Raw genomic sequence first — 72,089 nt, 5'->3', positions numbered from 1 at the left:
CTTGGTTTAATGCTTTTTAAATAATCAATGTGCTTGGATTTAAAATTCTGCTTGTCATATGGAAAGGAGCACCATATGATTTTCATTGTCTAGTATATGGGTGTGAGACATAATCTCAATGCCCAGGGCATTATCAAGAGAACATTAGACACATAGGGACCATAATGCATATTGACCAGATTAATTATGTAATTAGGAGGAGATACTGTGGGCATTTCCACAAAACCACAAAGGCTAATGGGCAGACTTTCCAATCGATCCTATTTCCCTTGGTTGGAAAGCTGCTGATTAGGGCTTATCAATTTAGAATTGTTATCAAAAGTGAAGCGAGATAGTAAAATAAATTGCAATACACCAAGTTTGGAATACTTTCGGGAGTTGTTGAGGAAGAGATCATTGTGGATCTCTTTTAAGGATAAAGTGCAATTAATATTTGAAGTTAAGGAAGATGCAGGGCTTTTGGGAGAGCACAGGACAATAAGATTAGTCTTGGATGTTTAAACCAAGAATTGCCAGAGACGTTGGGGTTGAATAGGCTTCCTGTGCAATAAAATTCTGGTTCTGTACTCCGCTCGGGTCAGAATCTACCAATTCCGTTGCAACATAAAAACAAATTTTATAAGGTATTTATTAAGAAAATGAATAGCAGGTAAAGAAAATCTGCACCAAATCCAAAGGAATTAATGTAGAAGATGAGAGAAATGAAGGGCAAGGGACTTGGGAACAATACAACTGTTTTGTTTCGAGATTGAACCCAATCTAATCAAATAGCATGTGTTTCCAATGCTACTCTTACAACGTACAGCACAAAATTACAAGGCATGCATTATTTTTTATAGAGATCTTATATGATGGCTCATATTGAGATATAGGAGAGCATACAGCAATACTATTTAAAATGTGCTTTCAAATGCATTAATCAAATGAGCACTTTGATCATTTGTGCTAGAAAAATTATTGCATGCATTGTGCTCTTAGAGTCACTGGATAATTGACAAATACGCTACCTCCAAAAAGTTAAAATTCGTATTTATTTTTATGTATTTTTTTAAAACAACTACTGTTCCACCCTGATATTGTTGAAACCTAACTGTTGTAAATGTAAATGTTGACTTGGTAAACTAATTAAATTCCAAATGTATCTGGCTGTCATTCTCTGTTTATTACTGAGTCATTGAAAAGTCAATGGTATCACAATAGCATAGATTCTGTTGTCTCTTTAAATTCAGTTATAAGAATTGTTTTAAATGTCTTAACAGTCACCATGCTATCAAACTATTTGGTCATTCACTACCTTAGTGCTAAGACTTTATTGATCCAGAAAGGTTTGCCCAAATAAGTCGATCAATTCAAAATTCAAAAGTTCTATTTTTTAAACAGCCTCGAATTTTGGCTGCTGTACCGGAATGTATAGATAACTCGGCCAAGACTTTCTCACCTCTACAATTTCTTGGTCTCAGCTTTGACAACTGATAGAAATGTCAGGAGGCTGGCAGAGCAAGGCAACTGAAGCCATCAGTTACTAGTTATATTTGCCGGCAAAGATTCTGATTCTGCTCTGTCATTGCCCCTCAACCAAAAACAAAATGATGCTGGACTGATCTAATTATTGGAGTGGATGTGCCAGGTGTTTACCATGTACCAAGATTACAATGAATTGAATGAACAGTCTGCAAGTTGGTTTGCCCTCAATCAGTAGAACCAATGTTTCATAAGATTATAGTTCTTTGACATACCCCTGAATCATTGGAAGATGTGGTCTTGTTTAGCAACTCAGAGAACATAGAACATTACAGCGCAGTACACACCCTTCGGCCCTCAATGTTGCGCCGACCTGTCATACCAATCTGAAGCCCATCTAACCTACACTATTCCATCAACATGCTTATGATTGTCCAATGAAGACTTAAAGTTGGTGAATCTATTACAGTTGCAGGCAAAGCATTCCATACCCTTACTACTCTCTGAGTAAAGAAACTACCTCTGATATCTGTCCTATATCTATCACCCCTCAATTTAAAGCTATGCCCCCTCGTACTTGCCGTCACCGTTCTTGGAAAAAGGCTCTCCCTGTCCACCCTATCTAACCCTCCAATTATCTTATATGTCTCTATTAAGTCACCTCTCAACCTTCTTCTCTCTAACGAAAACAACCTCAAGTGCCTCAGCCTTTCCTCATAAGACCTTCCCTCCATACCAGGCAACATCCAAGTAAATCTCCTCTGCACCCTTTCCAAAGCTTCCACATCCTTCTTATAATGTGGTGACCAGAACTGTACACGTTACTCTAAGTGCAGTTGCACTAGAGTTTTGTACAGCTGTAGCATAACCTCATAGTTCCAGAATTTGATCCCTCTATTAATAAAAGCTAAAACACTGTATGCCTTCTTAACAACCCTGTCAACCTGGGTGGCAACTTTCAAGGATCTGTGTACCTGGACACCGAGATCTCTCTGGTCATCTACGCGACCAAGAATCTCACCATTAGCCCAGTACTTTGCATTCCGGTTACTCCGACCAAAGTGAACCACCTCACACTTGTCCACATTAAACTCCATTTGCCACTTCTCAGCCCAGCTCTGCAGCTTATCTATGTCTCTCTGTAACCTACAACATCCTTCGTCACTATCCACAACTCCACCAACCTTAGTGTAGTCTGCAAATTTACTAAACCACCCTTCTACACCCTCATCCAGGTCATTTATAAAAATGCTGCATAACAGTGGACCCAACACCGACCCTTGTGGTACACCACTGGTAACTGGACTCCAGGATGAATATTTCCCATCGACCACCACCCTCTGTCTTCTTTCAGCAAGCCAATTACTGATCCAAACTGCTATATCTCCCACAATCCCATTCCTCTGCATTTTGTACAATAGCCTACTGTGGGGAACCTTATCGAACACCTTGCTGAAATCCATATACACCACATCAACCAGTTTATTCTCATCTACCTGTTTGGTCACCTTCTCAAAGAACTCAACAAGGTTTGTGAGGCACGACCCACCCTTCACAAAAGCATGCTGACTATCTCTAATCAAATTTATTCTTTTCTAGATGATTATAAATCCTATCTCTTATAACCTTTTCCAACACTTTATCAACAACTGAAGTGAGGCTCACTGGTCTATAATTACCAAGATTATCTCTACTCCCCTTCTTGAACAGGGGAACCACATTTGCTATCCTCCAGTCTTCTGGCACTATTCCTGTAGACAATGATGATTTAAAGATCAATGGCAAAGACTCAACAATCTCCTCCTTGGCTTCCCAGAGGATCCTAGGATAAATCCCATCCGGCCCAGGGGACTTACCTATTTTCACACTCTGCAGGATTTCTAATACTTCTTCCTTGTGAACCTCAATCACGCCTAGCCTAGTAGCCTGTATCTGAGTAATCTCCTCGAAAACATTGTCGTTTTCTAGAGTGAATACTGTTGAAAAATATTCATTTAGTGCTTCCCCTATCTCCTCTGACTCCACACACAACTTCCCACTACTATCCTTGATTGGCCCTAATCTTACTCTTGTCATTCTTTTATTCCTTAAATACCTATAGAAAGCCTTAGGATTTACCCTGATCCTATCCACCAACAACTTCTCATGTCTCTTCCGAGCTCTCCCTTTAGGTCTTTCCTGGCTACCTTGTAACCCTCAAGTGCCCTAACTGAGCCTTCACATCTCATTCTAACATAAGCCTTCTTCCTCTTGACCAGAGATTCTACTTCCTTCATAAACCACAGCTCCCACGCTCTGCAGCTTCCTCCCTGCCTGATAGGTACATATTTATCGAGGACACACAGTAGCTTTTCCTTGAATAAGCTCCACATTTCTAATGTACCTATCCCCTGCAGTTTCCTTCCCCATCCTATGCTTCCTAAATCTTGCCAAATCGCATCGTAATTGCCTTTCCCCTGGCTGTAACTCTTGCCCGGTGGTATACACCTATCCCTTTTTATCACTAAAGTAAACATAACAAAATTGTGATTGCTATCACCAAAGTGATCACCTACGTCCGAGTCTAACACCTGGCCGGGCTCATTACCCAGTACCAAATCTAATGTGGCTTCACCCCTTGGCCTGTCTACATACTATATCAGGAAGCCCTCCTGCACACACTGAACAAAAACTAACCCATCTATAGCATTCGTACAATAGTGTTCCCATTCAATATTTGGAAAGTTGAAGTCCCCCATGACAACTACCCTGTCTCTCTCACTCCTATTGAGAATCATCTTTGCTATCCTTTCCTCTATCTCTCTGGAACTATTCGGAAGCCTATAGAAAACTCCCAACAGGGTGACCTCTCCTTACCTGTTTCTAACCTCAGCCCATGCTATCTCAGTTGACGAGTCCCCAAACATCCTTTCTGCAACTGCAATACTGTCCTTGACCAACAATGCCACACCTCCCCCTCTTTTACCATCTTCTCTGTTCTTACTGAAACATCTATATCCTGGAACCTGCAACAACCATTCCTGTCCCAGCTCTAACCATGTCTCCGAAATGGCCACAACATCGAAGTCCCAGGTACCAAACATGCTGCAAGTTCACCCACCTTATTCCAGATGCTCCTGGCGTTGAAGTAGACACATTTCAAACCAACTTCTTGCTTGCCAGTGCCATCTTGCGTCCCCGAAACTTGATTTTGGACTTCCCTACTCTCAATCTTTTCGATACTTGAACTACAGTTTTGGTTCCCATCCCCCTGGTGGATTAGTTTAAACCTACCCCAATAGCCTTAGCGAATTCCCCCCCGCCCCTCCCTCCCCAGGATATTAGTACCCCTCCGGTTCAGATGAAGACCATCTTGTTTGTAGAGGTCCCAGCTACCCCGGAAAGAGCCCCAACTATCCAAGAATCCAAAACCCTCCCTCCTGCACCATCCCTGTGGCCATGTGTTCAACCCCTCTCTCTCCCTATTCCTTGCCTCACTAGCGCATGGCACGGGCAACAAACCAGAGACTACAACTGTTCGTCCTAACTCTAAGCTTGCATCCTAGCTCCCTGAATTTGTCTTAATCCCCATCTCTCTTCCTACCTATGTCATTGATGCCTATGTGGACCACAACTTGGGGCTGCTCCCCCTCCTCCTTAAGGATCCCAAAAACACAATCAGAGACATCACAAACCCTGGCACCTGGGAGGCAACACACCAACTGTGAGTCTCTCTCATCCCCACAGAGCCTCCTATCTGTCCCCCTAACTATGGACTCCTCAATGACTACTACTCTGCTTCTCTTCTCCTTTCCCTTCTGAACAGCAGAGACAGACTCTGTGCCAGAGCCCTGTACCCCACTGCTTTCCCCTGGTAAGTCTCCCCGCCCCCGACAGTATCCAAAACGGTATACTTATTGTTGAGGGGAATGGCCAAAAGGGGTCCCTGCACTGCCTGCTGGTTCCCTTTCTGTCCCCTAACTGTAACCCATTTGCTTTTTTCTTGTACCTTAGGAGTGACTACCTCCCTGTAACTCCTCTCAATAACCCCCTCTGCCTCCTGAATGATCCGAAGTTCATCCAGCTCCAGTTCCCTCACGCAGTTTTTAAGGAGCTGGAGTTTGGTGCACTTTCCACAGATGTAGTCAGCAGGGACACTGGTGGTGACCCTTACCTCCCACATTCTGCATTCTACTGCCCTAGCCTTCATTCCCACTATTCCAAATTCCCAAAGAGATTGTTGAAAAAAATAAGGGATTAAAAAAAACTTGTTACCTTACCAATCTGGCGCACCGGTCCTTTTTTTCTGGTCAGAGGACGAGGATGGGTGGGAGACACTACCCAAGTAATGTTTTGGGTAACGCAATCACACAAATACATGACTTCCCAGAAGTCCTTCGCTCTTCCCTCACACCTCTCGGCAAATGGAGGTCCGACTCCCGAGGTAAGTCCCTTTTGATGCGGGAAAACTCACCCTTCCTGGCAGCCCTCTGGTTTCACCTCTCCTTCTCTTCTCGCCACTCTGGCAAAATGCTCATGAAAAGGATGAATGGATTGGACATGTGGTACAATAACAATTATTAGATTCCCTACAGCATGGAAACAGGCCCTTTTGGCCCAACAAGTCTACACCCACCCAGATGCATTACCCTACCCTCTATTTACCCCTGACTAATTTAGCATTGCCAATTCACCTGACCTGCACACCTTTGAATTGTGGGAGAAAACCACAGCACCCAGAGGAAACAAACAGTGTGCAAATTCCACACAGTCACCTGAGGCAGGAATCGAACCCGGATCCCCGATACTGTGAGGCAGCAGTGCTAACCACTGAACCATTATACCACCCTGACTGTAGTTTTTATTTTGATACAAATGGTAACCACTACAACAGCCATGTTCTCAATTGTTTATAAGCTTTGGCTACAAAGCATTGCACTTTTGTGTATGCTTTGGAACTGAACATTTGTATGTTTTATATTTCCTTGATATCTGTTGATTAGACCAATGACCACTGCAAAACTTCAGACACCTTTACAGCCCAACAACGTATGCACAGCCTAAGTTATACACTGGAAAGATTGTCCTTTATACTTCATAATTTTATGAAAATCTAATAATGTATTTGGTTTAATTGAGTTAAAAACCAAAAGGATAGACTCAGCTGCACTTTGATTATATGCCACAAAAACATCATATCACTAAACGTAATTACGGTGTCTTTATTACGTTACAGCAGAACTTAATCAAAGCACTTTTAAGTCCTCTGTGGCACTAATGCACAAGTACAACTAGGAAATATTTGGTCAAATTCCAGGGATTTAATGAAAATATTCCACCACTCTACATGACTTACTAGAGCAAGAATATTCTCATCATAGTTTTGGTTGTCTATAAAATGCTACCTGTATCAGAAAGAGATTCCATTTGTCAAGATTATCATTCTTCCAATTGTTTTTCTTTAGCCAACTAATGCTTCAAATCATTTTGTTCACAATAGCTTTCTCTCCTAAAATCAATCTATTTGTCACATCGTGAAAGGAATTGACTTTCTATGCTCTTAATTCTGCATTTACTACCATACCATTTGAATCTTTCAAGAGTAACACGCTTGGATTAATTTAATTATCTTTTCATCAAGGAAATCATAAAATTATGAGTGGCATGGATAGGGTAAATAGACAAGGTCTTTTCCCTGATATGGAAGAGTCCAGAACTATAGACTTAGGGTGAGAGCAAAAAAATTTAAAAGGGACCAAAGGGGTAACTTTTTCACGCAGAGGGTGGTGCATGTATGGAATGAGCTGCCAGAGGAAGTGGTAGAGGCTGGTGCAATTGCAACACTTAAAAGGCATCTGGATGGGTATATGAATAAGAAGGGTTTAGAGGGATATGGTCTAAGTGCTGGCAAATAGGACTAGATTCAATTGGGATATCTGGTCAGCATGGAATAATTGGACCAAAGGGTTTGTTTACATTCTGTACACCTCTATGACTATGACTCTAAATGAAAACAGGGTTCTGATCATTCTGTCTGTTACTCAAAATCATTCTCTCCCAGAACAAGAGTTTGTCTTTATATTTTTAATACTTTGTCTACATGAGGAATTGTCAAACTAAATTTGGTGTAGATAGTATAATGGTACTGTCCCTAAACTAGCAATCTAATGGTCCCAGTTAATACTCTTGAGAACAGCTGATGGATATTAAAGTGCAATAATTATATACAGAATTAAAACTTAAATGCTAATTGCGACCATAAAGCTGTTGTCAAGGCTGTAGGATGAAGTCACTGCTCTTGAGAGAAGGAAATCTTCCACTTTTTCTCAGTCTGATCTACATGTGATACTATTTCCACAGCATTATGAGCTGATTCTGAATTGGCCTTTGCAATGGTCTAGCAAGCTTCTCAATTCATGCGATAGGCTATAAATGGCCTCATGCACATCCCATGAAAATTTTGATATAAGGCATCTAACTCTGTGAATGCTGATGTTCTGAAATAAAGATAGAAATTGCTGGAGAAACCCAGGAGCTGTGGAGAGTGAAACAAGTTTAGTTCCAAAGAGTCATATTGGACTTGAAACTTTTTTCTCTCGGTGGGGAATGAAGGTGTAGAAATGGCTCTGTGCTACCACTGCGAGGCACTATTCCAAGACAGTTGCTAAATTATGTATTTACAGGCCATGACTGCAGTCAGGATTTGATGTGTTATAATCAATTGTCATATGAAGGCCTGCTGAAAAGAGGGAGCAAAAAATAAACTAGAAAAGTCAACTATAAGGTGAAAGTACTGCTAGGCAGGATGTAGGTTTGCTCGCTGAGCTGTAAGGTTCGTTTTCAGACGTTTCGTCACCATGCTAGGTAATATCTTCAATGAGCCTCCTGATGAAGCTTCAGCCAGAGGCTCACTGAAGATGTTACCTAGAATGGTGACGAAACATCTGAAAATGAACCTTCCAGTCAGCGACGAAACGTACATTCAGAACATCAACCTCCGCTACAGATTTTCTCAAAACTCGCTATTAGTGCTAGACAATTTGATTTCACTGAAGTGAGGTTCAGGAAGAAAGTGGATGTGTTTGGCAAGGGAAAGATATTGAAGTAAAGAATAACAGTTGTAGAAACAAGGGTAATTTTAATCTTTAACTTTTGTGGGCAATGGGTGGTATTGCCTTAACTGGCCCCACCTCCCACCCCTACACAAAAAATACACCTTTCCCAACTTGTGTTTGAGTTCCAAAGTAAGGTTTTCCAACATTGCCAATAATATTGCCTTTTTATGCTATCAAAACCATTGCAATTACCTCCACAGCATTTCAGAATTCCAAATCCTAACCTCTCAAGTAAGAAAAGTCTACACTCAGGACTGACTTATGGATTGTGCCATGCACTAACTCCTCAGCAACAGGATATTTGCACATTTTAATTATGGAATTTTGTTGAATTATATCTTAAATAAATGTTAGTCACTACAGGGAAGGAGGGAGAGAGAGAGATATGACTGGCAAATTTAATCTGAGGGTCACAATATCTTTGGTAAGGGGAGAGGTTGAGAAGGGGAATCCTTCAGTGCAGGAATTGAATCAGCAATTAACATCACTTTGTATTGCAAACAAGCCAACTGAGCAAATCAATCCCTTTGTGGTATACTACAGGATGATGGAAAGGGGTACAACTACAAATGCAAGGAATTTGCTGAATCTTCTGGAGCTAAAAATGTCTTGATTTTTGCAACAGCAGCTTTAAATTCGATATTAGGCCCACGATCAAAGAAATATGTACAAGCTTTGGAGCACTAGGCTCCATTCCAGGTCGAGAACAAAGAACAAAGGCTGAAAGCATAAATAGCAAGAATGTTTTAATTGACTGCTCATTTTATCAAGGGTTGAATTTCTCTACTCAATCAGGAACAGGTACAGGAAGGATGGCCTGCCCCTAACCAAATGCGAATTGAAAGTATTGGCGGAAAGTCAGAATCTGAGATTTATTGAAATAAAAGGACAAGAGACTGATATTTTATTTTCAGCAACATGATATCCCCCTCCCATTAAATCAAAATGATCAAAGATTTTTTTCTTGAACTGTTTGAATTGAGAAAGGCTAACTGGAAAGAGTATTAACATTGTACAATTGCTATCATACATTACTGGCATCACAGACAGATAAAAGCAGTATCCAAGATGGTTAGAATATTAGAATTGACTATGCAAAGCAATGGTATTTTTAGTGAGGGACTGATCACATGAGCTGATCTGCATTTGGATTAAATGACAGCTTGGTGCAGGACTGACCCAATTTCTAATAGCTGAAGAGCTGAGAGATTCCATTCAAAAGTACCCCATGTCAAGCGCAACATGAAATGTATGATGTTTCATGTGCATCCAAGAGTCTCTCTCACCTTGAGCATGAAAAGTATGACTGAACTGCCAAGAGTCCAAATGCAAGGACCTTCTGTCCCTTGATCTTGCATTTGCTTACTGAACTAGTCAGATGTATTTTGCTGTGTGCTAAATGTTAATTAACAGCAGAGGCAAAAGGACAAAGTGTAATTTTCATTGCTGATTTCTACAAAGAATAGATAAAAATTGTCATGTGACAATCTTTTTGGTACAGAACTCTGCTCAAAGCCAGACCCACCATTGAAGCCTTTCTCAAGTCATTTGTGCCAAATGTTTTCATAATCTTTCCACTGAGTATTAACTGGTTTCATTAACATTGAGGAGCAATGATGTTAGAACTTGGCTTTTCCACACTAAAAATCTGTTGATCTCTTATTTTGAACTTAATGACTGATCTTACATAGCCCTCCAGGGTAAAGAATTCAAAAAGACTGGTCCCTGAAGAAATTTCTGATCACAGTCCTAAATGGACCACCCCCGATTATGACCTTTCTTCCTTCTAGTAAAGTTTATAACTTTATATTTACCCAGAATATATTCCCTCTCCTGTGCTTGCTGAGCCCAAATCCCACCGAAGCCTCTTTGCATTCTCCTCACAACTTATACTCCCCCCATGCCTTGCGTAATTTGCAAATTATGCTTAGTCCCCATTTCCGAATTGACATTGATTGTGAGCAGCTGGATCCCAAGAACTGATTCTTGCTTTACCCCACAGCCTGTCAATCTGAAAATCACACAATTATTTCTGAACATTGCTTTCTGTCTGTTGACCAATTGGCCAAGCCTGCAGCTACCAGTTTCTCTATAAACTGACAATAGTTCTAGACCTGCCAGCATCAGCCAAAGCCTCAGAATAAATGATTAGAACCATAGTTTTAATTTTTTTAAATGTTGTGTTGCTTTTAATGTGACCAGTTACATCTTATAGATTAATTAAATGAAATTGTTGATTATCCACATTTATATACATTCCATATAGTCTTTTAGAGACATTTATATAAGAAGCTGACAACTGTAAACATAATAGAATTGAATCACTAGTGCACTTGCTTTTTGATTTATAGCAACTCAATAAATTAGCAAATGCTAAAAATCAATTAAATGACAGACAGAGGATTTCATCAGATGGCCACAAGCAAATAACTGAAGCTGATTTTTTCTCTTCTCAACGCCAACCAAAGGATCATTGTAATAATGGTTAAATTAGAAATAATGTTACTACACAGAAATTAGTCAACATGATAAATACAGTTTTCCCTGTAGCAAGTGGAGGGTGGCATGATGGTATGTAGTCAACCACAATCTGGTTACATTCATTAGCTGTTAATCAGAAGATCAAAATATTATTTGGTATTACCACTGCCCACTATCTTCTACTTAATTAATTTTAGTACCATTACTAGTCAACAGTTATAGATTTAAAACTGCATCATTGGGAAGTGGACCAGAAACCGTAAACTTTATTCCAGACAACAGTCACCAATCTTGGCACGTTAATCAAATGGACTGTGTAGCTAATAATGTGCAAAACTTCAAGGATATCTGATAGTTATCAATTCATTTAATACTCTATTGCTATATAAATTAGAATCATGGAAAATGTTGGTACAGAATCCTACTCTGCCAGTTTTTCGGTCCACACTAGTTAATATGCTGCAATCGGAACCTATTCATCACTCTATTCATCAATTCTGACACCTCATATCTATATAATAAAAAACTGAATTTGCTTTTCATTTTCCAAGATTGGACGGGTAACTGATAACTGGCTCATTCTAGGTGCTCACAACTGGACAATTTTAGCATATTTAGAACTTGATCAGCAGTTGTACCTTGAAAATTATGATATGCTGTCAAATGTTCCAAACACTTGTCACTAATGTCATTTCTTCAAGTAGAAAGCTTTTTAGCTTAATTTGTTATCTAATAAGTACTGTGAACATCATATCTTCCAGATGCAATCTTATGTATACACTTTACATTAGCTACTTTTCTCACTTAACCTTTTATGAGGCCTGAAAATTGTTGCAACCCTTCAGTGGGAACTGAGAGAGCAAGGGTGTGAAGGAGCAAGTTGGCCTATATAAAAGGTGACAGGATGGGACAGAAACCCTGTGTGAAGGTGGAGCTCAGCTTTAGGCCATTGCTGCCTTGCAGGTCAAGACATACTTGGGGTCACAATGCCTACACTGGGAAGCCCGACCTTCCAGCTGGCCAAACGTAGCTCGTGGACTGATGTCTTCAAACATCTGCACAATATGTAATTGTGGTTCCATTCGAACAATATACACCCTCCCACCCATCATCCACCTTGATACTACTCCTGTGGTAACATTTTTTGAAATATCACAAAAAAGTCTAGATTTTAAAAAAAGAAAATGCCTTTTTTTTCATGGCAAAACCTTGGAAACAGAAATTAGAACATAATTTTTTTTGGCACCTTTTGTTGGAGGGTTTGTTTACTTAGAAAGAGATATTTTTGATCATGAAACTGCACTTAGGAAGAAAAACATTCACATATACAAAGACAAGAAGTGATAAGCTGCTTTTCTACAAATTATTACATTTGCAGTTAGTTGTCCAATCAAAAAAAAAATGAAAATCTAGCCAATCTAGCGGGTACACACAGTAGACTCTGCTCTGGAGCAGTCATTTGGGAAGCGGAGAGCGGAAGTTTCTTCAAAGAGATTCAGATCCTTGCTTTGCATCAAGCAAAAGTGTTTGCCTGTGGTGCTTTCACGTGGTTATAGAAACATTAGTCTGAATCATGCATTTTCACAAATGGATCATATCACAGATCGTTCATTGACCCAGACTGTTCATCTTAATGGAGAACTTTTAAGATGTTTTAAGGTGCATCATTGGAACCCAGGTTCATTGGCTCAACATGATTCTTGTGCCTTTACACTGAAAATCTCCTCCATTTATGTAAATCCAAGTGTCCTGTTATGCACTTACAGAAATACAGAGGCATTATGCAGATAAAGAATGTGAAGGTAAGTGAAACAGGAGCTGGCTATTTAATAAGCCTGGGATATGGGGGTAAAGGTGGAGGAAGGAAGTGGGGTAAGAACAGAGAAAAACAGAAAAATAGATGGGACCGGACACAAATTGTTCATTTCTGTTAAAATTCACAGGCATCATCTGAAACATTAAGCATTTTTTTTAATTAAAAGTGTAATTGTAAGGATAAAATCAGAAAAGATACTGAGCCAAGAAGGAAAGCTCAAATAATGAGCATCTCTGTGGCTGCTTTATTATTTCTCAAAGCCAGGGCTTTCCTTTACCAATTAACTTGTTAGATTAGGCAGAGGATAGTGGAGGGAGGCAGTCCAAACAAAATACCCCCTTCCCTCTCCAGGTACACACACAGACACACACAATCACATCTACAAGCAAGTTGCTTCAGTGGCCACATTGTCAAATGAGTGAGATTACTGGCACTGGCTGTTCTTCACTGCTTCGTGAATGGATTCTGCCACATAGTCCAAGTTGCCAGAGGTCAGGCCGCACATGTTGATACGGCCACTGGCCATGAGATAGATATGCTTCTTCTTTACCATATAATCAACTTGGGAAGCTGAAAATCAAAACAGAGAAAAAAGAGAAAGGATCAGAATCTGCTTAGTAGGGTGTTTGTCATTTGCTCAGTGGTTTCTGTGGCTTCGATATTACACAGTGTAATCGTGTCTCAGAAACCATACATCACCAGTCAACTTGGAGATACATAACTTCTTATAAATCTTTCAGAAAGCTAGTTAAAAAAAAGACTGTGGAATTGGCTTCAATTTATGTTTTCACACCATGAATTTTCAACAAGAATTCCAGTGGAATCCCTCTCCCCTGTCCTTTGGCAGCAGCATTATCCAGTTAATCATTTCCATAAGTCAGAAGATAAAACTTGAGCAAAGAAACAATTTAGGACAATACTTCATTGCAGTGATGCAGGTGGGGTCATCTTTTGGATTAGATGACAGACCTAAGTTCCCAGGGAAATATTTGAAAGGGGAACTTTAAAAAAAAAGGGGATTGTTAGCAGAGTCCCTTTCAATATTTGCTTTTCCTTGCACTTGTCAGTGGTAAGACTGGTACGGAAGTTGACAGATCTCCAGACCTGCAGCTAGTTACCCCTACAAGAAATGCTAGATAACACATGCAGTTCCACCTTGGGACAGTTATACAACAGAAAGCAGTTGCCTTCCCAAACAAGGCAATAATGAAGCTATGCAGTAGAGAACTGATAACTTCTACCAATGAAAGAGTAGCCTGAACAGAAAGAACATAAGACTTATGAGCACTATTAGGCCATTTGAACCTTCAAGTCTGCTCTGCTATATAATAGGGTCATGGGTTATCTGGTTGTGATCTCAACCCTTTTGTTTTCTGTTCCCTACAGCCTCTGGCTCCATTCTCTACCAAAGTCAAATCCAGCCTCCATTATTTTTTGGGGAAGAGAATTCTGCAGACAAACAACCCTCAAGAGAAGACAATTTTTTCACATCTAAGTCTTAAAAGGGAGACCTCACACTGAATATAAACAAAAATATAACGTTAAGTAACGTTAAGAGAACAAAATCTGTATGCTAGAACTACCCAAATGTTAAATTTCCAGCTTAAGCAGCAACTTTTCCTGACTTGCAACCAGAATTCTAAGAATACTATGTTTAGAAACAGAAGTACTGAAGGTTCAATCTCGTGAAGGTCAAAGATATTTGAGAATTCCTTAGAGCGAGATAACAGCACAAACACACCACACATTACTAGATGGGGCTTACACTTCAAGAACTTGCTGCAAAACCTTGTAGAAAACAGAAACCTCCAGTTCAGTCTGCTCAGCCAAAACACGTCCTTTCAATACTAGTAACTGGTAGATGTTTCAAATGTTCAGAAGGTGCCTGGTGAACTGAGAACTTCTAGTTTGAAATGATCAATGCTGAAAAATGCAATTAAACACTGTTGCAAAGTCGTAAGAAGCATATTTTTCAAAAGTTTTGAGATCTGGATAGAAAAGATGAAAAAAAGCATGGCCATATCAGCATTGGGTGGATACATTCAGATCTCAAATTTAGAAAGTCAAGCTTGATTGTTGAGTACACAATATTTAGACTTAACAGTTTAAATTAAGAGTGTGCTGCATTGCTAAGAGATGTGGTCAAATCCAGGGTAAGTGTTCTCACTCAAAGTCAAAATTCCATAGTGCTATTTAATAGAGAATGGCTTGTCCAGCATTTATCCCTTAGTTGTTAATTTCCTTTGTGTTTATCGCATCATCAAGCTAAAGTGCAAATTGTACAGTAAGTTTGCTTGCATAAAATGAATAACTACATTTCAAATACCAATCATTGGTAGTGAAGATTTTGAATTATGAAAGATATTATCAATGCATTTTTTTTTCTTTCTTCAAAACATTTGATTGTTTTACTACTCCTTTTAAACATAAACCTTCTGTCTCTAACATGTAAACAGCAAATACACTGTTTACTATTTAAATACTACTTTAAAAAGGTGATGGGAGAGAAAACATGGAATTTTAGACTGGTTAGCCTGAAACCAGTAAAAGGGAAATGTTGCAGTCTATTATAAAAGACTTAAAAGCAGAGTACTTGGAAAACAGTGTCAAGAATGGACAGAGTCAGCATGGATTTAAGAAAAGAAAATAATGATTCACAAATCTGACTTTTTTTTTGAGGATGCAATTAGTGATGTTGATAAAGGAGAGGCAGTGGATATGGTTTACTTGGACATTCAGAATGCTTTTGATAAGGTCCCACATCAGATTAACATATAAAAATTAAAGTGCATGGAATTGAGACTAGTGTATTGACATGGATAAACAACTGGTTGCCAGACAGGAAACAAAGATTAGGAATAAACATGCATTTTTTTCTAGTGGAAGCCTGTGACTAGCGAGATACCATGGAATCAGAGCTTGGATCCCCACTATTCACAATATATATTAATGATTTGGATGAGGGAACTAAATGTAAAATCTCGAAGTTTGCAAATGACACAAAACTGAGTAGGAAGATGAACTGCGAGGAGGATGCAGTGATGCTACAGTGCGGACAAGTTGAATGAGTGGGCAAATGCATGACAAATGAAGTGTAATGTGTATAACTGTGAGGTTATCCATTTTGGCAGCAAAAACAGGAAGATAGATAATGTGAATGGTAAGAGATTGGGAAAGGATGAGGTGCAACAATTGCCAGGTGTCCTTGTACACCAGTCACTGAAAGTATGCATTCAGGTGCAGCAGTGAAGAGGTCAAATTGTATGTTGGCGTTCGGAGCAAGAGGATTTGAATACAGGTGCAGGCTTTCTTGCTGCAATCGTACAGGGTCTTGGCACGGCCACACCTGGAGTATTATGTGCAGTTTTGGTCTACAGTTATTGGAGGAAGAATGTTCTGGCTATGGGACAGTGTGCAAAGATTTACCAGAATGATTTCTGAGATGGCATGGCTGACATATGAAGAGTAACTGGATTGGTTCAAACCATATTCAATGGAGTTTTGAAGAACATGAGGAGCTCACAAAAAAACCTATAAAATTCTAACAGACCTAAACAGGATAAATGCATGAAGAATCCCAAAAACCAATGAGTTCAGAACCAGGAGACACAGGCAAAGGATACAGAGTAGATCACTTAGGACTGAGACAAGGAGAAACTTCTTCAGAGATGTGGTGAGCCTGTGGAAATGGGTGCTACAGAAAGTGGTTGAGGCCAAAACACTGACTATTTTCAAGGAGTTATAGTTTTTAGGGCTAAAGGGAACAAAAGATATGGGGAGAAAGCAGCAACAAGAATCTGTGTTGAATGATCAGCTATGATCACAGTGAACAGTGGAGTGAGCTCAAAGGCCAACTCCTGATCCTATGTTTAGTGTTGTCAATTGCCTTTTAGACCAAGGAAGGCACATATTTTAGCCCTGCTCTAACTTGGATGATGTTTAACAATGGATTATAGGTCTTTTTCAGTTCCCCACACCGGATTTCTATGTACAAGAATACAGAACAAACTATTTAGTATCACAATATCACACAATTCTTTGGACAGGATAAACTTAAAGCAAGGTCAAAACTACTAATTACTTACAGTGTGGAAACAGACCCTTTGTCCCAACAAATCCACACCGACCTACCGAAGCGCAACCCACCCAGACCCATTCCCCTACACCTAACACTACAGGCAATTTAGCATAGCCAATTCACCTAGCCTGCACGTTTGGATTATGGGAGGAAACCAGAGCACCCGGAGGAAACCCACGCAGACACAGGCAGAATGTGCAAACTCCACACAGAGAGTCACCTGAGGCGGGAATTGAACCCAGGTGCGTGGTGCTGTGAGGCAGCAGTGCTAACCACTGTGCCACCATGCTGCCCATGCAGTGTAGTGGGAATATAATCTGCTGTTGAGAATCCTGGAGTCTCTCTCTCCCCTAGGTATGTAGTGAGGGTGAACTCAATTATTCAGGGAAAAAATTCCAATGAGTAAGAACTTCCAAACAATAAAGTCAACATTTTAAAAAATAAGTATTTAAAAAGAGTGCAAGACAGAAAAACAGGAGTGGACAAGAATGTGAGGAAGAACAAATACAAGAATGATCGAGCAAAAAGGAACAAAATCCAAGCACAAAAGGGAGGTAAAAGTGAAAGGGATAACGTAGCAACAGCAAGACCTCTGATTCCTGATTCTACTCCAGGTGACATTTACTGCATATCCCATGTGAACATTTGACTGGGACAGTATTAGACTCGGCTTCAAAGTCCTCATGGTCAAATTACCTCACCATCCAGTATTATAGGTGATGAGCAATCATTTGCTTAATGTACTGGACAAAGGCTATATCAAGGAACTGAAACAAATGAAGCAAGCCACTGACTTTTTTTTAAGCCAGTAAACAGGTGTAGCATTATTCATGAAAAGAACATTTTACAGATAACAAAATATCAAAATCCTGGAATAAAAACTATGGCTAACTTATGTGCATAAAATCTCTATATCCAAACCATTGGTCTTAGGAGGTGAAAAAAGGCCGGAAAAAAAGGAGATAGCGCACAGAAGACAGAAACAGAGTGACAGAGAGTCGAGACAGAGAGACGACAGACAGTATGAGAAAGAGAGACACAGACACAGAGATAGACAGACAACAGAGAGGTACAGAGGAAAAGAAACAGAGATAGACAGGAACAGTGAGGAGGGGGGAGTTGAGGGAGAGAATAACAGACAGAGAAAGAAAAACAATATGTGTGTAAAAATGAGAGACAGAGAAACAGAGACAAAGAGAGAGAGAGAGAGAGAGATAGAGACAGAGAGACAATGAGAGACAGAAACAAAAACAGAATTTGAAAACAAAAACAGAGACCTTTTCCAAGGTACAAATAATTCTGCAGAAGAGTCACTGGGCTTGAAATGTTAACTCTGCTTTTGCTCCACAGATGTTGCCAGGCCTGCTGAGGTTTTTCTGCAATTCCGTTTTTCTTTCTGATTTTCAGCAAACACATTTTTTTTTGTTCAATGTGAGAGAGAGAAAAACAGTGTGAAAGTGAAAGACAAAGTGTGAGAGTAACTGAGTGAGTGAATGACAGAGAAAGAGAGAGACAGACAGAGAGAGAGAGACACAGAGAGACAGACAGACACATGCAGACGCAGTGAGTAACACAAATTTATCCATGGCAACATCATATTAAACAACAACCCTTGGAAGACCTTTATCACAAAAGTGAACTTCTCTCCAGTGTCCTACTTTAACAAATTCAACAGGTTAGTTTTGAATTGCCACCATTTGCTTGAGCTCCATGTATCAGAAACCAGGCCCTAGCTGGATGATGAGCCCTGGCTCATCATCCAGCTAGATATAGAAATAGCTCAATTCTGAAAGGTCATTTATCTATCACAAATCTGAAGTGGATTTCTCAACATGACTATCAGATACCTGGGATATTTTTATAAATAGGAGGAGACACCGTTTGGCAGCCGTCAAAAGATCCTGGTGGTATGTTATGTGTACATCTAATTGACTCCTTCAGGGCACCAAAACAGACGCTCTCAACAGACTCTCAAATTGCATAAGATCCTTTGCTAAGCCAAACAGTCTGCTTCCCATTAATAAAAGTATGATGTAGTTTTTTCTCTCTTCCTTGTTTTTTTTTAAAGTATTAAGTTCTCGGGTCCTTTGTGAATCTACAACTATCCAAAACAAAACACACAGCGGTACAGCTGGATGGCATTACTGTTTTAAGTAATGTATGATATATAGACTCACTGGACAAAGGTATATGGATCAATTAGTACAGTTGTTCGTATTTGAAGGTCTAAAAGAGTGAAACCAAACTTAATGGGATCTATAGGAAACCCAATGTGGCTGTGAATGATGTGTGCTGACAAGGGCATCCTCCACTGCAACAACATCTTGGACTCACTGCAGTTTTCAGTGAGAACACTTGCACCAAAGCCATGGAGGATTACCTTTTTCATGATTAAAATGAATAAATCAGAAAGTTTACTACAACATGAATCAATTTTATACATCATGATGTTGTAAAGGATGATTAATGGCTGCAGGCAGGTGTGTGGTGAGCGTCAAGCAATGTGCAAACGATGCACTTAAATTGGTCCCCAGCACATCTTCAGGAAGTCTCAAATCATTTCAAGTGGAATGAGTTACTGCTGAACTCTAGTCACAAACATAGCCAAATCCAGTATGTATCAATTTATATACAGTGAGATTCCACAAACAGAAAATAAGATGAACGAGCACAATCAGTTTTTGGCACTGTTACTGGAGGAAAAATGTTAGTTAAGATATTAAGGGAACTTCATTGTTTTGTATAGTGTGACAGACTCTGTAACAACCTCCTGAGCCAGAAGAAAATGCCGAGTGTTTTAATTTACTGTCTCACGTGAAAAACGGAAACATTCTATGCATTGCATCGAGACATAAACTATTAACAGTCACTTTATGACAGTGAAGACAGGAAGGTTCACATGGCAAGTGAAAACAGGTCAATCAATATCCAATCTATTCCTGATGAAGGGCTTATGCTCGAAACGTCGAATTCTCTATTCCTGAGATGCTGCCTGGCCTGCTGTGCTTTGACCAGCAACACATTTTCAGCTGTGATCTCCAGCATCTGCAGACCTCATTTTTTACTCAATCAATATCCAAGAACAGAAGGTCAAAGTTTCAGTTGAAAACTTTCAATGGATCATGCTTGGGAAAGGTTATTATTCCGAAAGAAAGTTCACCAATCACACAATCTGATGGAGAGCTGTGATATAGATCAGGGCTAATGTTATGGCACAATCCCCAATCGATGTGCAACTCCTGATGTGGGGCTTTCAGTGGACCAGAACTTAAAGGAGCAGGATTAGGCCATTTGGCCCATCAAGTCTGCTCTATCATTCAATCATGACTGATATGTTCTCAACCCCATTCTCCTGTCTTCTCCACATAACCTTTGATCCCCTTACTAATCAAGAACCTATCCATCTGTCTTAAATATATTCAACAATTTGGCCTCCAACAGCCTCTGCAGCAATGAGTTCCATAGATTGATCACCTTATGGCTGAAGATATTCCTCCTCATCTCAGTTCGAAAGGGTTACCCCTCAACTCTGAGTCTTAATTTCTCCTACTAGTGAAAACATCTTCTCCATGTCCACTCTATCCAGTCCTCTCCAGAACTGATGTAGTTACCCAGATATTTTGGGCAAGGGTCAATCATTCAACTTGAAAGTGCACCATCACTGAGTGTGTCTTTTCAAAAGAGTAATTCTAGCTACATTCCTACTGAAAATGAGTGGAACTTCCAGTGGCACACATACCAGCAGTTTGCTGCAAACATGTCACAACACAGCACGTGTAATATTGTGGTATACTGCAATCAAATCAGCAAGTGAAGTTCTTCTCAAAGTGCTGATGAAAATTGATGACCATCTCTGGATGCAACTATATAACAACACAAGAGCAGTTTAGAAACCAAGATTACCAAATCTTAAATTGAAAATAAAATCATGATGGTCTTATTTATTTATATATATATTAAAAAAAACAATTAAAGGAATGTTCTTCTTATAACTTTCCTGTTGAATGCTTTCATATTCAGTGCAGCATAACATTATTCATGTAAAATGTGTAGTATCGACAATTACTGGACAATGCCAACAGATTATGGGATGAAATTCCGTACTACTAAAACAGAGATTGTTTGGTTTAAACTAAAGAATTCCAAACAAGGAGCTGCCTGTAAGACAAGTACATCCTCTGCGTCAGTTCCATTCACAATTTCTCAGAATATGTTGAAGCCCAAACTAATCTACAACAGTTGGACAGCTGCTGAACATTTAAGCACTGTTTACAAGCACCGGGCAATGCCCATTGCCAATAAGGGACCATCTTCCCTTGACAGTCAACAGCATTACAATCTCCAGCATTTGGAGGTTACTCCTGACTAAAAACTTAACCAGGTAAACCATTTCAATACTTCCTCGTTGCAAGTACATATCAGAGACTGGGAATACTGTAGCAAGTAACTTACTTCCAAACTCTCAAAAGCTCATTCACCATCTACAATGCATAAGTCAGGAATGTGATGGTATACTCACCACTTACATGGATTGAAAGCAACTCTAAGCCAGAACAAAGCAGCTCACTTGATCAACACCCCATCCACTACCTTAAACATTAATTCACTTCATCTTCTGCACACTGTAGCAATGTGTTCAATCTACGAGATCTACTACAGCAACTTATGAAACCTCCTTGAAAAGCTCTTTCCAAAGATGCAGCTGCTAACAGCTAGATGGACATGAATGAAAGATGCATGGGAACACCATCATGTCCAAGGAGTAGGATAGGGACAGCTGAGATTAACAAGTCCCCTCACCCAATGACAAATGGTTAGATCTTGGACATTAAATGTCATGCAAGAAACTTCACCAACTCTGACCTAACCTGTTCATCATTTGAACCAGAGGTAGTGGCACAGTGGTAATGCATTTGACTAGTCATCCAGAACCACAGCCTAATATTCTAGAGGCACAGTTTGAATCCCACCTTGGCAGACAGTGATATTTGAATTCAATAAGAAGCTGGATAAAAGTGTTGTAAAACAAGACATCTGGCTCACTAATGTTCCTAGGGAAGGAAATATGCCATCCTTACCTGATCTGCCCATCATGTGAGTCCAAACCCACAGCAATGTGACCGAAAGTGAGGGATGGGTAATACATGTTGGCCTAGCCAATGATACCCATATATTGTAAATCAGTACATGTATTTAATATGCTAATATCCCACAAAAGCCATTTGAGCAGATTGAAAGTGTTTTGTTAGTAAAGGAATAAAGCTGAATCCTGCATGCTTTGATAGAAATAGCTAGCAAGAACCTCAGTTGTTCAGAGACTCCTGCACGACAGATGCTTTGGCAAGAACATTATGGAAGGTCTTTGTAGGAACTCTTTGGCTGCCCAGAGCTTTCAACACAATTAAATTGACAATAAACAGAGACGACCCTGGGCACATTTTGTAATGGTTTGTGCAAACACTGCAGCTGCCGGCAATAAATGCTGCAATGAAAATCTGCAAAAATTTCCAAGCTATTTGCCAGGTGCATTAAGGAAGAATGGACAGCTCTCAGTATCTGTCACATGAATTGGGAACAGCTGAAGATCCCAGAGTCTTAAACTATTGCAGATAATTGGCACTTGCTAGGATCTCAAGCACTACATGCTGGAGGACGCATGTGCTGTTTCCTTCATAATCCACCTTCAGTAAAGTCTTTAGCAAACCTAAGAAAATTGTTCCTCATTAATTCAGGGAGTTCAATTTGCAATACTTGGCACCACCAAAAGCGATAAAGATATTTGTTAGGAGTCCAAAAGAAAAGCTCAGTTCTCAAATTGTAAATCTAAAAGAAGAAAGACATGCCAAACAAATTTCTACAGCAGTAAACCGAATGAAAGTTGTAAAGAAGGCTCACTGGACCCTAAACGTTAACCCTGCTTTCTTTCCACAGATGCTGTTGAGTTTTTCCAGCAATTTCTATTTTTGTTTTAAATTTCTATAGCACCTTTCAGTCTCAGGACATTCCAAGTAATGTTACAGATAATTAAATACTCAGGAAGTGTAGTCTCTAAAGTAGTGTAGGGAAGGTGGCAATTAAGTTTTGCACAAGTTTCCACAAACAGAAGACAGAGAATGATCAGATCTTCTGCTTTTGTAACACTGGTTGAGGGGTAAATACTGGCCTGAAGTACACTAGGAACAATGTTACTTCACTCCATAACTCATCTATTTTAAAACAATGTGAAGGGATCTTTAAGTCCACCTGAAGTAATACGTCACTTGAAACAGAGTTCTCCCTCAATGCTGCACTGCAATATCTGACCAGCTTTTGCACTTATCTGAAACTTAAATGGCCTTTAAAACTTGCAAACAAAGTGGCAAATGGAATGTGGGTGGTGAGTGTCCCTGAGACACCACACGCAAACATATAAGCTGAGCCAATGCCAGTCTTCCAATTCCAGACGTGCATCCTTGACAACAGGAGCATAAGCTCTTGTGCTGGTGCAGTAATAGAAGATGCACAATGGTTTACATAAAGGCAAACTATTTTGTGAACTCTGTCTGACTGGTAGCAGAATATGCCAACACGCACCATGTTCAACTTCCTTCTGATTAAGCCTTCCACTTAAGCCAATTTTCAAACTACTATTCATTCTACTAAGAATATCATTCCCCTAATTCCTGAAAGTGAAAAAGGGACTTTGCAAAATGATAAACATAAGGTCAGTATCTGGTTTGTGATTCTGGTGAATGTTTTGGTCTGAACCAAAGTTATAAATTTGAATGTGATGAGATTGGTGTCTTATTTCTAAAATTGAAAAGTTTGACATCACCTTACTTATTCCTACGCAATTATTATATATATTGTTTTTAACTACATTGATAATCTGTAACATTGCACCTAAAAAAATTACAAAATATTTACAGTACAGAAATGCCCAACAGGTCCATCCCTTCTATTCCTACACTCTCTATCTATCTTCCTTTAGAAGGCATTTTCCAGAAAGCATTTCTAACCACTCTCAAAGGAACACAGGGTCCAGAGCAGGGCATTGCTTCCCTCGAGCCTCTTTTGCCATTCAACAAGATCATACCTGATTTGAGTCTCACATCCATTTACTCTTCTTTGCCCCATATCCCTGAATATCTATAGTTTATATTAGTGCTCGATCTAAAATTAACAATGGATCTAGTGTCAGATAACATTTGCAGAAGAGTTCCAAATATTGCCATTCTTTATATAGCATAATATTTCTTAACTAAAATGTTAAAAACAAAATAAGAATTATATTATGTCCCCATATTCTATATTCCCTACCCAGTGTAAATTTTTCTCACTCCATCCTATTAGTTCCCATTAATATCTTGATAGGTCCAGAATTCTCTACTAGATATGGGGGAAAGAGTGTGATGACAGGTTAGAAGCAAGGGGCAGGGAGTTACTCTCAGTGGTCACACACTGCTTGGTGTTCATTTTCTTAATGATGCATTTATCATCTTTGATCGAGAGCCTCCCCGAGCAAAAGTGACAAGCTGCCTGCAGAGTAGCAGCTGTTGTAGCTGCATGCCCAGCTGCTGTTGGGTTAATCCTAGTGGATGTCGGCTGAAGCCCTCGAGTCATCCTTAACTGGGCATTTACGGCTGTCTATTGGTGATAGGATATGGTGATTGACTCTGGGCTATTCTGCCCAGAGATTGCGCAGCATGGTGGCTCAGTGATTGGCATTCCTGCCTTACAGAGCCAGGGACCCGGGTTCGATTCCACCCTCGGGCGACTTTGAGGAGCTTGCACAGTCTCCCTGTGTCTGCGTGGGTTTCTTCCACAGTCCAAAGATATGCAGGTTAAGTGGATTGGCCAAATAAATTGCCCATAGAATCCTGGAACGAGCAGGCTAGGTGGATTAGCCATGGAGAAATGCAAGGTTACAGGGTTAGCGTATGGGGGTGGGTCTGAGTGGGATAGTCTTCAGAGGGTTGGTGTGGATACAATGGGCTGAATATCCAGCTTCCACATTATAGGGATTCTATGATTTTATAATCAATTCTGACAGGGATGAGTAAATTAGCAGGACTTGGGTGCAATACCATCCTATCGAATGACATGCTCATACCATCTCCAATCTTGCCATCACTGGAAGCAAAACATTCCAGCCACTGTATTGAGGATTAGCAATGCAGTGCAGCTTTAGTCTTCTTTTAGAATTCACGACACTCTTGACCAGACTGTGTGCGCACATGTAAAGCAAGGTCATTATTCCAATTATCCTCCCATTGTATACAAGATGCTGCACAACTACCAGATCACCTCAATATGTGGCTGGCTAATCTCTATGAAACAAATCAAATGCATATTTAGAACAAATGCAACCTCAGAGCTCTCTCTTCTAATCAGGCAACATTATAGACAGATTTACATTAAGCGCTATACATACGATCGAGTCCTGTGAAGCTGAACATTCCAATCTGCTGAGTGAGATGGTCCCATGTGCCTGGTGTCCCCAGTTTCTGCAGCTTCTCCTTCAACTGTACTCTCATCAGTAAAATACGGTCAGCCATGGTCTTCACATTACCTTTCCTAGGGAGGGGATGGTGGGAAGAAGAAATAGCAGGAAAAGAATATTAGTAAGTAATTTATTACAGTGGACCAGCTCTCTGATATGGTAACAATCGCAGAAAGTTCAAGGTATGATTTCAAATTCTTGCTAAGCAGAGTTAGTTGCTTTCAATTATAGTGGAGAGAAGTGCTAACAATTAATGTTGGTATCCTACATTGAAAGGTCTCCATATTACTTTCAGCTCATACATTTCCAGTGAAACGCAGTAGTGAGCATTAGCATGAACTGTGCTTAGCTAATATATACCTGCAAGATTATCACAATTCAAACTAGTAACAAGCATGATAAACAGGATTACAAATTTCCTCGGGTTGTTGTGTACCTCTGGAAGTGCACACTTGCTGTAATAAGGGTAACCAGTTTGGAAGTGAAATTTACAAGTCATGTTTGTGCATGGAACAGGAGAGGGAAGCAACAATAGGTAGCAATTAGTGCAAGAATTTATACAAAGACTTGCCTCAGAATAAACTTAATATTGAGAATACAAAAGGACCTGGCGGGAAATCAGAGAAACAGCAAAAGCAAAAACAAAGTATGGCATAAATATACAACTATAAATGAGTAGAGAATGATATATTTTTAAAAAACACATGGTAAAAATCTGCATTGTTGTGAAAGAAATTAAGCAAAGCTGCTTCACTGGCACTGATAAATACTAATCAGAATGCATCAAGTATGCCATGACAATCAAAAACACCAGGGCTAAGTACATGACAGCTCACATCATAAGACGAAGGGAAGCAAAATTGAAACCAGCACAAGTGAGTCCAATCATTCAGGGTCCTTGAGTCTCTTGTTACGTATTTTTTAAACAGGCCAAATTTGCTTTCAACTAGAGAGGACCAAGTAGCACAGCTGGATACTCTGTACTGACCTTATAGCTTGATGTCTGACCTATCATAGGATTTAATATATAGTTTGGAAAGGGCAAGTTCTCTCCAGGTTGAACATATGATATATTAGAAAATGCTTCAATTGTGGCCTTTTTCACATTTCAGTTTTACCATTCCACCATTGGTTATTGCACCTTTAGATGAACAGTACCGAACCATTTAGAGGAGGCCAGGGCTGAGTGGTATTATCACTGGACTAATAATAACCAGAACCTAGTAACGTTCAGGGGACTTGGATTCGAAACCTGCCAAAGCAGATGGTGGAATCTGAATTCAATACAAATCTGGAATTAAGAATCTCACGATGACCAAGAAACCATCTTCAATTGTTGGAAAAACCCACCTGATTCAACAATGGCCTTTAGGGAAGGAAACTGCTATCCTTATCTGGTCTGGACTACATGTGAATCCAGACCAACAGCAATATGGTTGACTTTTAACAGCCAGTAGAGATGGGCAATGATGCCCTTATCCCATGAATGATTAAAACAAAATTGTAATTCCCTTCCTCAACAGTTCTGCCCCGCTATCTTTCTTTATTCCATTAAAAGGTACATTTTCTACAAATATTTAGACCAGAGAGCTGTCCATAATACTCTAAGTATGGTCTAAAGAGCAAGGAGATGAAGATGAACTTGAAAATGGCATTTGTCCTCTTGAATGCCTCAATGGAACAAGCTTCCCCACACTTCCAAGCAGTTCATTCCAGAGCCAAACCACACATGTAAAAAAGTCTTTCTCACTTTGTTAAACTTCAAATGTGAATGCATCAGAGAGAGTGCAGAAAAGATTTACAAGAATCATTCAACTGTTAAAACACTTCATAATGAGGACAGATTGGAAAAATTGAGACTTGAAGAGATTCCTTGGAGAAAAGAAGGTTAAGAAAGACAGATTTCATGAAGGTTTCTAAATTGTGGCGCGGGGAGGTGGGGGAGTGGGCTGGATACAGTAGTTCAAAGAAACTGTTTCCACCTGTAAAAGGATCAAGAACAAGAGGGCAGAAATTTGAAGTGATTTACAAAGGAAGCAAATGGAAGGTGAGAAAGATTTTTACACATGAATGGTTTGGGTCTGGAATGAACTGCCTGAAAGTCTGGTGGAGGCTTGTTCCACTGAGGCATTCAAGAGAACGTGGATGATTATTTAAAATGGTAATAATCTGTAAGGGTATGGGCAGAAATGTAAGAGAAAGGTACTAAATCATGATGCTCATTTGGAGAAGTGGTGCAGACACATTGAGCTAAATGGCCTCCTTCAGTGTCATAAGAATTCTGTAATACTGTGCTGTTCCAGCAGAAAAGTTTGAGCTGGCTGGGACTCATCTCTAAAAACGGCCAAGAGTTGATCCTATAGAGATTAATGGATATCAAAATATTTGTCAGAATAATTGTAGAAAATATGTTTCCAGATAGGTTAAGTCTAAAACTAGAGATCAGAAATATAAGATAGGCATTAACCCAAGAAAAAGATCTTTACAAGAATAGTTTCAGGTATGAAAAACTTCAGTCATGAGGATAAGTTGAAGAGGCAGAAACTGACATTTGATTGAGTCTAGATCAGACAGTCTACAATTGTACTGGAAATATGATAACTAGTTTTCTTAATTTATTTCTTTACTGCATAGCTTCAAAAGGAACATACACAGAAAACTGTCAAAACTCCAGCTCTGAAGAAATCATAGTAAACTTTCTTTCCCCACAGATTTTTAAAAACTTCATTCAAGATATGTGCCAGCAATTATTGCCCATCCCTAGATGCCCCTGAGATGGTAGTGAGTTGCTTTCTTGAACTGCTATAGTGTATTTGCTATATATACATCTACAATGCTTATAGGGAAGGGGTTCCAGGATATTGACCCAGCAACAGTGAAGGAATATCAATATTTCCAACACAAGATGATGAATAGTTTAAGAGAAGAATTCGAGTTGTGACAGCTATAGCCCTTGCTCTTCCAGATGGTAGTAGCCATGAATTTGGAAGGTGCTGTCTAAGCATCCTAGATGAAACTTGCAGTTCAACCTGTAGAAGGTCTACCCTACTCTTTAGTATTGGTAGTGAAGGAAGAGAATGTCTGTAGATGTGGTTTGTCGTGGATGCTGTCAAGTTTCTAAAGTGTTGCAGGAGTGAATAAAATTGGCTAAAGACTGGCATTGTGATGTTGAAAACCTATAGAGAAAATCTAGTTTGCTCAGCAATTCTGGCTGAAGATTGTTACAAATGCTTCAGCCTTACCTTTTGCACTGATGTTCTGGGCTCACCCATCATTGTGCACTGTGTTATTTGTACAGCCTCCTCCTGGAGCAAGTTGTTTAATTGTCTAACTGCAAATAAGACTGGATACGGCAGACCTTAGTTCCAATATGTTGACTGTGGAATAGCTTATTTGTATCTATCACTTGTTGCTTATACTGTTTGACGTGTATGTCATCCAGCACTGAACCTTCACCAGACTGAAATCTCATTTTTAGGTATGCCTAATGCTGATCATGGCATGTCCTCCTGCACTCTTTCATTAAACTAGGTACTGTCAGACCTGCTAAGTATTTAAAGCACATTCTGTTTTTAATTTAGAATTCCCTGAGTTGATTTAGTTATCCAAAGTTCATGTAAAAAATTGAACATTCTACTCTCCACCACAGTATGCATTTAGATCTACTGTAAAATTATTCTACGAACTAAGGGTTTAGTAACCACTTCCCTTATGGGTACGATGTACAGAGGGATTTTGATTATCCTCTCTCGTTGGGGGTCGGGGGTGGCGGGCTGACGGGGCGTCAAGATTGGTCGGGATTGGGGAGAGGGTGGGGCCTGATGGGGGCTCACACGCAGTGTGCTACTGCCCAGTCTCCTGAACGGTGAGCAGATTTAGCAAGTGCTTGCTGTGTCAAACCCATTGAACTGATGGAGAGATTGCTTCAGCAATGGTGCAGGTCCCTTAAACACAAGTGTGTGTCTGTTCAAAAACAAACTCTGAGACAGAGAGAGGGAGCAAAGCAGGCAGAGAAAGGAAAAAAAAAACTTCAGAAAACTCTGAGCTCCAGAGGAGAGGCATCGAATCAATTAACCAAATAATCAATTATCTGAACAAAATACTGTCCGCTCATCTCGTTCGGATAGTTGAGGTTTCTCTGTATATTCCATTACTCCTATCAGTTAGCAGAACAGCAAAATTTTAGATATACTTGGACTTAAAATTTATTTTTTCAAAACAGCTGATGCATACTTTGTTTTGCTCGAGAGAATTAAGAGACATTTGTTAAGTCAGCAACTTCTCACCATTCAGCCAAGAGCTGTGGGTTACTCAGAGTCCTGGTGACAACTAGAGCCCCATGAGCCGGTGGATTTGACCAGATAGTCCGGGCTATCTTCTCCATTTGAGAGCGAATCCTTGTCACATTGTCAGTGTCCTTGGCCACAATGCACAAGTTCCCAACTCGTTCATCTAAAAGTAAGGGAAGAGGGAAAGCTAAGAAATGCATCATTTTCTAACATTGCACCACAAGTTTCTAGTGTCTAAGACAAATTTATCAGGGGTTAAAGTAATCATGGTTGTAGAAGCTTTTCTTCATTTGTCCAGCCTATTACAAATGATACAACACCATAGCCAAACACCAAGCATGCATAACAAAATTCAAGATTCTGTTATGCGGATAAGTCAACACTAACAGTAAATGTCTGAATTATCGAGTAGGCTCTGAGCATCCTCACTAGGAGTACGAGGTTGCAAAATACAATGTTTCTGATTGAGCAATTATTTAAACCCAACACTTGTTTCGAATGGTAAATCTTATAAAATTATGGAAACAGAAATTGTAATGCAGGACTTCCATAGTACAATTTCTTTTGGATAATGGAATACTATTGCTGCAACTAATTTTTAAAACTTAGCAGCAATTCTGACCTTGCCAATGATAATCACATCCTAAAAATGAACAAAAGAATCTCTTTTTCTAAAGTGCAGAAATCCTAAAACACCACAGAAGCATGAAACCAGACACCAAGTGAAAGGAAAATGTGGTGTAGAGGTTAAAAAAATGATTAATCACAAGTATGACCTGAAGGGAAGTGGTGAAGTAGAACAGAATGGAAAGAAAAACATCCCTCAAAATAAGACTAAAGTGTTGAAAGTACAACTAATTGAGGCTATACAAACAATTCTGGAATTTGAAAAAGAGTGTTTGAGGGTGTATAGACAGTGCAAAGAATTCATTGATATGGGACAGCTAAAATTACAAATGCATTTAGACATGATGAAAATATAGTCAAATATATTATATCTACTGTTTTGTCTCTTTATTTACCTCCTCAAAGAGCTATAATCCACTTTTCAGTCATGTCTTCCCCTTAATGAAGCTTCGCTGACTCTGCTTGATTACATCATGTATCTCTAATTTTTTTTTTAATTTGTGTAGAATGGGGGCATCGCTGGGTGGCCAACATTTATTGCCCATCCCTAACTGCCCTTGAGAAGATGGTGATGAGCTGCCATCTTGAACTGCTGCAATCCGTCTGCTGTGGGTTGACCCACAATGCCATTAGGGATAGAATTCCAGGGTTTTGACCAAGCAACAATAGAAGAATGGCGATATATTTCAAAGTCAGGATGGGGTGTGGCTTGGAGGTTAACTTGCAGGTGGTAGTGTTCACATGTATCTGCTGACCTTGTCTTTCAAGATGGAAATTACTTGGAAGATGTTGTCTCAGGAACTTTGGTGAATTTTTGCAGTGCATCTTGTAGATAGTATACACTGCTGCTCAGCATCAGTGTTGGAGAGTGGATGCTTGTGGATGTAGTGCCAATCAAACAGGCTTTGTGTCAATGTTGCTGGTGCTGCACTCATCCACACAAATGGGGAGTATTGCATCACATTCTTGATTTGTGCCTTGTAGATGGTGGACAGGTTTTGGGAAGTCAGGAGGTGAGCTACTCAGCACAGTACACCTAGCCTCTGACCTGTTCTTGTAGCTACTGTGTTTATGTGGTGAATGAGGTGAATTTCTGATCAATGGTAATCTCTAGGATGTTGATAGTAGGAGATTCACCATTAAGTGTCATGGGGCAGTGGTTAGATTGTCTCTTATTGGTGATGGTCATAGTCTGGCATTTGTGTACAGCAAATGTTACTTACCTTGTGTCAACCCAAGCTTAGATATGATCCGCTCTTACTGCATTTGGACATGGACTGCTTCAGTATCTGAGTCATCGCAAATGATGCTGAACATTGTACAATCATCAGCAAATATCACCCTTCTGAACTTATGATGGAGGGAAGGTCATTGATGAAGATGGTTGGGCCGAGGACACGAACTTAAAGAACTCCTGCAGAGATGCCCTGGAGCCGAGATGACTGACCTCCAACAACCACAACCATCTTCCTATGTGTCAGGTATGACTCTAACCACCAGATAGTTTGTCCCCTGATACCCACTGATTCCAGTTTTGCTAGGGCTCCTTGATGTCACTCTGTCAACTGCAGCCTTGATGTCAAGGGTTGTCACCCTCACCTCTGGAATTCAGTTTTGTCCATGTTTGAACCAAGGCTGTACTGAAGTCAGGAGCTGAGTGGCCCTGGCAGAACCATAATTGAGTGTCACTGAGCAGATGCTGCTTGATAGCACTATTGATGACATGTTCCATCACTTTATTGATGATTTGAGAGTAGACAGATGGGGCAATAATTGGCTGGGCTGGATTCATCCAGCTTTTCATGTAAATGTTCTATTATATGATAGAGGCATAGAGTTCTATAAGATGGAAACAGACCCTTCCATCCAACTTGTCCATGCATAAATTAATCTAGTGCTATTTGTCAACATTTGACTCATATCTGTCTAAGACTTCCTCTTCATGTACCAATCAAGATGCCTTTTAAATGCTGTAATTGTACCAGCCTTCACCACTTCCTCTGGCAGCTTATTCCATGTATGCACCACACTCAGCATGAAAACATTGCCCCTTAGGTCCCGTGTCTATCTTTCGCCTCTCACCTTAAACTTATGCCCTCTAGTTTTGGACTCCCCTACCCTGAGAAAAAGACCTTTACTGTTCACCCTATCCATGCACCTCATGATTTACAAATCTCTATCTTTTATAACAGACTGTAACATCTTTCCCATGATAGATATTGAGTTTTTCTCAGTTACCTTGTGTTTCCTTCCCTTATTTAATATGGTAAACTGTCCCATTTGACCTCAACATCCATTCTCCATGCTGAAAGCCACTCATTTTAGGCCCAAGCTCTAAAACAGTGCTGAAAATACAAATCAATCCAATGAAAAAAAAATCAAAAATACTACATGCAAACAATCTAAATGAAGTTGAGAATATTTTGTCACTCTTAACGGTCTCACTCGTGTGGTTAAATTCCCATTAGTGAGTACAAATATTCACTTTAAGCCATTTTGGAAATTTAGCAGAATCCAGCAAAATACAAACTTTCCTTAATATGAGACCTCAAATTCCCCCAGCTGATCCAATTCTACTTGGTCACAGCAATTACTCTGTGCCCTTATACTTAAGGGTGAGAACGTGGTTACATTGTACAACTCCTCATTATAAAACAACAGACTATCCAACTCATTGGAAACACCATTTCTAGTATTTAAAAATTGAAATCTCATACTTCAAGTTGTTTTGCTGGGTTGACTCAGAATGTGATGGATTTTATTTTAAGGATTCAAAAATTGTTAAGCTGCAGCCAAAATTCCTACTGAACTACATCTCATCAAGTATATAGTGCAGTTTTGGAATGAGAAGCAGATGTAAAATCACACTGATTATTCAAAAGGAAAGAATAAAAGAGCAAGAACAGCTGGACCTATTGAGATTGTACACTCATTTTCTGAGGCATATAGTGCAAATCAGCTGTGGTCAAGAGAGGGCAATAACATTCAAGTGGATATTTCAATTGTCATAAATGTTGGTATTAAAATACCATTGGTGATGAAAAGACTTACAGGATGTCTTGACTAATATCCAATCCTTAACCAACATTCCAAAAATAAACTTAACTGGTCATTTGATTTTATGTGCGATTCCACTTCTCATAAATTTGGTGCCACATTATCTCTCAACCACCAACCAGAATCTGATAAGCTTAATGAAAAAAGTTCCCGTTCACAGCACATGAAAAGCCCTGAAACATGTCAGCTCACCTGCTACATACACTAAAAGCATTCAGTTTTCATTCAAACACTGCTATGGATTGTTCCAACTGTTCAATATAGCAATCAACTGTACACATCAAGAATATTACACAAATTCTATCTGGAGACGGTTAATCTAAGATTACAGCAGAGAATGAATGCCAACTCACTCTCACTGAGGAACCAAACTGGGACAGTGGTCATTCAGTCTGCGTTGACAAACTGATTATTACTAGGAGATTGGTTTAATTGTTATATGACCAAAGTCATCCAAAACATGACTGCCCAAATTTTAAATTGCATCGTCTCTTTCATCCATTTTAATAACCTACATTGATTTCTAGTTAAGCAATGCTGATTTTAAAATGCTCATATTTATTTTCAAATTCAAATTCACTCATAACCCACTGTTGCCCTATTCTATAATCTACTCCTGCCGCACAATTCTCCAAGATGTAAGTCATCGAAGCTGAGCCCCTTGAGCACCCCAGATTTTAACTGCTCTACCATCAATGGCTCTGCGTCAAGCTTCTAAGGTTTGAAATACTGGAAATCATGCACTACCCTTCTACCTTTAAGATTGTCATTAAAACATGTCTCCATTCAGATCCATAAATCACAATGGGCTCAATGTCAAAGTTTGCTCATTATGTTCCCATGAAGAACCTTCAGATACTTTGTTTGGAAGGCACATGTAACAAATTGTTGTATGTAGTTTATACTGAAATGTTAATCTCCCTGCACAAGGATGCTTTGGATACAAACCCATGGAATTTTATAAGGTTTGGTAGCATCTGTGGAGAGAAAGGAGTGTTAACATTTTGAGTCACCAGATTCAAAACTTTAACTCTATTTCTTCCTACAGATACTGGTAGATCTGCTGAGTTTCGTTCGCAATTTCTGATTTTGTTTAAGATCTCCAATATTTGCAGTTTTTCGTTTAATTATATTGCTGAATTTTTTAAGGTGCTTTCCATGTAACAATTGGTTGGTTGCAGTCCAACACCCCCTTTCAGGGAATTATTTTCTTGAGCAGGCTGATTATCAAATAAGATCAAATTGGCTCCTATGCATGAGAAGAAGCAACCAGAGATGCCAGTTGGTTGGGACAGGCCAAGTTGATATGGATGCCAAGCAGAGCTTTCCTTCGGCAGTATCTGTTTTTATTCATTCATGGGATGCGGGCTTCGCTGGCCGGCCAGCATTCATTGCCTGTCTCTTTTGAGAAGTTGGTATTGACCTGTCTTTTTGTACCACTACAGTCCACATCCTGTAGGTAGATCCACAATGCCACTAAGGAGAAAATTCCAGGTTTTTGCAACAGTGAAGGACTGGTGATATATTTCCAAGTCAGGATTGAGAGCAACTTGGAGGATAACATGCAGGTGGTGATTTCCCTTTATCTGCTGTCCTTATTATTCTGGATGGAAGTGGTTGTGGGTTTGGAAAGTGCTGTCTGAGGATCTATGTGCAATGTATTTTGTAGATGGTGGAAGGAGTGGATGCTTGTGAATGTGATGTCAATCAACTGGGCTGTTTTGTTCCAGATGGTGTCAAGCTTCTTGTGGTGATGAAGCTGCATCCCTGTGGGGAGAATTCCATCACTGACTTGTATCATGTAGATGATAGACAGGCTTTGGGGAGTCAGGAGCTGAGTTATTCACTGCAGTATTCTTAGTCCTGATCTGATCTTGCAGCCAAATATTTGTGACAAGTCCAGTTGAGTTTCTGGTCAATAGCAACCCTAAGAATGTTGATAGTGAGGGAATCAGTGACAGTAACATGGCTGAATGTCAAGGAGTGGTGGTTAGAGTGGTGATAGTCAATGACTGGCATTTGTGTGGCACAGATGTTGCTTGCCATTTGTCAGCCCAAGCTGAATATTTTCCAGATCTTGTTGCACTGGAACATGGACCTGAGGTGCGAATGGTACTAAACGTTGTGCGATCCTCAGCAAACATCCCCACTTCTGATCTATTGATAGAGAGAAGGTCATTGACGAAGCACCTGAAGATGGTTGAGTGTAGGATACTATCCTGAGGAACTCCTGCAGAGATGTCCTGGAGCGGAGATGACTGAACTCCAACAACCATGACCATCTTCCTGTGAGCCCTTCAACCAGCAGAATTCATCTCCTAATATCCGATTCCAGTTTTGCTCAGACTGCTTGATGCCACATTCAATCAAATATAGCTTAGACATCAAAGGCTGTCACTATCCCCTCACCTCTGGAAGTCAGCTCTTTTGTCCATGTTTAAACAAAGGCTGTGATGAGGTCAGGAGTTAAGTGGCCCTGGTGGAACCCACCTGGACATCACTGAGCAGGTCATAAATTAGATCTCCTCATTCAACTGCTGTACAGAGACCAACATCCAGAGAGCAGGGACAAAGACCAGCACTGGGGGCATGCCTACCTCTTGACACATGGTGGTTTGGAAATGAAATATTATGCTGTTGCTTTTTGTCATTTTCAGATTATGTCACTTTGTCTTTGTGCCACCTACAAAGAGTCACAGAGATGTACATCATCGAAACAGACCCTTTGGTCCAACACGTCCATGCTGACCATGCTGAATTAGATATCCTAAACTAATTTAGTCCCATTGGTCAGCACTTGCCCCATATCCCTCTAAACACTTCCTATTCATATATCTATGCTGATGCCTTTTATGTGATGTTTATACAAATCTCAGCCTTGCAAGTTAGAGGTTAGAAACTGTCATTTACAAAAGTGGACTCTAGTTCAAAAGATCAAAGCAGACCTTTTGATATACAAAATTTAGCATTATACACTGATTTATTTTCATCCACATTGAATAGATGTATTCCACAAACTGACATTTTTTAAAAATTAATTTCAAAGTGTTTACCTTTTTGAAACTGTGACTTTCAATGCTCATCAAAGTTAATTTTCACCAAGTCTTTTCAATGCGGAGGGCGAAGGTCCGAGTAAAACATTTCAATGGCAGTTTTTCTCTAGTCATTTTCAGTGTCACCCATTGCCAATTTTCAAATAATATATTTAAAAACTCAATGATTTTAAAGCCGGGTTACTCATAGACGGAGAACTGGACATCTTTTTTCAAAGCACAGATTTTTCTTGCTAATGTTGTTAAATATATCAATGACTACTATAGGAGTTAATGAAAGCAACACATGAGCTCTACTATGTTACCCTCTGAAAATACAATGATATTCAAATTCATTTTAGCACAAAATTGAAGCCTAACCCAACGAGCAATTTAAATTGCATTTTGGATACAATTTTCTAATTGCTCCCAAAGTGGAAACAATGTGCATAAATCTCAGTTATCTGCAACTGTGGCAAAGTAAAATGTTGCTTAAAACGAATAACTAATAAAACCGCCATTACAGAGGACCATAGGACTGCTCTCTCATTAGAGAAAAGATGTCTCGTGGTGGTTTAAGTTGAGGGTCACCATGACTCAGGCAAAGGCTGAAGTTGAGAAAGCAGGAAGTCCATGCTGACCCCAGCTGGTAAAGGAATTGAATCGGCATTGTTGGCATCACTCTGCATTGCAAACTAGCCACCCAGCCAACTAAGCTAATGTTTACAGAATCTGTTTGGAAAAGAAAATTTCCAGCATATTTTCAAAAAACACACCAGTTGTTTATTCAGGTCCCAATGGAACAAAATCAAAACCAAAACACAAGCTTTTTTTTCTGAGCATCACATGCCCCTGAGCAAAAGCTTTCATCTATTTTAGGAAAGAAACAGGTGTAAATTATTACCCATCTGAGTGCAAGTGCTACATCCTATGCACTTGCACTCAGTGCCTGCCACCTTCTGGCCTTTTAACAGTACTGCATAGACAAGTTGCTAAAGGACATCATAGAGTATCAGTACACAAGACATTATGCTTGTCAGATGCAATCAATCCTGTTCTCTCTCCTGATTGCCTTGCAATTTGTATTCCCTTCAAATTATTTATCCACTGTCCTTTTCAAGTCCCTATCCCTTAACATTGTGAACATATCTTAAATTTTCCCTGAATCTTTTCTTTTCTTAAAGAGGACAGTCCAAGTTTCACCAGCCTCTTCAACTTAGAGAGACCCAGTGGGCGGCACGGTGGCACAGTGGTTAGCACTGCTGCCTCACAGTGCCAGAGACCCGGGTTCATTTCCCGCCTCGGGCAACTGACTATGTGGAGTTTGCACATTCTCCCCGTGTCTGTGTGGGTTTCCTCCGGGTGCTCCGGTTTCCTCCCACAGTCACAAAGATGTGCAGGTTAGGTGAATTGGCTATTCTAAATTGCCCATAGTGTTAGGTAAAGGGGTAAATGTAGGGGAATGGGTGGGTTGCGCTTCGGCGGGTCGGTGTGGACTTTCCACACTGTGAGTAATCTAATCTAATCTAGAGGTATGTAGAACATTACACTACAGTACAACCCCATTGGCCGTCAACGTTGCGGTGACCTGAGGAACCAATCTGAAGCCCATCTATCCTATACTATGCCATTTTCATCCATATGTCTTTCCAATTACCATTTAAATGCCCTTAAAGTTGGCAAGTCTACTACAGTTGCAGGCTGTACGTTCCATGCAGCTACTACTCTGAGTAAAGAAAATACCTCTGACATCCATCTTACTTGAATCATCGCTCAATTTAAAGCTATGACCTCTTGTGCTAGCCATCACCAATTGAGGAAATAGGCTCTCACTCCCCATCTAACCCTCTGATTATCTTATATGTCTCAAGTCACCTCTCAACCTTCTTTCTAACGAAAACAGCCTTAAGTTCCTCAGCGTTTCTTCTAAGACATCCTAGTGAATCTCCTCTGAACCCTTTCCAAAGCTTCCACATCCTTCTGATAATGCGGTAACCAAAACTGTATGCAAACTCCAAATGTGGCCTTACCAGAGTTTTGTACAGTTACAGCATGACCTCGTGGTTCCAAAACTCAATCCTTCTACCCATAAAAACTAACACACCGTATGCCTTCTTAACAACCCTATCAACCAGGATGGCAACTTTCAGGGATCTATGTACATAGACACAGAGATCTCTTTGCTCATCTACACTACCAAGAATCTTACCATTAGCCCAGTATTTTTTGTTCCTGATGCCCCTTCCAAAGTGAATCAACTCAGACTTTTCCACATTAAACTCCATTTGCCACAGCTCGGCCCAGCTCTGCAGTTTAAGTGTGTCCCTCTGTAACCTGCAACATCCTTCAGCACCATCCATAACTCCACCGACCTTAGTATCATCCGCAAATTTACTAACCCATCCTCTTAAGTCCTCAAGTAGGTTATTTATAAAAATGATAAACAGCTGCGGCCCCAAAACAGATTCTTGCAGTACACCACTAGTAACTGAACTCTAGGATGAACATTTCCTGTCAACCACCATCCTCGGTCTTCTTTCAGCTGGATAATGTCTGATCGAAACCACTACATCACCCTCAATCCCATGGCTCTGTATTCTGTGCAATAACCTACCGTGGGGAACCTTATCAAATGCCTTACTGCAAAGGTATAGGCACATAGTTCCTTGAAAGTGACATCACAGATAGACAGGGTGGTGAAGAAGGTGTTCGGCATGCTTGCCTTCATCAGTCAGAACACTGAGTACAGGAATTGGAGTGTCACGTAACAGCTGTCAAGGATATTGGTAATGCCACACTGCGTACAATTCCGGTCACCCTGTTACAGGAAGGCTGTTATTAAACTGGAAAGGGTGTAAAAAAATTTACAAGGATGTTAACCTACTGGAAAGTTCATGTTATAGGGAGAGACTGGATAGACTGGGTCTTTATTCCTTGGAGAGTAGGAGGCTGAGAGATGACCTTCTAGATGTTTATAAGGTGATGAGGGGCATATATAAAGGTGAACAGTCAAAGTCCTTTCCCCAGGATAGGGAAGTTCAAACCTAGGGGCATAGGTTTAAGGTGAGAGGGAAGAGATTTAAAAGGACCTGAGGGGCAACATTTTCACACAGAGGGAGGTACGTTATTGGAACGAGCTGACAGAGGAAATGACAGAGGTGGGTACAATTACAACATTTAAAAGATACTTGGATGGGTACATGGATCGGAAATGTTTAGAGGGATATGGGCCAAAGGCAAGAAAATGGGACTACTTCAGTTTAGGAAACTGGTCAGAATGGAGGAGTTGAACTGAAGGGCCTGTTTCTGTGCTGTGTAACTCTGACCCTAAGCGAAGTCATTTGTCTCCCACATTATCTAGCAAATGCTTAATTATGACAAGGACAGCCATCACTTGAGAAAAAAGTAAGGTTGCAAAACTGCCAAAGAATTTGATAAACTTGAGCAGTAATGGTCCCACCTTGCACCCAGGAGTCTTTCAGCTTCATCCTTTTTCTTCTTCTTGGTTTTGGCATCACCTTTAAGAGTGCTTGCCCTGAACAGATTTCTCTCCTACCCAACAGTCCTGATATCAGTAAAGAAGCAGACTATTTAATTGAGGCTCAGAAATTAAATGATCCCTGGCCTAACAGAACAATCTCTGACTCAAAACAACTTGCTGGGAAAGTGTGAGGTTATACAGAGATGTATTGCCGAGGCTGTATAAGACCCTGGTCAGACTGCACATGGAATACTGAGCAGTTTTGGGCCCTATATCACAGGATGGATTTGCTGGTCTTGGAGGGGGCCCAGAAGAGGTTTACAAGAATGACCCCAGGAATGAAGGGTTTGTGACAGAAGGAGCAGTTGAGGACTCTGGGTCTGTACTCCATGGTGAGTTTAGAGGTGAGAGGATCTCATTGAAACTTATAGAATATGGACAGCCTGGATGGAGTGAACATGGAGAAGATTCATCCACTAGTAGGACAAACTAGGACCGGAGGGCGCAACCTCAGGGTAAATGGCCTACTCTTTAGAATTGAGATGAGGAGGAACCTCTTCAGCCAGAGAGTGGTTGATCTGTGGAATTCATTGCCACAGAAGACTGTGAGGCAATGTCATGAGTGTATAGATATGTTCTAGATTAGTAAGGGGATCAAAAGTTATGGGAAGAAAACCGAAGAATGGAGTTGAGAAACGTATCAGTTCATGATCAAATGGCAGAGCAGATTCAGTAGGCTCAACTGTCTAATTCTACTCCTATATCTTGTGGTCTTATAAAAAAAGTCAAGGGCGATTTTTTTCTGCTAAAAAGTTCTTATACATGTACACATGATACAAATATTTGAATTATGAAATAATTTGCAATGCTTTTAAGATTTTCTTTAAGAAAAACGATGAATAGTTCAGTCATTGAGTCAAATATTTCCTTCCTAATTCGTTTCTCCCGACAGTAGCTCATGTCAATTTTCTAACCAAGCACAGGATATTAAGTGATGGGCAGTTGGCAACATCGCACTTTTAATACATTATTGCTTTAAGCTTTTTATTTCCTCATTCACCTGAAGTACGTCCTTAATGCCACTGAGGTGGCGGCAGTGAGCTGCCTTCTTGAACTGATGCCGACCAGGTGGTGTAGTGTTTGAAGGTTGAGCAGATTTATATATGTCATCCAACCAAAAACAACTCAAAACAAAAGGAAAGAAACAGTAGTCATCATCCTTCCTTACGAAATGCAGAAGAGTTAGCTCCAGGTCATTGGGGAGAAGTGCTCACTCCTTTAGCTATGGATTTACTTTTAAAAAGATATTTTGTCATGGAAGATGTGGAGAGGGGATTTAAAGCAGAAGATAAATAAAATATTACAAGCAAGCAACATTGAGCACTATGCACGGTTGACAATAACTCATGTCCTGGGAAATGACTCATTTGCAGATACAAGCAGGACTTCACAAATCTTGCAGCATTCTGCAAATAAAAGTCTTTTGAGTTACACAAAGATTTAGATTATACCTGTTCTCCATTTTTCTTTAACCTCACTACTTAATAAAGTCATTGGATGACTTCAAGCAATCCTCTCTACTTCTGGGTCTCAACATGGCTCCCCCTGGAGGTTACAACTGACAGATGCAAAAAATCTGATCATGATCATAACAGGGCACAGCAAAAATCAAAAAAGTAGCTGAGCGCACTTAAAATGCCAAGAGAAATCAATGAACCTAAGCACTTATCAAAAGCAGGCCCAAATTTGCTACAACTGGGAACAACTACAGCTTAGTTTAAAGGCCCATGTCCAACTATACTTATTCAGGCTCGCCTAGAAATGTCAAACTACTTAGAGCTCTCTCACCTTTATTAGGTTTGTGCATCAGAATGTGCCATCTATGTTTATACATAGGTTATGTATCATATAAAAAGGTTAGAATTCTCAAGTTGTTTGGAGGTATATGTGATATCCGTAGGTATTGTTGCTATTTTGCCGCTCGGTTCCTCTCAAGCATTTGATGCCTTAAGGATCTAAAAATTGACAGGAAACTATTACTTACTGTATAGTCCAAAATTTTTAGAAAAAGATTGTGCACAGAAGAGCTCGAACCCCTGGCTCACGAAGTAACGAACAGCCCAAGCATCTTTATCCAGGTCACCAGATGCAAAGCCCTGATAGGCTGCATCGAAGAATGGAAAAAGGGACCTCTTCTGTAAACAAATATAAAAGTATATTCATGAGAATGCAGAGAACATAGAAACAAAAGGAAAAAAATTACTTCTAGCTCACAGTCATAATTCAGGTGACCATATTTTCAGCTGTTTCAGCAAGTTTACCAACAGATTTAGTTTGCTCTTTGTCCCTGCACAGTCCTAAGTGGACAACAAATGTTGATTGAGTCTGTAACAGACAGTTCACGCAAAACATCACAATCAAAAATGGTGATTAAATGATGCCAGTATTATGCCAAAGTGAAAGTTGTTAAGGGACAGGTCAGTTCACGAGTTTACCAAGGATGGTGCTGGGAGACATCATCAGTGAAGTGCAGCTGTTCCTAAGGGATATTGCCAACTTTCTGCTAAGAGTTTATTGAATAATGGCCCACTATGCCATTATTATAAATTGATACAGGTAGTGCAGGATTTCCAAAGGTATTGAGATTTACACATCTGTTCCTGAACAGAGAAAAATACAACAGAAATAGGATTGAGAGAGTTTTCTGACAGCAAACAATTACTATGTGTTATCATCACTCATCTGTAACTATTCATACGAGTGAAGGAATCTTGCAGTTGCAGTCCCTTATTCGCTGCTACACCATGGGCCATGCGACCCTCCCTCGTCACCCCATCCACACACTAACACATTTCATCAAGCTAGCAATCTGCAAAATCAATGCATCTGATAAAAATTTCTGTATTTCCACTGAAATCTTTGCTAGAAGCCCCACTAAAGGTTTGATATTAATAAAATTGTTTGATTAGGTGTGAGTTTCTAAACAATGATAACAGTACAATTATTGAATAACCAATTCAAGTCTGAAAAAAAAGTATTATATTAGCAGAACAGCATTTAAAATCTAGTTGATTACAATGGAAACATTTTTTGAAGTCTGTTTGTGATATTTCAGCTTTTACCTGAACCCAAGTATGTATCCCAAACTTTACGTTTCTCTGGGTAAAAATGTTTAAAAATGATTGGAAGAGCTCAGTAGGTCAGGCATCACCTGGATAGAAACTACGTTAATGTTTGAGTCCACATGACTTCTTCAGAACATTCAGAAGGAGTCACATCACATATGAAACTTAACCTCTATTCCTCACTTCACAGACGCTACCAGACTCCATGGAGTTACTGATGACTAAAGGGTGCCATATGACGCAAGTCTCTTTTTTTAATGTACAAGTGAATATTATCTCAAATGTACTAGGCAATGGAGTGTGCAATCAAAAGGTACTCTGTCCTACCTCTCAACAACCATTTCAGATCCTATTCAGTTCAGAAGATAGGTCCAATACATTATGAAGCATGCTGGAAATTTTTATTCTACACTTTTGATAACAGGCTAGTAACTAATATATTCCTGTTGAGATTCTGAACACTGCATGACAACCACATAAGATGATTAGATTAGATTACTTACAGTGTGGAAACTGGCCTTTTGGCCCAACAAGTCCACACTGACCCGCCGGAGAGCAATCCACCCAGACCCATTCCCCTGCATTTACCCCTTCACCTAACACTATGGACAATTTAGCATGGCCAATTCACCTAACTTGCACATTTTTTGGACTGTGGGAGGAAACCGGAGCACCAGGAGGAAACCCACGCAGACACAGGAAGAATGTGCAAACTCCACACAGTCAGAACTGAACCCAGGTCTCTGGAGCTGTGAGGCAGCAGAACTAAACACTGTGCCACGGTGCCGCCCATGTTAAAGTTCAGTCCAGTTCAACTGAAAGATTTCAGGCTGGGTGCAAAATATGTATTTGTAAAGTAACTATTTGTAAATCAAAATGTATTCTTATACCAAACGCTCAGAAATGAGAAACAAAGATATTACAATGCGAAGTTCACAGCTATGAAATTTTTAGAGGTATGGGACTATTTTTGACAACCTTTCATTTCTTACATTATGATTTGACAAACAGAATTTAATCAGTGCATGACATGTTGAAGATAAAATGCTATTCGAGTTATTTTAGACATTATTTATTCAAATGATTAAAGCCATTAAATTCAATATTCCTCACATCAATTTCAAATGCACAGACACAAAGATATCCAAATGAGTGGTAATAGTATCCAGTTGATTTTGTGACTATAAAACAGCTCTTACTGCACCTTCATGACCTCAGCAATCTTCTTCCATTCCTCTGGTGTTGGGTCCGTACCAGTCGGATTGTGTGCACACGCATGCAGCACAAAAATGGAAAATTCCGGAGCATTCTAGTGGTGAAGAGAAAAAGCAACCATTAAATATTCATAACAAAAACAGAAATTGCTTAAAAAGCCCAACAAGTCTGGCAGCATCTGTGAAGCGATATCAGAGTTAACATTTCAGGTCTAGGGCCCTTCCTCAGAACCGGAATGTTAGCTCTGGTTTCTCTTCACAGATGCTGCCAGATCTGTTTTTTCAGCAACTTCCACTTTTGTTTCTGATTTACAGCATCCACAGTCCTTTTAGTCTTTAAAATAAAATCCTGTTAGGTTACTAACATCTGTGCTAACTGATTTACTCGATTCCCCAGACCTCTTCACCCGAACTCTCCATATAATCAACAGTATTCTAAACTTTCCTCAGTCAACTCTCTTGACTCAAGGTGCTCAATCTCCAATCTAAGACCATGTGATCCCCAAGTTCAGTAACAGCATCAAAAACTTCAGCTGTCTTTGCATGATATTTGAAACCAACTCTACACTCAATTGTGAGGGTAGAGGGAAAGGATACCACAGAACTTTTCAAAAAGAGGGCAGTTCTCCAAGCCAGTATTTACTTCTCGTTCAATATCTAAAACAGATAAACTTATCATTCCTGTTTGTGGGAACTTGATCTCTGCTTTATTTCCTACACTGCAAAAATAAGTATACTTCAAAGCTACTTGACAAGCTACTTTGCAAAATTCGGAGATCATTTAATGTGCTGAATAAAGGAAAGTTATTTTTAATTCTGGTTTGAATTTCAGTGATCTCAAAGTTAGGATGAAACACTTTTTTATCATTGCCATTTAATTGATGGAACAATAATTTGAATGCCAAGACTTAAACTACTTCTGTTCCTCTCGATCTACACGCCTAAACAGTTCACAAGGGCAAAAGGTTTGTTCAACCCGACTTGAGATTATTTCCTGGGAAAACTGTCATCATTGGTACACAGTTGCCAACTGCTCATTGTGGGAAAATCCATGATGTCTTTGTGTCATGTGTTGTGACAGTATTTTTGTAAAGAACCTGTAGCAGATTAGCTTTTGTGATATATTGCTATCCTTAGCATTCCACATTTGTCAACAAAGCAGTCCGTAGAAATTCAACCATTCCAAGCAGATCAGAGTGTGCAATTCCCATTAAGAACCAAACATTTTATTATTGCCTGCTACATAGAAATTAAAGGGTTTTTTTTCTCATTTACTGCCACCATCTCCTAGTCAGGAGTGGTATTAGAATATAAATCCACAGGTACCACATCCACAGATAGCATCCAGTATTTTATTCATACTTCACACAAGACCTTAGGTATTGTACAATGAGTTGTATAAATGCAAAGTGGCATCACTATTCAGCATGCTGTGTGCTGCTGCAGTGTTCTGAATGGGGAGCAGACTTTAAAAACTCCGAGCCCCTGAAGAAAGGCATTTAATCGATTAATCAAATAATCGATTATCCGAACGGAATAGTGCCCACCCATCTCATTCGGATAACCATATATAGGTTTTGTCATATATAGTACTTGAAAGAGCAAAATAGCCAAGTGTTCCACTAAACATATTTCAGAAAATGGCCAAAACTAAAAATATATTTTACAAAATATACCTCCATGTCTTCCAGAAGCCCTTGTAGATGGAGGCCACGCTTGGCTGGGTCCCAGTAACGATAGTTACGTATGTCAGTAAATCCTGCAGCACCAAATACGCCATTGTGGTTGGCTATAACAAAATATTCACAATGTAATTAAACAATGGCATTCAAACCTTAAAGCTGATGCATGTGAAGATAATGAAGAGCAATGCCTCTGCAAAGGAGAATTGTGGAGTTGACATGTTATTTGCTTTGGTTTTCCTGACTCTTGGTTTGCATGCTCCATTAGTTTTTCACTTTGAAAGAGAAGGAGATTAAATTTGTCATGAGACAGAGTTTAACACGTGCTATTTAGTAAAAGTGAAACTGTTCCATAAATACAATGACAAATGGATATTCTGACAATATTGGACAAGGGAAATTCCATCTCCATCACTTCAATAAAAATGAACGCTTTTCAGTCAGTATCAACTCTGGAAATCCTGCATCTTCTACTCAGACAGTGCTCTGGAATATGATCAATGAGGTGAATGCCGATATTGAACTGCTTATGAAATGGAAATGGTAGCAGTTATGGCACCCACAGGTTGTGGTCTGGCGCCAATGTGAGTGACCACAAAGATGGTAATTGTAAAAACTCAACGGGTTCACCAATTAGAAATGTTCCATCCGGCCTCATGACTCACTAGTGGCTGCAGGCACTCAAGACCTGGTTACTCCTTAACACTCCATTAAATTTGAAAAGAGCAAATTATTGCACACGAGACTTGCAGGATAAATAGAAAGACATAAACCCAATCTTGCTAATTCTCCAAGAAGTAAGGCTGAAATAACAGTTAACGGAAGGGATTACTTGCATTACAAAATTCATCTCAAAGGCACAGGATTAAAAGAAGGATTGCAGAAATATCCAACAGTAAATTAAAGAGTTTAATACAAAGTTTAATTTGCTAATAGGTAAAATGATAAAAAGAATTGCAAATGTAATCATAATTATTGAAGAAAGCTCTACTTTTAGTGTATCTTGCTGTCATGTTATACTTTGAAACAGACTGAATGAAGGAGAGGAATTGATATCTGCTTAGAATTCTTACCATAGTAAGAGGAATCTTTCATAATATTTGGTATCAAGAAGGAACACAAGAGATTACACTTAACCCTCACTTTCAAAGACTTTCAATGAGATCATTGTGTGATCTCAAGGACACAAAGAATTGAGAGCTTAGAATTGTTTGAGACCAGTCATTTATCATAACCTAATTCATACAATGTGACAGACATTCACTTGCTCAATTTAGTAGCTACAGAATTTCCCAAGATTTTCTCAGCATCCTAATCACCAACAAAGCAAATGACAACTTAACTCGGAACACAGTTGTCAACAAACCTGTGAATGCATTTCACTCTTTGTTGGGGTTTAGTTCCACAAGGTTTAAATGTTTATAAATCAAAGCAAGTGTCAAGAAGTACCAGACAACATAGGGTGTTTCACTGTCGATCCCAACACTTCTTCTCATTGTATGCCCATACAGTGGGACTCATAAATGATCAAAAGAAGGAATTAAAGCTGAGTTTTGTCTAAACTTGAGCTGATCAAATGCAGTGCTCCCACCACTGAATGTATTCACCAATTCAAAAAAGAACAAAAATCAAAAACAGTGTGCTGTTTCAAAGTATTACCCTCCTTTCGTTGGTTTCCTTGCCACACACACCACAATTGCTGAAAGGGTAAAACATAATGTCTGCTTCCAGGCCACCATTAATGCTACACTTACACTATCTCTTTGGGGTCATTTGCAAGACAGTGGATATTTCCTGCATGGTAGGAAGCCATGTTCACCAGTTCGCAACCTCTTCACAAAGGCATGATTGAAACTGGGGACAGCAGGGTAAGTAATCAAAGCTACTGATCAGATCTGCACTCTGCAGGGTCTCAGACTCCAAAGTACTTATTCACAAAGTCTCCTTTAGCTTGCCGATGAATCAATTTCTATTACTTCATAACTGTGTAGACAAATTCAGGATTAAAAAAAGGTTAACAGTTTATACAATAAAAAAAGAAACTGACTCAGCATCTCACAATAAAATAAAATGGGTCAGCACATTGATCTTTCATCATTGAAATCATATTTAGCACAAATAGATGGAATGTTAATGTCTTCTCAAGACACTGAAACAGATTTTGACTCAGTCATTCAATTCCTGACGTGTACAGGTTCTTAACACAAAATTGTACACAGGAGGAAGTGAGGACTGCAGTGATAACTTATCTCCTCAGGCCTTGACACCGTCCTGTCCCCCTTGGTCAAGGATCACCCTGCATACATTCTGTACACCACCTACACTCTCTACCTCCTCCATGACTTTCGGGTCCCTGGCCCCCAGTACCACATCTTAACCATGGATATCCAATCCCTGTATAATCTATTTGCCATGACAAAACACTCCATTTCTTCCTCTCCCTCCGACCCAACCAGTACACTTAGACTGGCACACTCATTCGATTCGCTGAACTGGTCTCCACCCTCAACAATTTCTCCCTCCAATCCTCTTACTTCCTTCAGGCCAAAGGGTAGCCACGGGCACCTGCATGGGCCCCAGCCATACCTGCCTCTCTATCGGGTACATGGAACAATCCATCTTCCGTCGTTACATCGGCACCATTAGATTAGATTAGATTCCCTACAGTGTGAGTACAGGCCCTTCGGCCCAACAAGTCCACAGCGACCCTCCAAAGAGCAACCCATTCAGACCCATTTCCCTCTGACTAATGCACCTGACACTATGGGCAATTTAACATGGTCAATCCACCTAATCTGCACATCTTTGGACTGTGGGAGGAAACCGGAGCACTCGGAGGAAACCCATGCAGACATAGGGAGAATGTGCAAACTGCCCAAGGGTGGAATCGAACCTGGGACCCTGTTGCTGTGAGGCTGCAGTGACCCACCTTTTTCCCAGCTACATTGATGACTGCATCGACACTACCTCGTGCTCCCACAAGGAGGTTGAACAGTTCATCAACTTCATGAACACCTTCCACTCTGACCTCAAGTTCACCTGCACCATCCCGAACACCTCCCTCCCCTTTCTGGACCTCTCCACATCCATTTCGGGCGAACAACTCAACACGGACATCTACTTCAAACCCACCAACCCCCACAGCTACCTGGACTACATCTCCTCCCACCGCCCTTCCTGTAAAAATGTTATCCCTTTCTCCCAATTCCTCTGCCTCTGCAGCATCTGCTCCCAGGAGGACCAATTCCAGAACATTCCAGGTGGCCTCCGACTACAAGAACTGTAATTTCCCCTCCCATATGATCAACAATGCCCTGCAGTGCATCTCTCCCACTTCCTGCACTTCCACCTTTGAACTCTACCGCTTCAACCACAACAAGAATAGAACCCCCGCCCAAAACCAATCTCCGGATACAATGCATCATTCTCTGCCATTTCTGCCATCCACAGTCAAGAGCCCACCACCAGAAATATATTTCTCACCCTACCCCTTTCAGCATTCTGCAAAGACCATTCCCTCTATGATTCCCTCATTAGATCCATTGTGTGATGCACATTTCAGAATTAACGTAAACTGTTTCTGCGCTGTATCTGACATGTAATTACCTGATAGAGAATCATAGAGACGTACAGCACAGAAACAGACCCTTCAGTCCAACCAGTCCATGCTGACCAGATATCGTAAATTAATTTAGTCCCACTTGCCAGCAATTGGCCCATATCTTTCTAAACCCTTCCTATTCATATACCCATCCAGATCCCTTCTAAATGTACAACAAACATAAACAGCAACAAAGTTTTTAGTTCCTTCAGATAAAACTTTTATTCCACCATTGCAAAGTGGTTCTGAATCACAAATTATTGTGCTCCACTTACAGATTGCCTTACACAGCAACTGTAAGCTTTGGTCCAGAATTTGAAGTAATGATGACAAAACTGTCAGCATCAGCAAACATTATTGGGGGAAAACCTGACAACAAAATTTAACACTCACAGTCCTGAAATTCAACTGAAATTCAAACATTGTTGTCAGTGATACCCAGCTCCTCCACAGATCATACTACTGTAGACTTCAGAGATGTAACTCAATGAAGACGTGTTTTTCAGTTTCTCATGCTGTAAAAGGATTGAAAATGTTACACTAGGTTTAATGGAGAGTAATTAAGATTTTAATGGCACTGTAACTCATAATTAATGGGGAACAATACCTCTGGTCTGAAAAAAAACTCAATTCAAAATGATGGAGTATCATTCCAAGATAAACAATTAACTCGCCCATGATTTCAAATATTGAGCTTTTGATATTTCATTTTATACCTCAATCCCTTGTACATACCTCGATCTTTCATTTCTTTTAGAGGAAAGTAATAATCTATAGCTAACTATATTTTTGTGGGCAGCTTTGCAAGTGCAGTAAGGGAAAGCAATGGCCTGTGGTATTATCGCTGGATTGTTAATCCACAGAACCAGGTAATGTTTTGCAGGACACATCTTCAAATTCCACCACAGCAGATGATGGAATGTGAATTCAGTAAAAATCTGGAATTAAGAGTCAAATGATAATCTTGAATCCATTGTCAATTGTCAGAAAAACCTATCTAGTTCACTAATGTCCTTTAAGGAAGCAAAGTGCCAGCCTTACCTGGACTGACCTACAAGTGACTCCAGGCCCACAGCAACGTGATTGACTCTTAACTGCCTTCTGGGCAATTAGGGATGGATAATAAATGCTGGCCTAGATAATGACATCTTCATCTCATAAATAAATAAAGAAAAAGTGAAGAACTCCTCTCCATCACCACTGACGTTAAAAATCCAGACTAATGCTATGTTGCCTTTTACTTCAACTCTCCAAGACAAATCACATACTGCAGAAAGTACTTGATAGGACTGAACTCTTAAATTTCTTTAAAAAAAGCTCAAATTTTAAAAGACAAACACATACCCCATGTAGGTGAAGAAACATATAAAGGCGTGGATGTGTTATTAGTTCCATTGTACCAAAGACGCAGAAAGTCAGCACCCATTCGAAGAGCACCCGTCCCTCCTAAACACTGCACACCACCTACCTGTCATAGAAAGATCACAGGTCAACCTAAAGATATAAATGCAACAATAAAAAAGTGTTCATGAAAAGACTTCATCACATTACTACCTGAACCAAGAGAGAAGCACTTCTTTAGTTTTATGATTGAAAACATATAGGTGGGTCATTCACCACCATTAATACCAGTGTCTATAATATTTTCCTCCTACAAAATAACTAGCTGAGCACATAAAGAAACTAACACTCTCAGCTCAACCTCAGAATCCTACATTGGTGTAACAGCAATTTCACGTGCTTCCAATGGGTACAGTAGCACAGTCATTATACTACATATTAGTAATCTCGGAGATGTGGACTAATGACTGGAGAAAAGTTCAAATCTTTCCATGGAAACTAGGGAATTCTTTATATTGTAAATTGTAATCATGAAACTATTGGATTGTTGTGAAAAGCCAATGATTCACTAACGTTCTTTAGGGAAGGAAATCTACCCATATGTGATATTAGACTTACAAACAACAACCTTAACAAATCATGATATATCTAAAACAGCACACTCTCAACAGCAATTCATGCAGAGAACAACATGAAATCCCATGAATGGATAAACAACAACTAACTTAGCTAGGCCAGATGTACAAAAGAAAAATGTAATGTCAAGCAGATCTGTCAATCAATTTAAACTAGGTCAGGTTTAAATGAAACTGCAGGATTGAGATTAATTATTTACAACCTTCTGCACCAGGGTTATAAAATAAATGGGTGTTGTTTCACTTTTGGTTTAGTAGAACTCTGCAGACCATGAAATACATCTCAATTGTTCATTTTCTAGTCAAAGCATTTTTTAAAAAGTATTTTTGAAAGTGCATTATCTGACTGGGCATGCATATTATCTTTTTTTTATCAAAGGAGCTAAATTTATGTCAAAGTAGTACTGCAGCATGTTTTCCTACATTTGTAAATATTAGCAAATTACGGGTGTTACTATAAAGCGCTTTTTTTGATTTAGATAAAGCTTAAAGCACTACAATGTCAATGCAGTCTCAGCTACCCGTGAGTGCTAAAAGATGCTGATCATCAGAATAGAAGTTAGGACTTATTCAATATTATCTTGCTCTGGAATTGCTCTTTAATCAGAGTAAATCTATTACCAGTGGCATAGTAAGTCAAGAGCAGTAGTCTGACCTAAGTAAGGTTCCAGGGGACAGATAGAATTCCAATAATTTATGAAACTAAATTTAATTTATTGTGCAGGGAAGAGAATAAAATCATATGCTAGCCTCCAAAAGGGAAGACAGGTAAAAAGAATATGAATGAATTCATTTAAATCCTACATTTCCATTTGAACATTCAAATAATTACTGCTGTAATTTTACTGATAGTTTCATACAGCTCCTTGCCACTATTTCTGAATATTTCCACACACATGCCTCTACCAATTTGGGCATTTAAACTTACATATTTTCACAAACTGGTAGACTCACCCTATTTTCTGCAATGGCAGGGCTGTCCTTTCCGAGTATTAGTTCACAAGCAAGTTTGGTGTACTCTGGAAAGCCCAGAATGGGTACATATTCATGATTAAGACTGTTATCATTAGCAATCTCCAGTTCCACCTTCTTCACTACAGGCAAGACCCAGGGTTGACCTTCATCAGTACGATAAGCTGCAAGACAGAACAAAGGAGAAAGTAAATGTACAACTCTATTGGGCAGCACAGCTCAAGCATAAATATTCTTGTCATACATGCCCAGAAATTCACTTTTAAAATGGAACCCAATTAAAAGAAATAATTGAAGGTGCAACTTAATCACACATTACTCAAGAACAATTTCAAACTTCTCATTTGAGCTTTCAAATGAGTTATGAAAAATTTCAGCAGCACTCCACTGCTAACAAAAACTCAAATGTCATACGTGTGGTTATACTGAATGTTATGGACCAGGCCAGGTCCCCTCAAAATATTTCAAGAAATAACCCAGACCCTAACTTTGCTGGTTGTTTTAAGCAGGTGTAACACAAATATTCCAGGAATGATGCAGCTGGTTAAATTCCTTAGTTTTAAACAAAACAGAATTTATTTACAAGATTACCGAATGAAACACAAACAAAAGAGAACAGCATATCGAATAACTTAACCTGTACAAACACCCAACAGATCAACCCAACTTCATGATGCTGTTCTAAATACTGGCAACAATCTACATAAACACCCCTTGGCACAAAAGGTAAAATCAAATACAGGGTCTTACTGGAGAGATGTCAGAGACAGAGCATGGAACACTACCTTCCATGTAGATGTTTCTTGGATCAGCTGCCTCAAAACTGCCTGATTGCTTTCAGCGAATAGCTAAACTACCCAAAGCAAATCAAACCAGAAATAAACTGAGCTGGGAGAACTGGCCATTCCCCTTTCATCTGCCTAAGGCAGCATCTGTTAGCTATAATCAAATTGGCCCTAAAACCCATTCAAACCCAGACTTTTTGGAACATAAGTTTTTACAACCTCCTGAAAAAATACTAAGGCCAACAAAACTTTGTTAAGGGAGCAGCATCATCACATGAACAAGCATTGGAATTTATCACAGGTCAGTAATTCTCACAAAAAGATTACACATCACATCTTTTCTTGCCTGGACTGAGATTATAGATAAATAAATTATTTGCAAGTGATTTGCCTAAGTAATTTGATTGATATGATCTGTTATTAATAACTATAGCAACTGCATGATATGATGTACTCTAACCCGAGTTAATCAATCCTGCCAGAATTACCCTTGACTACAACTCTCGCTCATTGCCACAGGATTACAGTTTAAGAATAGTTATTTGGGTGATTGAATTGCGAAAATAAAAGAATCCCCTTCCATCACTAAAAGTGTAGAATAAGTAAGAAATTTTTAAAATGCAATATGAAGATGATTGCAGATAAAGCATATATATTTATTCAAAATGATTTGAGTACTTATAAAGCAAATGGCCAGTTACTTGTCAAAAAAAAAGGATGGAACATAAGAGATGTCAGAATCAACGTAGTGACCCAGAGGTAAGGCCAATGACATTTTATCAGCAAAACTGACCGCAGATCGGTACACCAATATTTTCCAATGCTAACTGCTAATGAGGTAATATGACCAAGAAGATGCACTGACACTACATCAGAAGCTATTACTTTACTCATGATTTGGAAATGCCGGTGTTGGACTGGGGTGTACAAAGTTAAAAATCACACAACACCAGGTTATAGTCCAACAGGTTTAATTGGAAGCACACTAGCTTTCGGAGCATCATGGAGCGACGCTCCGAAAGATAGTGTGCTTCCAATTAAACCTGTTGGACTATAACCTGGTGTTATATTATTTTACTTGTAAGTTATACATAGGCTTGAAATTTCAGGCAGGAGTCTCCTTGTGAATTTTTCTCATATTGGTGTATTTTTCAGGTGCCTGCCACTTTTTTTGGGAAGTGGGTGTTGAAAAGCTTAAAGTTATAAGAGTTGTAGCTGTAGTGATTGTAACAAGGTCAGCCAGGACCTCATCGGAGATCCCTGGTTGGGGCTGTTAATCTGGCCCTGAAGAAATTCGCTTGCCAACAGTCATCTTTGAGGTTGGGGTAAGCATTTTTGGTATCGTGCCATTATTTGGGAGGCTTCATTCATGTGATCCTGCTGTCAAAGACTGGGTCCAGCATGTGGAAAGAATAAGTTACTTTTTTCGGGCAAATTACACTGCGACAGATGAAAAGCCATGAGTAATTACAAAGAACAAAGAACATTACAGTGCAGGAACAGACCCTTCGGTACTCCAAGCCTGCGCCAATCCATAACCTCAATCCAAATCTAGCCTCTATTTTCTAAGGATCTGTATTCCTTTGCTCCCTGCCCATTCATGTATCTGTCTAGATACATCTTAAATGATGCTATTGTTCCTGCCCCTACTATCTCTGCTGGCAACACATTCCAGGCCCCTATCACCCTCTGCATAAAGAACTTTCCCTGTATATCTCCCCTAACCTTTTCCCCTTTCACCTTGAACTTGTGACTTCTAGTAACGGAGTCCTCCACTTTGGAAAAAAGTTTCTTTCCATCCACCCTGTCTACACCTCTCATGATCTTGTAGGCCTCAATCAGGTCCTCCCTCAACAGCCTTCTTTCCAATAAAAATAATCCTAATCTACTCAACCTCTCCTCATAGCTACCACTCTCCACACAAGGCAACATCCTGGTGAACCTCCTCTGCATCCCCTCCAAAGCATCCACAACCTTTTGGAAATGAGGTGACCAGAACTGTACGCAATATTCCAAGTGTGGCCAAACCAAAGTCTTATACAATCAATAACATGACTTGCCAACTCTTGTACTCCATACCCCATCCAATGAAAGAAAGCATGCCATTTGCCTTCTTGACAACTCTACTGACCTGCATTACCACCTTCAGGGAACAATGGACCTGAACACCCAGATCTCTCTGTACATCAATTTTCCCCAGGACTTTGCCATTTACAGTATAGTTCACTCTGGCATTGCATCTTCCAAAATGCATCACCTCGTATTTGTCCGGATTGAACTCCATTTGCTATTTCTGTGCCCAATTCTCCAATATACCCCTATTCCGCTGTATTCTTTGACAGTCCCCTTCACTATCTGCTGCTCCACCAATCTTAGTATCATCTGCAAACATGCTAATGAGGCAATCTACATCTCCCTCCAAATCATTTATGGTATATCACAAACAACAATGGTCCCGGCACGGATCCCTGTGGGACACCACTGGTCACAGATCTCCACTTTGAGAAGCTCCCTTCCACTACTACTCTTGGTCTCTTATTGCCCAACCAGTTCTCTATCCATCTAGCTAGATCACCCTGAACCCCATGCAACTTCACCTTCTTCATTAGCCTACCATGGGGATCCTTATCAAACGCCTTACTCAAGTCCATGTGTATGACATCTACATTCCTTCCTTCATCAATCAACTTTGTCACCTCTTCAAAGAATTCTGTTAGATATGTAAGACATGACCTTCCCTGCACAAAACCATGTAGCGTCTCACTGGTAAGTCCATTTTCTTCCAAATGGGTATATATTCTATCCCTTAGTATCTGCTCTCCAGTAGCTTCCCTGATATCAAGCTCACAGGTCTATAATTGCCTGGATTTTTCCTGCTATCCTTCTTAAACAAGATGACAACACTAGCAATTCTCCAGTCCTTTGAGACCTCCCCCATGTTCAAGGATGCTGCAAAGATAGCTGTTCAAGTCCCAGCTATTTCCTCTCTCGCTTCCCTCAGGAACCTGGGATAGATCCCATCCGGTCCTAGGGACTTGTCCACCTTAATGCCTTTTAGAAAACACAACACTTCCTCCCTCCTTATGCCAACTAGAGTAATCAAAAATCTATCCCTAACCTCAACATCCACCATGCCCCTCTCCTCAGTGAATACCAATGCAAAGTACTCATTAAGAATCTCACCCATTTTCTCTGACTCAACATATATCTTTCCTCCTTTGTCCTTGATTGGGCCAACCCTTTCTCTCAGTACCCTCTTTTGCTCCTTATGTATGAATAAAAGACTTTGGTGTTTTCCTTAAGCCTGCTCACTTAGGATATCTCATGACCTCTTTTACCCTCTTAATTCTCCTCACTGCTTATCGACACAAAGCTTTTTTTTAGTTATTAGGAGCCTAATCTTTTCTGAGGCACCAGACACTAAAGTCTTTCAAATGTTGGTGATTTTAATTAAGGAATATTAAGACCCTCAAGCTTCCTCTAATTCTAAGACGCTATTACTTTTACTCGACTGTTCAAGAAACAGGAGAATCCAGGTTGGGATTTTTGATGAGGTGAAATCAACTGGCAGAGATATGTTACTCGAGTTCAACCCTTAATGAGATGCTGAGAGACCACTTGGTATGTGGGATTAATGATGAAACTATGCAAAAGTGCCTAATAGCTGAAGCCTACCTGGACTTCAAACAGGCACAATTGGCTTTGTCATTTGAAAAAGCGTCAAGCAAAGCATATGAGTTACAGAGTATGCCAATGGAAGTGGGTACCCTCGCCAAGACAACTCAGTTTGGAGGACAATGACATGAGTGAAGGTAATTGAACCTCATCACTCAGGATATATCCTGAACAGACGGACTCTAGGTCATCCCACAGAAAAATCCCCCAAAACAAAAAGCCAAGCTTCAGCCAAATGTTTAACATTTTCTTCAGGATCCGGGCCGGCAAATCATTGTAGGCTTGTATGCCGACTAAAGACATCAAAAGAGTTTACTAGGCTTGAAATGAATATGGGAACTCATAGGTTGGTACCCAGGAGAGTACACGCCCTGGAAAGCCCACATACACCTGGCTTGGAACAGCTAAATTCCTTAGCAACACCAAATCAGCACCAATTGCATATATGTGTGGTTAAATGGTCACCTGGTTCTAACGGAGACTGATACCGGCACGGCTATATCGGTGATGACAGAGCCAGAACCAGAACAGTGGCTCAGTGGTTAGCACTGCTGCCTCTCCAGGGACCCAGGTTCAATTCCAGCCTTGGGCGAAATGGATTCTGGATAATCCAAGATGGAGAACAGGAAAAATTTCTGGCTGTAACACACTCTTTTTTTGAGGTATTTAGGTGTTGAAATAAAAAGTGAGGTCTGCAGATGCTGGAGATCAGAGCTGAAAATGTGTTGCTGGTTAAAGCACAGCAGGTTAGGCAGCATCCAAGGAACAGGAAATTCGACGTTTCGGGCCAGAGCCCTTCATCAGGAATTTAGGTGTTGAAGGTGATTTCCTCCAATTCCAGAGGCAGCAATTACTGTTTTATATGCTGCTGCATTGTTTTGGAACTTTGGGGGAGAAAAATGTCAAAACAACAGCACTTTTAAAAGGGAGAAGAGACAAACGAAGCAAATGGTGAGATCAGTGCGAGAGAGAGAGAGAGAGAAAGAAACTGACACAGAAGTGAACCTGCACAGTTCCTGCCTTTGCTGTTTGAATTCATGTATTGCTGGACATCGGAATGCGTCTGGGAAAATTAACAGTAAAATTCACAACTGATCTTGGAGGAACTGCGTGGCGAAGTTCACAGCACAGAAGCAGGTAAGTGTATTGTTTTTAAGTGGGACCTACAGAAAGTCTGCAGATGTGAGTAGAGTGGGTTCTTGCTTGATTATATGTTTTTTTGAGATATGTCTCTTGATTAAACTTAAAATATAAGCTATAACTATTAATTTACTCTGGGGCAGTGTTTTGTAGAGGAATAAAGCGGGGTTATTTTCTTGGTCTGTAGATTGTGAAGGAGCAAAAATGCCTTAAGTAGAGTGATATGCGCTTCTTGTCAGACGTGGGAGTTTAAAGAGAGTGTAGGGGTTACTGCGATTACATCTGTAATAAATGCTGTTGGTTGCGAATCTTATCAGATTGAATGGATCGGTTGGAGACAGTTCGAAGCAACGAGGAATTTGCAACAGCAACAGTATGTGAAGGATGGCAGTCACAGGAAGGGGAGAAAGTCTCAGATACAGTCACATAGGTGGGTTAACTCCAGAAAAGGTAAGAGAGGTAGGCAGCTAGTGCAGGAGCCTTCTGTGGCTATACCCATTTCAAACAAGTATGTTGTTTTAGAAAATTTAGGGGGTGATGGATTCTTAGGTAGCACGAACAGCCATGTTTCTGGTATTGAGACTGGCTCTAATGCAATGAGAGGTACATTGGGTTCCAAGAGATCAATTGTGTTAGGGGATTCTCTAGTCTGAGTTGCAGACAGACACAGCCAGCAGCGAAAAATCAGAATGGTGTGTTGCTTCCCTGGTACCAGGATCAAGGATATCTCAGAGAGAGTGCAGAATGTTTTCAAGGGGTAGAGGGGTCAGCAAGAGGTCATTGTCCACTTGGAACCAACGACACAGGAAGGGAAAAGTTTGAGATTCTGAAGGGAGATTACAGAGAGTTAGGCAGGAATTTAAAAAGGAAGTCCTCAAGAGTAGTAATATCTGGATTACTCCTAGTGCTACAAGCTAGTGAGGGCAGGAATAGGAGGATAGAGCAGATGAATGCATGGTTGAGGAGCTGGTGTATGGGAGAAGGATTCACATTTTTGGACTACTGGAATCTCCTTTGGGGTAGGAATGACCTGTACAAGAAGGACGGTGTGCACCTAAATTGGAAGGGGACTAATATACTGGCAGGCAGATTTGTTAGAGCTGCTCAGGAGATTTAAACTAGTATGGTTGGGGGGAGACCCAGGGAGATAGTGAGCAAAGAGATCAATCTGACACTGGTACAGTTCAAAACAGAAGTGACTCAAACAGTCAGGGCATGCAGGGACAAGGTAGGACTAATAAATTAAACTACATTTATTTCAATGCAAGGGGCCTAACAGGGAAGGCAGATGAACTCAGGGTATGTTTAGGAACATGGCTCAGGGATGTGCAGGACTGGCAGCTTAATGTTCCAGTACACAAACGCTAAAGGAAGGATAGAAAGGGAGGCAAGAGAGGTGGAGGAGTGGCGTTTTTGGTAAGGGATAGCATTACAGCTGTGCTGAGGGAGGATATTCCTGGAATTACATCCAGGGAAGTTATTTGGGTGGAACTGAGAAATAAGAAAGGGATGATCCCCTTATTGGAATTGTATTATAGACCCCCTAATAATCAGAGGGAAATTGAGAAACAAACTTGTAGGCTATCTGTAAGAATAATAGGGTGGTTAATAATAGGGTAAGAATAATAGAGCCTTTCATTCCTGATGAAGGGCTCTGGCCTGAAACGTCAAATTTCCTGTTCCTTGGATGCTGCCTAACCTGCTGTGCTTTAACCAGCAACACATTTTCAGCTCGTATCTGTAAGAATAATAGGGTGGTTATGGTAGGGGATTTTAACTTTCCAAACATAGACTGGGACTGCCATAGTGTTAAGGATTTAGATGGAGAAAAATTTGTTCAGTGTGTACAAGAAAATTTTCTGAATCTGTATGTGGATGTACCTACTAGAGAAGGTGCAAAACCTGAACTACTCTTGGGAAATAAGGCAGGGTAGGTGACTGAGGTGTCAGTGGGGGAGCACTTTGGGGGCCAGCGACCATAATTCTATTACATTTAAAGTAGTGATGGAAAAGGATAGACCAGATATAAAAGTTGAAGTTCTAAATTGGAGAAAGACCAACTTTGACAGTATTAGGCAAGAACTTTCAAAGGCTGAGTGGGGGCAGATGTATGCAGGTAAAGGGACAGCTGGAAAATGGGAAGCCTTCAGAAATGAGATAACAAGAATCCAGAGAAAGTATATTCCTGTCAGGGTGAAAGGGAAGGCTGGTAGGTAAAAGGAATGCTGGATGACTGAAGAAATTGAGGGTTTGATTAAGAAAAAGAAGGAAGTATATGTCAGGTTTAGACAAGGATAATTCGAGTGAATTAAGGAGAATCCAAAGTGTTTTTACAAATACATTAAGGACAAAAGGTTAACTAGGGAGAGAATAGGGCTCCTCAAAGATCAGTAAGGCGGCCTTTGTGTGAAGCAGCAGAAAATGGAGGAGATACTAAACAATTATTTTACATCAGTATTTACTGTGGAAAAGGATATGGAAGATATAGAAAATTTAAAATAGATGGTGACACCTTGCAAAATGACTATATTACAGAAGAGGAAGTGCTGGATGTCTTGAAACACATAAAAGTGGATAAATCCCTAGGACCTGACCAGGTGTACCCTAGAACTCTGTGGGAAGCTAGAGAAGCAATTGCTGGGCCTTTTGCTGAGATATTTGTATCATTGATAGTCACAGGTAAGGTGCCGGAAGACTGGGGGTTGGCTAACGTGGTACCACTGCTTAAGAGCGTGGTAAGGACAAGCCAGGGAACTATAGACCAGTGAGCCTGACGTTGGTGGTGGGCAAATTGTTGGAGGGAATCCTGAGGGATAGGATGTACATGTATTTGGAAAGGCAAGGACTGATTAGGGATAGTCAACATGGCTTTGTGTGTGGGAAATCATGTGTCACAAATTCAATTGAGTTTTTTGAAGTAACAAAGAGGATTGATGAGGGCAAAGAGGTAGATGTGATCTATATGAACTTCAGTAAGACGTTTGACAAGGTTCCCCACGTGAGACTGGTTAGCAAGGTTAGATCTCATGGAATATGGAGAACGAGCCATTTGGATACAGAACTGGCTCAAAAGTAGAAGACAAAGAGTGGTGGTGGAGGGTTGTTTTTCAGCCTGTGACCAGTGGAGTGCCACAAGGATCAGTGCTGGGTCCTCTACTTTTTGTCATTTATATAAATGATTTGGATGCGAGCATAAGAGGTACAGTTAGTAAGTTTGCAGATGACACCAAAATTAGAGGTGCAATGGACAGCGAAAAAGGTTACCTCAGATTACAACAGGATCTTGAACAGATGGGCCAATGGGCTGAGAAGTGGCCGATGGAGTTTAATTCAGATAAATGCAAGGTGCTGCATTTTTGGAAAGCAAATCTTAGCAGGACTTATATAGTTAATGGTAAGGTCCAGAGAGTGTTGCTGAACAAAGAGACATTGGAGTGCAGGTTCATTGCTCGTTGAAAGTGCTGTACATCTCTATGACTCTGTGACTGTTTCCTCCGGGTGCTTCGGTTTCCTCCCAAAAATCCAAAGATGTGCAGGTTAAGGGAATGGGCTGTGCTGAATTGCCCCATGGTGTTTAGGGATGCGTTAGGGCAGTAGTCAAGTGAAATGTAAAAGGAATAGGGTTGGGGAATGTGTACAGGCGAGTTGCTCTTCGAAGGGTCAGTGTAGACCTGCTGGGCCGAATGGTCTGGTTCCACATTGGTGGGGTTCTATGATTAACAAAATTTGTTCTGGACTACAACCGTAAGTCTGCATAAGACTTCAGCTTGACTGAGAACCTATACCAAGGAACTTTTACAGATTTAATGGTACAATGTCAGTTCTGGTCTCTTAAGAGAAGCAGCTGGGTTCAGTTGACACTGATTACAGTATAAGGCTCAGATCCAAGGCTGCTAAGGTGAAATTAGTTGAGAAAGATTCACCGATACTGGCTCAACATTTTTCGATTAGAAAATGGCTGCCTGAGTGAAGTCCTAATTAAATACCCTGAAGTTTTTCAGGAAAGTTTACAGACTATCAAAGGAGCCAAGGCCATTTTGCATGTTGACCAAGAAGCAAGGACACAATTATGCAAGGACCACCCAGTACCATTTGCCTTATGTGTAAAAGTAGAAATTATGAAGCTGGAAAGCGATGGAACCATCAAATCTGTGCAGTTTGCAGAATGGGTAGCACCAGTCATACCAGTAGTAAAGCTTGGTGGATCAGTTCGTCTTTGTTGGGATTTAAACAAATATTTTTCACAGCTGGATAAATCCCTCGCACATAGGAACTATATTCAAAGCTGACGAGGGGCTGTCCTTCACAAAACTGGACATAAGCCATGAGTACCCGCAAGGGCAGTTAGAATTCCCAGAGTATGCCACACTTAATAACCATCATAAGGGTTTGTACCTATATATGAGATTGCCATTTGGGGAATCATCAGCCTGTGCCATTTTTCAATGGAGGATGGAGAACATTTTGCAAATTCTACCCCAAGTTGCCATTTATCTTGATGATGTGCTAGTAACAGGGAAGTGCAAGAAACAGCACTTAGAGAACTCAAATACAGTCCTTATATGTTTCTGCAAGGTGGATATACACCTTAAAAAGGAAAAATGTGTGTCCCAGGCACTGCAAGTGACCTACTTGGAATGCAGAGTCGACAAGACCAGTTTACAGTCGTTGGAAGACAAAGTGAGAGCAACCAAAGGTGTCCCAGCACTGCAGCAGAGTTTAGGTCTTTCCATCGGCTGGTGAATTATTATGAAAAGTTCATTTATAATCTGGCCTCCATCTTGACACCCTTACACCCTAATATCTGCTATTGAAAAAGGGTCAACCTTGAAAATGGTCTCATAGCCAAGATGTAGTGTTTAGAGAGTGAAGAAGCAGCTGAGATCATCTAAGGTGTTGGCATGCTATGACCCCAAGTGAGATCTGCTGCTGACATGCAATGCCTCCCCATACAGTATTAGGGTAGTGCTGGGTCACAGATGGCACAATGGAGAGGAACACTCAAAAGCATTTGCTTCTTGGACTTTGACTGATGCAGAATACGCCCAGATAGACCATCTTTGGTGTAAGGAAGCTCCACTAATACCTTTACGTATATAAATTTGTATTGTAATAGTAACAAACCACACAGTCCTGTTAGAGCTATTGAAAGAGGATGAGGCCGTGCCACCCATAGCTTAAGGTCAAAATCAGCGGTGGGCTCTCGTTCTAAGTGTGTACAAGTTGGAACACCATTCGGGAGGCCAAACAGCAATTGTGGATGCCTTGGGCCGCCTTCCGCTAGCAGATACACTATCAGTGGCGGAGTTATTTCAGTACCAATCCTGGATTTGGGCAAGACTTGATGGTTGGACCAGTGACATGACACTCTTTATATGTCTCATATAGTGGAAACAAGGTGTTTTGGGTAAAGGAATAATAAGCTGCAGGCGACTTTGGGTTCTATTATTCTATGATGTAGTTCTCCATCACTGCTGTAGTGGTGTAATCTGTTGAACCAAGGATAAAACATAAAAACTTGTAAAACCATTGCACATTAACACTACATCATAATTCCTGAGAGTCTTGTAGTGCAGTACTAACATTCCTACTTCTAGGCCATGCAGCCCTAGTTCAAGTTCCATTGGCTCCAGAGGTGTATCAGGCTGTACAATTCCAATCCAAATCTTTGCATCTGCTTCCTCCTGAAAAATCATATTACTGAAATTTGTTTACTAGTTTTATCAGTTGATTAATTTTGACTCAATGTGTGGGAATATTGCCTCATAATCCCCTTCACTGCTGATTTACATTTGTGTTACCAGACCAGTAACTATCGACATGAAGCTCAATTCTGACTTCTTGTACATCCCGGATTTTCCACACTCCACAATTGGCAACCATATCTTCTGCTACATATAATCTAAACTTTCAGAAGCCGCAATATTAAATCCCTATGCCTCTCTAACCAAAATTCTAGTCATTTGATTCAATATCACCTGTGTGTTATGATTTATTGATTAAAACCTTAGATGCTTTACTGGTGTAATTATAAGCACAAGCAGTTGTTGCAGTATACAGGAGTAGGTTGAGTTTGATATCAGGTTTGAAGCTTTCAATGTCAAAGAACCAATAATTAATTCAACTGTTTAATGCAAGTAACAAAAAAACACTTTATGTTTGAGAGAAGATGAGGCACTGAACTGCTGTTCTTAGTAAAAATAATATGAATAAACTTTCTAAACATTATACTGCAAGAAAACAGAACAGAGACAAAACAGTACTAGTTTGACTAACAGCAGTCATAGTTATTAGAATTCATTACTAAGAGCACTTAAGAAATCATATTACAATTATGCAAAATAACATTGTTTAGTGAAAGGAATATCATATTTGAAAATTCTAATCAAGCCTTTTGAGGTTATAACCAGTGGAGTAGATCAGGGAAATCCAAATAATATATTTTCAAAAGGCATATGATAAGGTATCACATGACAGGTTGTTCCACACCATCAGGGCTCTTGGGACAATACTCTGCTTAATAGGGGCAAGAGCATCCAAACTGCTATACTGTGAAGGCAACTTGACAAACATAATGTCAATGAATTAGTTTCATGAATGTCCACAATTAATGGCGCCAGATATTTATGTTGTCTTGTGGCATGCACTGAAATTAAATTGAATATTTATTACCTTTGAAAGCCAGACTAACTCTCAACATGACTACACATGCAGGCTAAAAGCTAGTTAAAAACAGAAATAAGACACTGTCACAAACTATATCCATAAATACATATCAGCTAGAGGTTATTTTCAAGGACACCAAAAGCACCTCAGTGACAAGAGAAATTTCTGAGTTTCAAATTTTGGTCTCCCTCTTTGTAAATAAAAACAATTGACACAATAGCAAAAAATAAGGTTCTCTTCCCAAACCTAAATTTCAATAGGGATGCGCATTACAAAAGGTTATGGTCCGTCGTTTTTATGTGCAATCCAGCTAATGAAACTGTATCTTTAGAAGAAATCCATGGTTGAGGGAGGGAGGGTGCTGAGAAATTTAGTAGCAAGGATACTTTCAAAAGATTACTGTAGTAATTAAGAGTAATCCAGAGAAAACAAGTTCAAATTCCAGTATGACATTTTTAGAATTCAATTTCAATGCTTTTCTTTTATAAAACTGAAAATTAAAAAAGCCTAACACCATCAGTCGACCTTAAACATTTATAAGGAAGCAAACCAGCTATCTTCATCAAATCTGTCTTAAAGGAGACTCCAGTCTCAGGGTAACATGGTAGGCGCTTGGCAGCCCACTGAATTGCATTAGCAAGCCACACAGTTGCTTTAGTTCATGTAATTAACTGTAACCAGTTAACTTTTAACTATATTTCCTTCTCTTTCTATTTTGTACCTTAGATTTTGTATCTTGGCACCTTTGTGCCTAAGTTGGCACTGGGAATGGTGACATTGTACACTTTTCATTGTACTTCAGTATCTCTGTACTTGAGTACATGCGACAATAAAATTTATTTCTAAAGTAGAATTTCTGCAGCTTATGCTATACATCCTATTCCATGTACCCTGAAACTGCCTTTCTACATTTCACCTCTCCTGCGCAGCCCTCACGGAATCAATCTTGACTTTTGGGTGACTCATTGATAATATGCATGGTCTGGCCACCTATTCTGGCAGAGAGAAAAGGGGTCAAAGCTCAGAGAGTGATGACCCTGTGGGCAGCAGCAACCCACATTATTTGTGGGACTTAGACAAGGCCTTCGAGTACCTAAATAATTAAGTAAACACCTACATTTGCCAGATCTCTTCTCTTCATCATCTATTGAACTGCTGAGATTTACACAGCGCTGGTCCTGACCCTGACCTAGATTGTTGATGGTGACCCCATTTACACGAACGGACTTCATTTACGTCAATGGACCACTTTGTGACTTAAGAGGTCTACAACCTGAAACAGCAAGGATGTTGGCAATAGATGTTTTTTAAAACTGGCACTAGTGTGATTACATGTGCAATCAAAATGATCAGGCCACTATCACAGCTGTTATTGCCCAGGAAAAAAAAGTTAAAAGAACAACTTAATTTTCTTCTATACAACTTAGTGCCATGTTTGATGCACCTAATGGTATGCCCTTGTTAGAAATGATACGGTGAGAAATTGTGGCTCTCAATGCCCCATAGCTTTAAATGGACTAAATTACAACTTCAGCCAATATTGTGTGGAAACAGACAGCTTGGATATGACAGCGTCAAAATATAGCACTGTGGTAAAATTCCAGAGGCCCACAGGTCTATAAACAATCATTTGAATTTCATTAAGATAGCAGAATACTAAGGTCACGATGTTTTTCGAGGACCAACACTAAAATGTCAATACACAATATAAGGATCAGAAAGTACAAAACAAATGACGCCTGATATTGCCCAAGCTGCTGCAATACTTGGGATCATCCTGATAAAGAGCTCTTATGGAAATATGAACTGGAGACAATGTATCACATTTTTATAGATGTATTATTTTGTGGGATGTGGGTGTCATAGAGATATACAGCACAGAAATAGACCCTTCAGTCCAACTTTTCCATGCCTACCAGATTTCATTGCGTCCCATTTGCCAACACTTGGCACGTACTCTTCCAATTGATATAGCTATCTAGATGCCTTTTAAATTTTGGAAACGTACCAGCCACCACCATTTCCTCTGGCAGAGCTTTCCATACTTGCACCACCCTCTGTGCGAAAAGGTTGCCCCTTAGGTCACTTTTAAATCTTTCCCCTCTCACCCTAAACCTATGCCCTCTCGTTATGTACTCCCCGACCCCAGGGAAAAGACTTTGTCTATTTACCCTATCCATGCCCCTCATGATTTTATAAACCGCTATAAGGTCACCACAGCACAAGGCTAGTCTAGTGACATGAGCACACTTGGTCCTTGGCCACGAAAATGGAGCGCGGTCACACACGGAAACAGCGTTGCTCCCTGACTCAGGCTGTTGTAATTTTCACACAGATGATCAGTCCTGAGTTGCAACATCCGTGGAGAGAGATACACAGAGCTACTGTTTCGGGACCAGTTCTGCAGACGACTAGAAGGGCCACCGGTTTTTTCCCAGCAACTGTACCTCAGTTCCTCTCTCCCCCCCCCCCCCCCCCCCCAGATTGCTGCACTGCCCCACACCCGGCTTTATGGGGTTCCCAAAGTGACCCACCCCCTGCACCGCTGGGTCCTAGCGCCGATCCTATCCCAGCGACGCTGGAACACGGTGAAGACCCGATCCCCGGCACTGCCCGATCGCCGCGCCGCTCGATCCCAACATCTCCCCGATCTGCGCACGGCCGGATCCCAAAGCCTTTCCGAAACCCGCACCGCTGCATTCCTGCATCGACCCCACTCCCCGCGCCGGCCCGATCCCTGCACCTCCCCGACCCCCCGTGCCGCTGGATACCCGCAATGTCCCAACTCTCGCACCGCTCGATCCCAACACCCCTCCCACCCCCATCCCCGTCCCGCTGGAACCCAGCGCCGTCCCGATCCGCGCACTGCCGGATCCCAAAGCTTTTCCCGATCCCGCATCAACCCATTCCCCGCACCTCCCCGAACCCCGTGCCGCTGGATCGCAACACATCCGCCGATCCCCGTATCCCAGGGCCTTCCCGAAATCTCCACACCGCACTTACCACCTACGCCCAGGTTGACCTTCTTGGGGTGCGTGTCCGCCTTGAAGTCGGCTGTTATCTTGAAGACGACGACGGGTGGCGCGAGCGGTACCGCGGCGAAGAGCGAGGAGGCGCACGCCATTGCCGACAGGGGCTTTGAGGAAAAGGGCACGGGAACCCGCCGCCAACCGTCAAAGCCAACGACAATCCCAACCGCCAAAGCACGCGCCGCCGATGACCTTCACCACCTGCAACCAACCTTGCTGGCGGCCTCTGTGAAGTAACCGTGGTGACTGATAGTTCATTCACACAATCAGGGCCAAGGATTCCAAAGTGCCCCTCGCGGTGATTGGCGAACTGCTACAAAATGGGGCGGGGCTTTTCGTCTAGTTCAGGTTTGGTTGTACCACCCTGCGTTGAATTCTGCGTGTTGCTCGGCTTCGAGCCCCAATACGATAGTTTGATCTCTCTGGTATCCCAACAAAAACTTGACTCTTCTCGTCAAAGACTAATCAAGAAAAAACTGCGGACGCTGGAAGTCTGAAGCAAGAACAGAAATCGTTGGAGGAATTCAGCTGGCCTGACAATATTTATGGAAAGAAAACAGAGTAAATATATCAGGTTCAGTGACCAAGAATTCAAAGTTTATTTCTCTGATGTCTACAGCACCAACTTGTTTTTTTTGTGTCTCAACAACAAATTGATCCTTCTGGTGTATCAGCAATAACAACTTGATTTATCTGCTCCCTTCAGCAACACTTTGATTTATCTAGTGTCACGTCAACAACTTGATTCTTCTATAAATCAGAAACAAAATCAGAAGTCACTGGGAAAACCCAGCAGGTCTGGTAGCATCTGTAAACAGAAATAAGATCTGAGGAAGAGTCACCACACCTGAAACGTTATCTCTGACTCCCCTTCACCAGCAGCTATACCTGCTGAGCTTTTCCAGCAGCTTCTGTTTTTGTTTCTGATTTTTCTAGTGTCTTAACATCTTAATCTTTCTGTTGTCCCAACAACTTAATTTCTCTCATTATCAACAATTTGATTTCTCTGGTGTTTCAATCGCAACAATTTATCTTCCCTGTAGAGAAAGTGAGGACTGCAGATGCTGGAGATCAGAGTCGAGAGTGTGGTGCTGGAAAAGCACAGCAGGTCAGGCAGCATTGGAGGAGCAGGACAATCGACATTTCAGGCATAAGCCCTTCGTCAGGAAATCCCTTTAGCAACGAGGACTAATACACTTAATGGCAAGGTCCTAGAGAGTGTTGCTGAACAAAGACACCTTGGAGTGCAGGTTCATAGTTCCTTGAAAATGGAGTAGCAGATAGATAGGATGGTGAAGAAGGCATTTGGTATCTTTCCTTTATTGGTCAGATTATTGAGTATAGGAGTTGGGTGGTCATGATGGGGCTGTACAGGGCATTGGTTCGGCCACTGTTGGAATACTGCATTCAATTCTGGTCTCCTTCCTAGCGGAAAGATGTTGTGAAACTTGAAAGGGTTCTGAAAAGATTTACAAGGATGTTGCCAGGGTTGGAGGATTTGAGCTACAGGGAGAGGCTGAACAGGCTGGGGCTGTTTTCTCTGGAGCGTTGGAGGCTGAGGGGTGACCTTATAGAGGTTTATAAAATCATGATGGGCATTGATAGGATAAATAGACCAAGTCTTTTCCCAGGGGTTGGGGAGTCCAGAACTAGAGGGCATAGGTTTAGGGTGAGCGGGGAAAGGTATAAAAGAGACCTAAGGGGCAACTTTTTCACTCAGAGGGTGGTACATGTATGGAATGAGCTACAAGAGGAAGTGGTGGAGGCTAGTACATTTGTAACATTTAAAAGGCATCTGGTTGGGTATATGAATAGGAAAGGTTTGGTGGGATATGGGTCAGGTGCTGGCAGGTGGGACTAGATTGGGTTGTGCCATCTGGTCAGCATGGACGAGTGGACTGAAGAGTCTGTTTCTGTGCTGTACATCTCTATGACTCTATAATTTGATTTATCTAGTGTTACATCAACAACTTTATTCCTGATGAAAGGATCTTTCCTGTAGGCACAACAACAACCTATTTCAAGATATTGAGCTGAAAAGACGATATTGGCTGGAGTTCTCCTTAGAGAGGAGAAGGCTGATGGGTTTCTGAGGTTTACAAAGTTATGAGGAGCATAATTCGGGAGAAACTTTTGTTTCCTTTGTAGTAGAATCAATAAACGGATATACACTTTTAAATGAATGAGCAGGAGCTTTAGAAAGGACTGGAGGATTTTCTTTCACCTCGAGGGTGATTGGAACTCACTGCCTAAAAGAGTGATAGAGACAGGAAACCTTAAGACATTTAAGCACTACTTAGGTCAGCACTCAAAACACTGTAGCATGAAAGGCTACGGGCCACACGCTGGAAAATGAAATTAGAACAAATGGATGTTTGATGATTGGCGCAGAAACAATGGGCCAAAGGGCCTTTCTCTGCATTGTACGACGTACTCTATGACACTTTGAAAAGTTAACTCTATTTCTCTCTCTTCAGATGTTGCCAGGCCTGCTGACTTTATACAGAACTTTCTGTCTCTGGAGGTTTTTCTTTCTGGTAGTTACAACAACAGCGACTTAATGACTTACTGTTTAGAATTAAATGCAACCATGCACCAGTCTGTATTCTAGACTGCCCTAGTAATATGACCTCTAACATGAAGCACACACCCTGTAGGCAGACATCTTAAGCTTCATTCCAATAAAGGCTTCACGAACACACTGCAGTATTGTACCCTGTAAACATAGTGCAAGAAGTGGTTAATGTCCAGAGACAAAATAAAAAAGCACAATTGCAGAGCTGTAAGCTACCACTGAAAAAGGAAAAAAGACAAAGATTGCAGTCCAAAAACTGTTCGAGAGAAAATTGCTGCAGCTGTAACCCTACCAGCTCCTGTTCAAATTATTACAGCTTTGAGGCAATATTGGGAACAGCGGCAGAACAACGCCATAGCTATGGGCTTGTTGAGCAAACCAGAAGAAATACAAATGACAATACATTTAATACAATTGGAAGAGACTTACAATTTTTTTTAATTCACTTGTGGAACATGGGCATCACTGGCTGGGGTAGCATTTATTGTGTGAGAAGGCAATAAATATTAGTTGCCCCTGAGAAGGAGGTGGTGAGCCCTGCCTTTTTGCACCGCTTCAGTACACATGCTGTCTGTTGACTCACAATGCCTTAACAAGGGCATTCCAGAATTTTGACCTGACGACAGTGAAAAAAGCGACAATATACTTTCAAGTCAGAATAGTGAGTGGCTTGGAGGCTACCTTAAATTTCTTGTAAAGAACATGACAATACATGACAAAATTTTAAGAGATCTGATAACACAGTTTGAGCCCCAAATGAACATTACATACGAACAGCACATATTTAATACTCAGAAAATAAATGTAAAAGCATGCATTGATCAATATGTGACATCAAATAAGCTTGTAAAAACCAGTGTATTTACACAATTAAGGGATGAGCTAATTAGAGATAGAATTGATTTTGGGACAATACTAAAATAATAATTGTATTAGGAATAAGGAATCCAAAAGTGAAAGCATTCCTGCAGAGAGAAGACAAATGTATGCTCAGAAGAGTAACTGAGCTCTGCAGAAGTACCAAGGTTGTGAATTGACAGCTGCAGCATACTTTACAGAACAGACCAGGTCTTGTATTAAGCTGCAAAATACTCAAGGCACATTGGACAAAATGATGACAGAGAAATGGCATGAAGCAAATATTGCAGAAAACATCATGCAAAAGAAGGCATGAACAAGGTGGGGAAAGCAATGTTCTCACTGCAAGAAGCTGAATCACTTTTACACAAGTGTATGACTAAAAAGAAGCCTAACAAGCAAGTGTAAATCGTTGCTTATACTGCTTGACATTTTCACCGCTCCAGAATAAAGAATATCAACACAGACACAGTATCTTGTCACAGTAAACAGCTATTCTGGTGATGAAAGGTGAACCAACTTACTTCATTGACTACTGCTGAGATTGCTGAATACACAACAGCACACTTCAGTCATTATGTCGTTCCCATCATTGTCATTTGTGAAAATGGCCCTCAGTCCAAGAGTGAAGAATTCAGTTGGGTTTGGAAATACAGGGAAATTCAACACAACACATATGTCCACACTATCCCTGATCAAATTGCAAGGCTCTGGTAGGAACGAAAATTGCCAACTAATACCAGACAACACACAAGCTAGTCTTTCAGTAGTAAAAAACCTACTGAAGGCAGAAGTCTTAACACAGGCAGGTGACAAAAGGTGGGTGGAATATACTGTAAAGACCCTATCTTTTTAGTTTTCTGTATTTTTGATTGTATCCTGAAATGGGAAAA

At 40.4% G+C, this 72,089-nt stretch overlaps 1 protein-coding gene across 1 annotated transcript; it reads right to left on the bottom strand.

The window, feature by feature from the left end:
* Positions 1–13,073: 13,073 nt before the first annotated feature.
* On the bottom strand, positions 13,074–67,994 carry got1 (glutamic-oxaloacetic transaminase 1, soluble). Its single transcript, XM_060842240.1, has 9 exons — positions 67,738–67,994; positions 52,451–52,632; positions 50,865–50,988; positions 45,914–46,026; positions 44,228–44,332; positions 41,943–42,093; positions 29,699–29,864; positions 25,344–25,486; positions 13,074–13,422 (listed from the first exon to the last, which is right to left on the bottom strand). The coding sequence occupies exons 1-9, from the start codon at positions 67,856–67,858 to the stop codon at positions 13,277–13,279; spliced, it is 1,251 nt and encodes a 416-aa protein (XP_060698223.1). The 5' UTR covers positions 67,859–67,994; the 3' UTR covers positions 13,074–13,276.
* Between the last annotated feature and the right edge of the window lie 4,095 nt (positions 67,995–72,089).

Source organism: Hemiscyllium ocellatum, chromosome 22 (genome assembly GCF_020745735.1).
Source record: "Hemiscyllium ocellatum isolate sHemOce1 chromosome 22, sHemOce1.pat.X.cur, whole genome shotgun sequence".
Taxonomy (NCBI): Eukaryota; Metazoa; Chordata; class Chondrichthyes; order Orectolobiformes; family Hemiscylliidae; genus Hemiscyllium; species Hemiscyllium ocellatum.
This window is presented reverse-complemented; position numbering and strand designations above follow the sequence as displayed.

What these genes read in the sequence shown, in the direction of transcription:
- got1 (XM_060842240.1), bottom strand. Translation starts at nt 67,858, where the DNA reads ATGGCGTGCGCCTCCTCGCTCTTCGCCGCGGTACCGCTCGCGCCACCC. An exon ending in GGTCAACCTGGGCGTAGGTG is followed by an intron (nt 52,633 to 67,737) that starts GTAAGTGCGGTG and finishes TCTGTCTTGCAG; the next exon opens with CTTATCGTACTGATGAAGGT. An exon ending in GGCTTCTGGAAGACATGGAG is followed by an intron (nt 44,333 to 45,913) that starts GTATATTTTGTA and finishes CTTCACCACTAG; the next exon opens with AATGCTCCGGAATTTTCCAT.